A 72,089-nucleotide genomic window follows, 5' to 3' on the forward strand; every position below is an offset into this window, starting at 1 on the left:
GTCTTGTCTTTCTCATAAAAAGTTTCATATCTTAGAATATTCACTTTCATTTTCTTCTTCCTCGTACTGTCATGTCTTCTCCAAACCCTAATCCTCGAAGAGTCCCCATTGTTGATGATCTTCCTCCTGTTAGAAGCATAAGAGGAGGAAGATTACGTAGTTTAGAGTCTTCATCTATACGGGGTATTTCTTTACCTCCAGTGAGTTCTACTCCTCCTTCTAGAACTAGGGGTTCTCTTTCCCATAGACCTTCATCTAGAAGTAAAGACTCTAATGAACCTGTTCGTGAACCTTTAGTAGATGAGATTATCCCTGTTGAACTATCTTTTTACACTGATAGAGAATTGATTAGAAACCAAGTTTCTTCTATGTCTTCTTTAGATCGTGATGATGTTTACCCTTCTCAAATCACCGAAGGTTTGATCTCCGTTGTTCGTAGGGATTGCCATTGGAGACCTGATTTCCTTATTATAATTCCTAATGCAAACCAAAAAATTACATCTTACTTAATCGGGTTTTCTTTTATGTATACATACTGGGTTTTCTTTTGTGTATACATATCCTTTTACGCTGAATTTTACACCCCTCATTGATCCTGTTATTATTGAATTCTGTCATTTTTTCGATGTTTGTCTGGGACAGATTGGCCCCATTATGTGGAGGGTTGTTGCTTGTTTGAGGAACTTAACAAGGTTTGCTAACATGCCTTGTACTTTTTTCCATTTGATTCATCTCTACTCCCTTAAGCTTTTCCGTCATGGGATCTTCACTTTAGTGGCGAGAAGTAAGAGAGTGTTAGTTAGCCTAGAGGATGATAAGAACCGTGGCTGGTATGCGAGGTTTGTTGCTGCCCCCACTGTTAGTTTAGTGGGCAAAGAAAATTTTCCATTTCCTGAAAAGAGGAATTTTGCACGTAAGTTTTTCTTTTATAACTTTCTCTCTTTTTCCCATTATTTTTCCCGCTACTATTTAACCTTTTCTTTTTTCCAGCAACCATGGGAACTGTTGATGTGATTCCCAATTTCCATGGTTAGGTAGAAAAGTTATTTAAAGTTGCTTCAATGGAAGGTAGATCTTGAAAAAATCTTTTGCATAGGTTTGGTTGGAAGGTTAAAACTCATGGTAAATGCTTTACTCATATCATTTTCATATTTTCATTCATCTTTCCTTTAGAATTTGTTTGACCCTTCTTTTTATCAGAATTTCTCATTTGTGGTGTAGGTGCTGAAGCAATCACGGCTTCCAGAGTTTCTTTAGGAAGAGCTCAAGAGATAATCTTGAGTTCTTCATCGAAAAGGAAAGATGATACAACCCAGGATTCTGAAAAAGAGGAAGAATAGGATGGAGGTTCCTTGATTAAAAGGCTGCGGGCCAGAAGACGCATTTTTTTAGATGATGAAGCGACTCCTCCCCGTTCTGTTCCCATAATCGAGGAAGTTGAAGCCACCTTGGTGACCTCTGATGATGATACTCCTGCGGCAGTAGCTCGTGACTCTGATGATCAGCTTTTTTCTCGTGGGTTTGATAGTAAAGTTTTGGATTTGGTTTCTGATGAAGTACCCCTTACCTCTTTTACCATACCTGTCCCTGCGGTGCATTCTTTACCAGTTGTGACTGCTACTGTTGCTATTTCTCCCCGAGTTATTATGACTTCCTCTAAAGTTCCCTAATACCGTTCCTCGTACTGAGGTTGGTTCTTCGAGTGGAAGTGGAGCGATGAAGCAGACTACCATTGAGGTCCCTACTGATGGTAATCTTTTGAAAAAGTCAGGTCGGACTGATGTATGGTTGAAACCTCTGATCGGTCCAATTGAGAAATCCAAGCTCAAGAGTCATAGCTCTTTGACTTGGATGAATGATATAGTACAATAATCATTAAAGGTATTTGCTTCTTTTTACACTTTATTCCGCTCTTCTTTTATTAAAGTTCCTACCCCTTTCTTCATTTTTAGATCAATATTATTGGCACAGAGATGATGAAGCGGGTTTCTCATACAGAATAGTTAATGCATGATAATCTGATTGAAGCAGACAACTGGAAAGAACAATATGAAAGCCTTCAACTTAATATGGAAGTGTTAGAAGAAAGCAAGTGCACCTTAGAGCATTACTTGAAGGTTTGACTACAGAGTTAGCAGTTGAGAAGGCTTCCTCAAATCAAGCTGACAAGGATAAAAATCTCCTCGAGACATCATTTTTTGAGAAACTCTCCAAAGCCAGTGAAGAGATTAGAGGGTTGAAGACATTGCTAAAAAAGAAAGAGGTTTATGTCGGTGAACTTCTCCAAACACTTACCCGGACCCAAGAAGATCTTCGTGAGTCTTCTGATAAGGTCAGATTTTTAGAAAGTTCACTTGCCCCTCTGCAATCTTCTTATGATGTTGCTTTGGACGAGAAGGAAGAACTTAAAAACGAGATTCACCAATAGGAGAGAGATTATGATATTCTTGAGGACAAGACTGTTATTGAAGTAAGTTGGGCTATTTAAAACACACGCCATGATACCCTTGTGGAGTCTAGCCAAGAGAGTTTTAACTTGGATGTTGGGTTAGCCAAGATAAAGGAGACCATTAAAAAAATTCAGCAAGGCCAAAATTTTCATTCTCCCATGGCTGATACCCCTGAGCATGTTGAAGATGATATAAGTACGGTGAATGCTCTAGCTCCTTCAAGTCAACTCGAGCCTTCTACTGCTAACGATACCACTTTAGATTCTTCTTCTGCCCCTTAGTGAAAGTTTAGGAAATGTGTTACACCCCAAGTTTTCATACGTGAGAGTACGTCGTAAGTCATTGATGTAAGCTCGGAAATGAGATTATATTTGGAAGCAAATAAAGTAAGTTAATCATGTTACCTTGGAGGTTACAAATATTTAAGATCATGAATAACGAGTACCAAGAGGGTTGTAAATCTTAGAAGCTAAACCAATTGAAGGAAATAAGTTTCGTCGAAAATCGACAAGTTTCGAATGTTATAACATGTACTTTGGGGTGAGACTAGGGTTATTAACATGATAAGGAGGTTATTCTATGAGTTATTTTAGTCGTACGATATTCATTTTCTACATTTTGAAGGCAAGCAAGTTGTGGAACAAGAGTTGGCAAAGGTCATCACAAGTTACATTCATAAATTTGCTGAAATTTAGGTCAAATGTATCTGAGAATTTCTCCAAATATTCTTGGAATCATGGGGTGTTCTACCTACAAAATTTAAGGTCTACGAGTCTAGTTTATAACTCATTAAACCGTTCATTTATACGACATCGGAGTAGAGATATATTCATATTTTCGCGAGACCGCGCAAGCAGCTCCCAATTGGACCCACTTAGGCGGTGGTTGACCTACTTCAATTTATAAACGATTTGGACGCCTATTTTTGCTCATTTTTTAAACTAAAATTCGTCTCCAAACCTCTCCTAATCCTCATAAACATATACCACAAGGGTTTGAAGTGATTCCAAAGTGATTACACTATATTTCAACATCAAAACTTAGTTCTAGTGAAGAACAACACCTCTTTGAGGTTGTGTTGTCATTGAGGATTGTTGTGGGCTGTGTTTGGATGAAATTCCAAGTTGTTGCTGCTGTCTAAGGTGAGTATAACAGCCTACTAATTGTTCTTAAGCTTGCTTGTATGTTGGTTAAGTTATTAGGATGATAAACTACAAGATAATACTTGGATTAGCTTAAGTCACTTCTATGGTGTTGTATTGCTATTAAGGGTTGTTGTAAACTGAATATAACTTGGATTTTGACTTGAAGTTACTATATAAGGTATGTATATTGTGAGCTTGCTTGTGCCTAAGGTTATCTTGATGTTGATTAAGTTAAATGGATAGGCTAGACATGAACTAGTGAATAAAGTTGCTAATTGAGGATAGTTGAAGTTGTGGATTATTTTTGTTGTTATAAATATATGGTATAAGGATGGAATCATTGATTAATGACTTCATTATCATGTTAATTATACTTTTATGTTGAAGTAAGAAGTCTATAAGGATTGATAAGGGGGATACGGATTCCAATTGGAGCTTGCCGCTCGTCGTAATGTAGTTGTGACTTCTTATTGTTATATGGTGTCTTGATATTGATAATTATGTATTGATGGATTGCTCTGTTAATTGTTGTTGGTATATGGTATTGATAATTATGTATTGATGGATTGCTCTGTTAATTGTTGTTGGTATATGGTATTGGAGGAGGCCCTTTTTACAAGGGATGTGCTGCCCAAATTTACGTAAACGAGCTACTAGCTTAAGTTATAGACTTAGCCTTTGCTCAGCACTGATTTTGAATCTCCTTATACTATGATAGATTGAGTTGACTTGTTTGAAGAGTTGCTTGGAAGGGATTAGGGACTCAACGGGTTTAAGGTATGTTAAGGCACTTTCTTCTTTCTTTTGGCATGATCTAAAGTGAAATGAATACGCTACTTCATAACGGATCTACTCCTAGCAACTAAGGTTGTCCATGTTGTTCTTTCCTTATAAAATTATTCTAAGCAAGTGTGTATGATCCTTGAATCCTACTAAGGTTCATATTGAGGGTATGGATGTCCATAGTGCTCTTAAGTCACTCCAAAAGGTTTAGAAGGTGATTCCATGAGTTGAGCATGCATTATATATATGTATCTATTTTACTCTACCGAGCCGCGCTATAGTCGGCCGGGTACGGCACCTATTGTGCAACCACTGATCAGTTGGGTTTACCGAGCTCCACGTGGTCGGGTACGATTCTACCGAGCCTTATGATGGTCGGGTACGTTTTTACCGAGTCCTCTTTGAGGCCGGGTACGATATGATGATGATGATGCCCACAGAGGCGAATGTTTTAAAAAGTTTATGTATATATATGTATTATGCATTTCATATCAGTAACCCCCAGAGGCACTCAGATGTTACAGGTTGTATCTCCTATATCTCTCTCTTTACATTACCGTTCTTGTTTATGCTTTCCTGCCTAACATACTCGGTACTTTATTCGTACTGACGTCCCTTTTGCATGGGGATGCTGCATTTCATGCCCGCAGGTCTCGATTGATAGGTTGACAGTCCTCCTAGTAGGCTATCAGCTCAGCGAAGGTGTTGGTGCACTCCACTTGCTCCGGAGTTGCCTATTTGGTCAGTATGCTTTGGATATGTATTGATTGGTATGGCGGGGCCCTGTCCCGACCTTTATGATTTTATGTACTCTTAGAGGCTTGTAGACAGATGTCAGGTGTATGGATACTTGTATGGCCTTGTCGGCCTATGTTTCGAGTTTACTAATGGTCATGTCGGCCTTATAGGCCCGTATGTCACATATATTAGTTTGTATATCATGTTGGGTCTTCATATGTTGAGTATTCCCTTATGTTTTATTCTTGTTATCTCATGACGGGTTTTCTGGCTCATTTACTCATGATAACATGATAAGAAAGATATGTTACGTTGGTACTCGGTTGAGTAAAGCACCGGGTGCCCATCGCGGCCCTTTAGTTTGGGTCGTGACAAAATGTGACTCCCTTTTTTTTCTTGGTGGAATGTGGTTTTACCCCTGGTCCCATTTGGGGGTTTAGTTGTTGAAAACGACAAGTCCCCAGACCTTTTCAGGGCATTTTGTAAAAATGACAATCAGTTTATGACTAAGTTCATACTTAGTCTAAACTTAATATTACAAAGTTTTCTTTTTAATTTAAGTACATTGAGTTTATGTTTTGCTCTTTTTTGCCTTTATATTCAAGGTATTGTTTGTTAATTCGTGGGTTTTCGTCTTACCCTTTTTGCATTTTTTTACAAAATGCTTTATTAGCTTAATGTATCTTTGAATAAGATATGAAATTATAAAAGATGGCCCTTTTATATACGACATTTAATGAAGAAGACGTCTCAACAGCATAACGGTATAAATATACGAAAAAGAAATAGGAACACACATGTTTCTTGAAATAACTTTGATAAAGTTTTCATTTGAACTTTGTCAAGTTTAAATAACATCTTACATGTATTTAAATATCTTCTATTATTTTTTCGTAACTATTTTCTTTACAACAGATTTGCAAAAAAGGAAATAAAATCTAAGGATTTTTTATAACCCATGGCTAAATATTGCCTTTAACCTAGACATCATAAGATTTTGAAATCTATATGAAGTTTTTTTGACTGGCTTGTATTATTGGCTCGTGACTTTGCTCTGAACTTGATACATTTAATTAGTAGACTTTTGGGCTTGACTTGAACTTTAATTGTTTTCAGTCTTCTTTGCCTTCTTTATACATATATCATATGTATATTATATAGTCCCCCAAGTGTTTGAGTTTTGAAGTATAAAATCTCGAGCACTTAATTATTCCTTCTATGCGGTCCTTTTCCTGAAAGGGAAAAACATACGGGACTCGGAGGTATGATTTTAGATGAAGACTACTTAACCCATTTAAATTTCTATCAGAATAGTTGTAACCCTATGCCGGGAATTATGTTTTTTCCACGTGTCTTTTTAGGTCGTAATTCATCATTTAGTGCGGGCTAGCTTTTTGCCTATCATCAAAAATCGTTAGTAAAATTTTAACAATTCAAAAATAAAAGTTTGAAATGAGGGTACCTACCCGTGGGTATTTCCTTTCCTTAGAAATAGTATCTCTTCAGATGAACAACATTTCAATTTGAAGGTAGAATCTTTCCATCCACTGTTTCCAGTTCGTATGCTCCTTTTTCCTACGATACTGTGAATCTTATAAGGTCCTTCCCAAGTTGGACTTAACTTTCTTACATTATCTGCCCTCGTTGATTGGAAAAATTTCTTGAGTACGAAGTCCCCAATCTTGAAATATCTGAGATGAGCTTTCCGGTTATAGTATCGTTCCATAACTTGTTTTTGCGCTGCCATCCTTATTAATGCAGCTTCCCTCCTTTCTTCAAGTAAATCCAGGTTTACTCACATTTCTTCTTCATTTGACTTCTCAGTTGCTTGTGTATATCTCGTGCTTGGTTCCCCTATCTCGACTGGAATTAAGTCTTCAGCTCTGTATACAAGTGAGAACGGTGTTTCCCCTGTACTTGTTTTTGTGATTGTTCGATAAACCCACAAGACTCCAGGTAACACCTCTGGCCAATTAACTTTAGATTCCTCCAACCTTTTCTTCAAATTATTGATAATGACCTTATTCGTTGATTCAGCTTGTCCATTACCCACAGGATGGTAAGGACTTGAAGTAATCCTTTTAATTTGCCAACTCTGAAAAAGTTATGTGATTTGCGTGCCTATAAATTGCTGGACATTATCACATACGATATCCTTTGGTACACCAAATTGGCATATGATGTTTCTCCAAATGAAATCTCTGACCTCTTTTCTCGTACCTGTTTAAAAGTTCTTGCTTCTACCCACTTAGTAAAGTAATCAGTGAGTAGTAGCAAAATCTTACCTTGCCTTTGGCTTGTGGTAGTGGACCCACGATATCCATCCCCCACTTTAGAAAAGGCCACGGTGCAATGACTGGATGTAATAATTCAGCAGGTCTATGCATGTTGTTACCGTATCTTTGGCACTTGTCACATTTAACCACAAAGGTTTCCGTGTCTTCTTCCATTTTTGGCCAATAATAACCGGCTCTAATCATGGATTTTACTAAATATCATCCTCCCGTGTGATTTTCACAATGTCCCTCGTGTATTTCTCTCATCACATACTCTGTTTGAGAAGGTCCGAGGCATTTTTCTACGGGACCACCGAACATTTTACGATAAAGATTGTGTTGCTTTAAACAGTACCGAGTAGTTTTTTTACAGAGTACTTGAGCCTTTTTCTTATATTCAGGTAAAATCCCTTACTGCAAAAAAGTGACAATCTCGTTCCTCCAATACCAAGTTAAATTATTGAAATTTACCTCGTTTTTGTCTTGATCAGGTACTGAATGAAATTTTATAGAAGCATTTTCGTCATTTGTCACTTCTGCAGGAGATGCAAGATTAGCTAGGGCGTCTGCCTCGGTATTTTCCTCTCTTGGTATCTGCACGACTTTCCAGGTTTGGAATTTCCTAACCAGATCACGTGCCTTTTCCAGGTATTGCTGCATTCTTGCCTATCTGGACGTATAAGTCCCCAGTATTTGGTTAACTACGAATTGTGAATCGCTTTTGATTATGACCTGTTCTATGCCAAGCTCTCGTGCCAGTTCTAAATCTGCAATCACAGCTTCAAACTCTGCCTCATTGTTAGTAATAGGGTAACATTTTATGGCTTGTTGTATGATTTCTCCTGTAGGTGGTACCAAAACAATACTTAGACCTTCCCCTTTCACATTCGATGAACCATTAGTAAATAAAGTCCATGTTCCTGGATTAGATCCGTTAAATACCTACAGTTCTTTTTTTTCTTCTAACTGTATCCCTTGGCTAAAATTTGCCACGAAATCTGCTAAAACCTGTGACTTTATTGTATTTCTAGGTTGATATGTAATGTCATATTCACTTAGCTCTATGTCCCACTTGGCTAACCTACCTGATAACTCTTGTTTATTTAATATATTATGTAGGGGGTAGGCAGTTACTACAGAGATGGGATGACATTTAAAATAAGGTCTTAATTTCCTAGATGTCATAATTCATGCAAGTGCAAGTTTTTCTAGATGAGGATACCGAGTCTCAGCATCTAATAATGGCCTTCTAACATAATAAATTGGAGACTGTTTACCTTGGTTTTCATGAACTAAAACAGCACTCACTGCTACTTCTGAAGCAGCAAGGTAGATGAGTGGTTTCTCCCCATCTTTTGGTTTAACAAGCAACGGTGGATTTGACAAGTATACTTTCAAAATTTTAAGCGATTATTGACATTCTTCAAACCGTTCAAACTGATCCTGCTTTTTTAGAGCTGAAAAGAACCTGAAGCATTTTTCTGATGATTTGGAAATAAATCTTCCCAAGGCTGTTATTCTTCTCGTAAGTCACTGTACTTCTTTTTTACTTGTAAGTGTATCAGGAATTTCCTCAATAGATTTAATCTGCACGGGATTTACTTCAATGCCATGGTTAGGAACGAGAAATCCCAAGAACTTACCTAACGAAACTCCAAATGCACATTTCTAGGGGTTTAGCTTCATGTTAAATTTACGGAGAATATGAAATGTATCAGACAAGTGTTGGATATGATCCCCTTCTTGTTGTGACTTGACCAACATATCCTCTATATAGACTTTCATGGTTTTCCCTAAATGTTCTTGAAATATGTTAGTCACCAACCTTTGATATGTTGCTTCAGCATTCTTGAGACCAAATGGCATTACTTTAAAACAGTAAGTCACCTTGTCTGTTATAAATGAAGTTTTTTCCTCACCTATGGGATCCATTTTGATTTGATTATACCCTGAATATGAATCTAAAAAACTTAACAATTCATGTCGTACCGTTGCATCAATTAGTTGATCTATATGCGGTAATGGAAAAGAATCATTAGGACAAGCTTTGTTTAGGTCAATATAATCTATCCAAACTCGCCAGTTACCAATATTTTTAGGTACTACTACAGTATTAACTAATCAATTTGGATATTTTACCTCGCGGATGGACCCAATTTTTTAAAAAAATTGTACCTCATCTTGAATCATCCGATTTTTGAAAGATCCTTGCTTTCTTTTCTTTTGTTTGACAGGTGAATATGATGGATCTTCATTTAACTTGTGAGTCATCACTTCCGAAGGTATTCTTGTCATATCAGAATGGGACCATGCAAAACAATCCATGTTAGTTTTCAAAAATTCAGTCAACTTACCTTCCATTTTGTGGCTTAGATTAGCCCCAATGTAGACTTTCCTTTCAGGCCAAGGTGAAAATAGTACTACAGCTTCCAATTCCTCAATTGTCGTTTTAATGTTTTCATTTTCCTCTGGTTCTTGGATGGAATCAGGCCTCGAGTCTGCATCCGTTCGCCCGTGTTCAATCGAGGCTAGTGTTGCACCATCCTCAATTGGATTCTTTGATTTCTATTTTTCTTCAATTTTTGCGCTTGAATCTGCTACAGAATTCATGCTCCTAGACATTTGCTGTTCACCACGGATTTGTCGTATTCCCCATTGTGAAGGGAATTTAATAACTTGATGCAGGGTAGATGGTACAACATCCATTTTGTGAATCCATGGTCTAGCTAGAATCATATTGTAAGCCATGTCCATCTCTACCACCTGAATTTCGTGTCTTTGACAACTCCTTCTGCGAATGTGGTGAGTATTATCTCCCCTTTTGGTACGACGCTCGAGTTGTCAAAACCAGATAAGGTGTGTGCCTTGGGTATCAGCTTATCTTCAACTTGCATTTCGTTTACCACTCTTATCAAAATGATATTCACGAAGCTACCTGGATCAATCAAAACTAGTTTCATATTAGTGTCATGTACAAGTAAAGATATTACCAGTGCATCATTGTGTAGGGTTAGTACGCCATCTACATCTGCATCATGAAATGTTATACTTTCTTCTTCCAACACATGTCGAACTCGCTTCCCATCTACATCACGCCATTAATTTCTTCTCCGCCGCTTATAACATTAATAGTCCTTTTTGGTGAAGGGGGTTTAGGGGGCTCCTGCCTGTTCTTCATATACGCTTGCTTACCTTTTTCACTAAACAATTCAGTTAGATATCCTTACTTTAACAAATGGTCAACTTCACCTTGTAGCAATCTACAATTCGCCGTTTTGTTACCATGATCGTTATGAAACTCGCACAAAAAATCAGGATTCCGCCTGTTCGGGTTTGATCTCATTTCCTTTGGCCATCGCACCTTATATCCCATGCTTCTTAATATTGCTACTAACTCTGATGTGATAACATTGGAATTGTAACTACCAAACTTCGCCTTCAAGCCTCTATCATCATCTCGCATCTCTCACGCGTTTCGCTCTTTTCCAAACCTTGATGATGAGATTGATTCTCTATCTCTCGATCTATGATGTATCTTGAGTTATCTTGGTTTGAACGCGAGTCTCTTCCTGCTGGTCCCATGTAGGCTCGTACCTATTTTTACCGGACCTTTTTTCAGTTTCAGCACATCTTGAACTTACCCTCTCCTCTTTTTGAGACTGAGTGATGGTATCTTCTTCTATCCGCAACTTCGTGTTGTATCTGTTGTAAACATCATTCCAAGTTGTTGTTGGAAATTCACATAGACTTTCCTTGAGCCGTCTCGTGGCTTCTAAACTTTTCTCATTTAGATTACTAGCAAAAGCTGTAGCCGCCCAGTTATCAGGTACGAGTAGCAACATCATCCTTTCACGCTGGAATTTGTCTGCGAATTCTCTGAGCAGCTCCGAATCTCCTTGCTTTATTTTGAAAATATCCTCCATTCTTTTTTCAACTTTTTTGAGCTCCCAAGTGTGCTTTGATAAATGAATCTGCAAGCTCAGCAAAAGAATTTATAGAATTTTCTGGTAAAAGATAATACCATGTTAATGCTCCCTTAGTGAGTGTTTCACCAAATATTTTGACCAATACTGATTCAATTTCTTGTTTGGTCAAGTCATTGCCCTTTACACTGGTTGTGAATGCAGTTACATGGTCTCGTGGATCAGTTTTTCCATCGTATTTCAGAATATCGGACATCTTGAATTTCTTCGGAATTGGTAGAGGAGCAACACTTGGCTTCCAAGGTTGTTGTGAATATTTATCCATATCTATTCCCTTGATTACAGGCAGTACTCCAGGTATTTTCTCTATGCGGTCGCTTTGCTCCTTGAGCTGTTTCTGCAAAGTTAATACTAAATTTTGTATATCAGAATTAATTATACTACCTGGTTCTCCATCACGAGACTCGCTGAGAGTTCCACCGCTACCTGAATTAACAAGTCCAGAACGAGGGTTTTCCAAAGTGTTGTTATTTGGAGTTGGTGTTGGCGGTACAACCGGAAACTGGCTGTAAAAGCCTGGAAAGCGTTGTTGACTTATTGAGCAATTAATTTTTTAAGAGCCTCATTGATAGCTTGTTCATTTGCAACTCTGTCATTTTCATTTGATTCAAATCTGTTTGGAGTCCCCTCTCGTCATTGTCGTTGAGAATGTTGTGGCGAAGGAGGTGGGGTTCTGTCATCTTGTTCGTTCAGTTGATGTTGTGGATCTTGGAGTGGTAAATTGTGTTGGTTATTGTCGTTGACATTCGACATGATTATTTTTGATAAAAGAATCGATTTGGAAAGCAGATGATTATCAGATTCCCGATAACGGAACCAACTTGTTTAACAAAAAATAGGGATTTCAGTCAAAGCTTATTTTTAGAAGAACTCGGGTTACTGATAACCAAACAAAAATAGAAATAATTGATGTAAATAGTAGCTAAATAGAAAACAAAGTAAATTGGTATATTCCACTAGTATTTCGTGTCTTTACAAATGTTTATTCCTCACCTTTTATAGTTATTTCTAACTAATACGTTTCTCTCTTTTCATAATGGAGTCATTATGGACAATTAATGACATTTAATGTAACGTTATAATTGGAAATTGTAACTGTTTCAATACAGATTCTATAACGTTTTCTGTAATTAATGCCTATTAACTACCATTAATATGTATCTATACCCTTTTGCTATTTAGGTTTATTCTTTTGATGCTTCTTCAAACTATCAAGAGGTTCGAGCACCTATTCCTTCTGGCTTTCTTGGATCTTTGCCCGTACCTACTAAAGCTCGTACCTCTTCAACTATTCTTCGCCAACTGTCATTCCTTTACTGATCCACGTATCATGACATATCATTACATAATTAATTTGATATATTAACTTGATTTTTTCCAATACAATAGTGTCCTAGATTCCGACTAAAAAAATTGCTTAGGATGAATGCTAATATCTAATGTATTATCACCGCAAATTAGAGATCTTTCATTCAATTTATGCCCTCATTTTGGATTACCGCCTATGTGGTCCTTCAATGCTGCGTATAGTTGTTGACTTTTATTTTTGCATGATATAGTTTACCTTTAATTTACGTCTTTTAAGGTGAAGTTATTCCCCTCTAACATCCCCCCCCTTCCGCATTGTGCTTTTCATTTGGTTGTGCATGACTAGGGGTGTCAATAGTTCGGTTCGGCTGTTTATTTTATAAAATTTGTACCATACCAATTTTTCGGTTATTTTATTATATATAACCAAAATTGGACTTTCCGAAACCGTCTCAATCATGTCGGTTTCTCAACGATATCGGTACGGTTCGATTAATTTTTGGTATTTTTTTAAATGTCAGGTGAAAATCACTAGTAGAAATAGAATGCAATAACATTCGTACTTTTATAGGACTTCGCCAAACTCTCTAAACGTTTTTATTGTTTAAAATGTGATGAATTAAGAAAATATGAAAGATGGCGAGAGTATTAGATCCATCAACTATTCTACGACAGCATAAAAAAACTAAGCAAAGACAAAGGAAATATAAATCACGCGAATGAAAAGATATTAACCAAGCTGGGATTCAAGAATAAAGTATATGGAAGCTTAAATATTCAAAAAAATAAATTTAAATCATACGAAAGGAAACATATTGAATACATTGTAGTTTGCTACTCATAATCGCTAGAATACCTTGTGTCTTGCTAACGAATATGCTGAAAATCATTTAGTTTCAATAAAAGTAGCATAATAGTTTTGGGAATTAGGATTTTGATTTTAATTATTCGTCGATTTTTAACCATTTTTATAATTCTAATGCCAAAAAAAAATTAATGTTTTATTATTTTTAAACTTAATATATAAATATATTTTCTGCACTTAAATTTATTCGATACGGTTCGGTATTTTTTTGATTTATTTTCACAAAATAAAAAACCTACCCTAATTATCGGTACGATTATATATTTATATAAAAACCTATGATTTTATTAAAATAAACTTAAAAATCAGCTCGTTACGATACGGTTCGATCGGTTTAATCGATTTTTAAATATCCATTGACACCCCTATGTATGATAATTGCAGAAGTAATCCTAATGCTTTAGACTAACTTTACTAGATAGAATACTCTAATCCTGTTATTGCATGAATATATCAATCTCAAAGGGAACTAATGTTGAAGGAAAGTGTTCTTCCTTTATTAAACAAATGTGCACTTTGGTTAGAACTATAGTGCTACTTAATTTAGTTATGTGGGCTGCAGATTCATCTTTTTGCCTTCTCTTTTTGTGCTTCTTCAGTAAATAAGAAATCTAAATGTAGAGCGATACATGGTCAATGAAATTAATGCCATAAGAATACCAAAATCCAATTAGTACTAAATAAAATAGTAAGAGTTTCAGCGATATCTGGTTTCGACATTTGCATCAATTCCTTTGGGTTAATTATCTAAAAATGGCTACCCTCTGGTGGAAGCACCACTTATACTAAACCTGCAATTGGAAGTGATCTTATTGTCCTCTTTAGATATTTAGTATATATTGAATATGAAAATCTGAGACATATAAACAAGTCATGATTTTGCCACAATTCTTATCCACTTGAGGCAGGAAATATAGATCCACTAATAGATGTTTTAATTCTTCCTGTCCATATTTTGCATATGTTATGACCATCCATCTTTCATTTGATTTCTTGCCATTCATTTTATTATTTGTCTTGGTAGATGAAGTTGTTTCCCATTGTATTGTCTCCCTGGTGCTTCCTACCTAAGGCTACTCAAACTCTTAAGACTATATTGAGTGCTTTTCATACAATTTTCTATACTTCTTCGATAGTGTTCATTATACTTATAAATATTTTATTAATTATCTTTTTCTTTTCAGCTAAAGAACAGTTCACTTAACATTAGCTCATTAACTCCTAGAAAAGGGGGAAGGAACAACAGTACAAATATTGGTATGTCAATGTGTCACGACCCTAGTTCACCAACTGTGAACATGTCATGACGGCACCTAGTCTTCCTGACCAGGTAAGCCTAACACTTACAGAAACATAATAATTGCGGAAAAATAGAATACCCTATTTAATTATCTAAAAAGAAATTGTACTGAATTCCGCTTGGCATATACGACTTAATATCTCAAGACTAAAACAATCCCAAAACCCGGAAACTCACGGGAAAACATAGGCTACAGAAATGTATAGTGAGGCTCCAAACTCCAGAATATCTAACAAACAGAAGGAAATAGAACTAAGTACTAAAGATAGAATAAAGAGGGAGACTCGTCGGTCTGCGGACGCAGCAGATCTACCTCGAAGTCTCTGTAGTCCTCCTGCCTCACTGATAGTGCGCCTGAGTAGAGGTACCTGGATCTGCACATGAAAACATGCGCAGAAGAGGCGTGAGTACACCACAGCGGTACTCAGTAAGTGCCAAGCCTAACCTCGGTTGGGTAGTGGCGAGGAAGGTTAGGGCCGTACTGAGGTTATATAAAATATAAAGATGTCAGGATAAGATAAGCAGTGCAATTGAGAACCTAGAGTAAGAATCTATGCAGGATAATAAGAGTACAATAACGGAAACAATGATGAAAGCAAACCATAAGGAATGTAACCGGGGATCTCTAAGTATCCCGAGGATCTCTTAGTATCCTCGACATGTACTAGGGATCTCTTGGTATCCCGAGGATCTCTCGGTGTCCTCTATATAAGCCAGGGATCTCTTGGCATCCCAAGGATATCTTGGTATCCTCAATATGTACTAGGGATTTCTTGGTATCCCGAGGATCTCTCGATATCCTCAATATAAGTCAGGGATCTCTTGGTATCCCGAGGATCTCTTGGTATCCTCAATATATGTGCGGGGGATCTCCCGGGAATCTAACCCGTAGTCCCAAAGTAAATGTGCAGGGGGAATCTCCCGGGAATCTAACCTGTAGTCCCAATTTAAAACACAGAGCAGCAACACAAGAATATTAAATTAATGCTAATTTCGTACCAAGTAAACATTTACATCTAGCCTAACATGCTTCACGTAATGCAAATTCAGGCAATTTAAGCAAATAGGCAATTTAGTCAACTAAACATGCCTTTATACACTAGCAACATGCTAAATTCACAAGTAGAATAAAACAAGAAAAGAACTCAATTGAAATACTTAATGAAAAACCGGATTTTTCAACAATTAGCTCAAGTACACGCTCGTCACCTCACGTACAGGCCATTTCAATTATCAAATATAGCACATCCTAAGGGGAAAGGTCCCCCACACAAGGTTAGACAAGCCACTTACCTTGAATGCTCCAACTCAAGTCTCGATTATAGCTTTACCTCTCGAATTCACCACCCAACCGCTCGAATCTAGTCACAAATTACTTGAATGCATTAATAATTACTATTGGAACTAACCCCAATGCACAAAAATAGTTTTTACAAGGTTTTTCCCAAAAAGGTCAAAAATACCCCCGAACCCACGTGGTCAAAACTCGAGGTTCGGACCAAAACCCTGTTACCCATTCTCCCACGAATACAAATATATGTTTTGTTTTGAAATCGGACCCCAAATTGAGGTCCAACTTCTCAATTTGTAGAAAACCTAGGTTCTACCCAAAACACCCAATTTCCCCGTGAAAATCTTTGATTTGAAGTTGAAATCATGTTAAAAGATGTTAAGAAGTGAAGAAATTAAGTTAGAAATCACTTACCAATGGTTTTGGAGAAGAAAAGTTGTTTGGAAAATCGCCTCTTAGGTTTTGGGTTTTTTAAAGTGAAAAATGACTGACATTTTCCGAACTTGTATACCTTTCTGAGGACCTGGCGCGGACCGCACAAAAATGTGTTGCGGTCGCGCCGATTGGGAGAAAAATTGGGGCTTCTCTGAACCCTTCCAGCGCGGACTGCACTACTTTGGTGCGCGGCCGTGCTGGTTAACCTGAAACCCTAGCCCTCAGACTCAACCACGCAGACCGCACAGAAAGGCATTGCGGCCGCGCGGAAATGACCGCGGCCGCGCTGGTGTCAGCAACACCTGAACCTGTATTTTCTTAAGTCCAAGACCTCTCGGGCCCCATTCAAAACTCACCCGAGCCCTCGGGGCTCCAAGCCAAACATGCACACAACCTTAAAACATCTTACGGACTTACTCGTGCGATCAAATCGCCAAAATAATATCATATACATAGGATAAAGCCTCAAACACATGATTTTCTTTATTCAACTTTCATAACTCAAATTCTCCATTTTTAGTCTGAAACACGCCATATGACGTCCGTTTTTAGCCAAACTTTATAGATATTGCTTAACACATATTTAAGACTTGTACCGGGCGTCGGAACCAAAATACGAGCCCGATACCTATATTTTCTAACTCCTTTTCATTTCAAATTTTCATATCAAATTTCAGAAAATAATTTCTTTCAAAAATTCATTTCTCGGGCTTAGGACCTCGTAATTTGATTCCGGGCACACGCCCAAGTCCCATATTTTTCTACGGACCCTCCGGGACCGTCGAATCACAGGTCCGGGTCCGTTTACACAAAATGTTGACCGAAGTCAATATTATGCATATTGATATCAAAATCCATCAAATTGTTTTCACAAAATTCACATATTCTAACATAAAAACTTTCCGGCTATGTGCCCGAACTGCGCACGCAAATCGAGGCAACTAAAAGCGAGGTTTTCAAGGCCTCGAAAGAGCGGAACAAGGAAGAACTACGGTGATGCCCCTTTGGGTTGTCACATTCTCCACCTCTAAAACAACCGTTCATCCTCGAACGGACAAAAGAAAGAAGTACCTGAGTCGGGAAATAGATGGGGATAACGGCCCCGCATATCGGACTCGGACTCCCAGGTCGATGCCTCAGGAGGCTGACCCCTCCACTGAACACGCACCGAAGGAAAACTCTTCGACCTCAACTGTCGAACCTGCCGGTCTAGAATAGCCACCGGTTCCTCCTCATATGACAGATCCTTGTCCAATTGGACAGTGCTAAAATCTAACACGTGCGATGGATCTCCGCGATACTTCCGGAGCATAGATACATGAAACACGGGATGCACAGCTGACAAGCTAGGTGGCAAGGCAAGTCTATAAGCCACCTCTCCCACACGATCAAGAATCTCAAATGGACCGATGAACCTAGGGCTGAGCTTGCCCTTCTTCCCAAATCTTATCACGCCCTTCATAGGCGATACACGGAGCAATACCCGCTCACCAACCATGAAAGCAACATCTCTGACCTTGCGGTCTGCATAACTCTTCTGTCTGGACTGAGCTGTACGAAGTCTATCCTGAATAATCCGGACTTTATCCAAGGCCTCTTGAACCAAATCAGTACCCAATAATCGAGCCTCTCCCTGCTCAAACCATCCAACTGGAGACCGACATCGCCTACCATACAACGCCTCATACGGAGCCATCTGGATGCTGGACTGGTAGCTGTTGTTGTAGGCGAACTCTGCTAAAGGCAAAAACTGGTCCCACGATCCTCCAAAATCAATAACACAGGCTCGGAGCATATCTTCAAGAATCTGAATAGTCCTCTCGGACTAACCGTCCATCTGAGGGTGAAAGGTTGTACTCATAATCACCGGGGTACCCAACTCGTGCTGGACGGCCCTCCAGAACCGTGATGTAAACACTTAACCCCTGTCTGAGATGATAGAAACTGGAATGTCGTGCAGACAGACAATCTCCCTCATATAAATCCCTACTAACCGCTCCGCTGAGTAAGAAGTACACACTGGAATGAAATGAGCGGACTTGGTCAGCCGATCCACAACAACCCAAATAGAATCAAACTTCCTCGCCGTCAGAGGGAGACCAGTCACAAAATCCATAGTGATCTTCTCCCATTTCCACTCCGGAATCTCCATCTGCTGGAGTAACCCTCCCGGCCTCTGGTGCTCAGCCTTTACCTGCTGACAGTTGAGGCATCTAGCTACAAACTCTACTATATCCTTCTTCATCTGCCTCCACCAGTAATGCTGCCTCAGATCCTGATACATCTTCGCGGCACCCCGATGGATGGAGTACCGCGAGCTATGGGCCTCGGTCAATATCAACTCCCGAATATCATCCACATCGGGTACACAGATACGACCATGCATCATCAATACCCCGTCATCTCCAATAGTCACATTCCTAGCATCGCCATGCTGAACTGTGTCCCTGAGGACAAGCAAATGAGGGTCATCATACTGCCGCTCCCTGATACGATCAAACAATGAAGACCGAGAAACCACACAGGCTAGAACCCGACTGGGCTCCGAAAGGTCCAATCTCACGAACTGACTGGCTTAAGCCTGAACATCCATCGTCATGGGCCTCTCTGAAGCTGGTAAATATGCCAAACTCCCCAAACTCTCTGCCCGGCGACTCAAGGCATCGGCTACCACATTGGCCTTGCCCGGGTGATATAAAATAGTGATATCATAATCCTTCAGTAGCTCCAACCATCTCCTCTGGCGCAAGTTCAGATCCTTCTGCTTGAACAAGTGCTGTAAACTCCGATGATCCATGTAAATCTCATAAGGCACGCCGTACAAATAATGTCGCCAGATCTTCAAGACATGAACAATAGCAGCTAACTCAAGGTCATGGACATGATAGTTCTTTTCATGTACCTTCAATTGTCTGGACGCGTGGGCAATCACCCTACTGTCCTGCATCAGCACCGCTCCCAGTCCAACTCATGAGGAACCACAATAAACCATATAGGACCCCGAACCAGTAGGCAAAATTAGAATAGGGGCTGAAGTCAAAGCCTTCTTGAGCTTTTGGAAGCTCGTCTCACACTCGTCTGACCACTGAAAAGGAGCACCCTTCTGGGTCAATCTAGTCATAGGGGCTGCAATCGATGAGAACCCCTCCACAAAACGACGGTAATACCCCGCCAGGCCAAGGAAACTACGGATCTCAGTAGATGAGGAGGGCCTGGGCCAACTCTGCACGGCCTCCACCTTCTTTGGATCTACCCGAATGCCCTCACTCAATACCATGTGGCCTAGGAACGCCACAGAACTCAACCAAAACTCACATTTTGAGAACTTTGCATATAATTTCTTTTCCCTCAGGGTCTGAAGCACTGTCCTCAGGTGCTGCTCATGATCTTCCCGACTCCGGGAGTATACAAGAATATCATCTATAAAAACAATGACAAATGAGTCGAGATAGGGCCTGTATTCTCTGTGCATCAAATGCATAAAAGCTGCTGGGGCGTTGGTCAGCCCAAATGACATGACAAGGAATTCGTAACGACCATACCGAGTCCTGAATGCAATCTTCGGGATATCCAGCTCCCGAATCTTTAGCTGGTGATATCTTGAGCGCAAATCAATCTTAGAAAACACCTGAGGAACAAGAAAGCATGACAGATGAGCCAATCCCAGAAAAAAGATATGAGCCCATGGCGTCAAAACCCGTTGGAACTGGAGCATAGAACCATCCTTTTTCTTTACGAACAAGACAGGAGCACCCCACGGTGAAACACTGGGTCGAATAAAACCCTTATCAAGCAATTCCTATAACTGGTCCTTCAACTCAGGAGGAGCCATACGGTAAGGAGAAATAGATATGGGCTGAGTGCCCGGCAATAAATCAATACCAAAATCAATTTCTCGGTCAGGCGGCATGCCCGGAAGATCAGCTGGAAACACATCAGGGAAATCCCGTACTACTGGGATAGAGTCAACAGAAGGGGTATCAGCACTGACATCTCTCACATAAGCTAAATACACGGCGCACCCCTTCTCAACCATACGCTGAGCCTTAAGAAAAGATATAACTCTACTGGGAGTGTGATCAAAAGTACCACTCCACTCAATACGGGGAATACCTGGCATAGCCAGTGTCACGGTCTTAGCGTGACAATCAAGAATAGCATACTGGGGTGACAACCAGTCCATGCCCAATATAATATTGAAATCAACCATATCAAGTAATAAAAGATCTGCCCTGGTCTCAAAACCACGAATAGTAACCAAACATGACCGATATACACGGTCCACAACAAGGGAATCTCCCACGGGAGTAGAAACATAAACAGGAGAGCTCAAAGTCTCTCGGGCTGTACCCAAAATACGGAGCAAAATAAGATGACACATAAGAATAAGTAGAGCCTGGATCGAATAGAACCGATGGATCTTTGTGACTAACCAATATAATACATGTGATAACAGAATCGGAGGTGACAGCCTCGGCACGATCAGGAATAGCATAAAATCTGGCCCGGCCCCTCCCTCGAGGGCGACCTCTATCTCCCCGATCTCCGCCCCTGACTGGCTGGGCAGGTGAGGTGGCAGCTGGAGCTGGAACAATGGCCTGAGAACTCTGTGGGGCACTCTGTGGCTGAGAAGTGTATGGAGGTGCACCCCTCCCAAGTCTAGGGCAATCCCTCACCACGTGGCGTGTGTCACCACACTCGAAACAAGCTGTGGGAGGACGTAGTGGCTGTGACTGGTTAGGGCCAGGTCTGCTAGACTGACCTCTGAAAGCACCCCGCGCAAGAGGTGCGCTAGAAACTAGAGGTGCATAATATGGCTCCTGAGATCTGGGAGAAGCTGGAGCATTGCTGGATGCTGGAAGAGCTGAATGAACGGGGCGACTGATATATCCCCTACCATGACGACCTGCAGCTGGGGTACGGGCACCAGAAAAATGGTCCGACTCACGAGACCTCTTGGCCTCCCTCTCCTCTCTCTCACTAGCATGCATACCCTCAACCCTCCTAGCAATGCTCACTACCTGCTGATAAGAAATATCCATCTCCAACTCACGAGCCATGCTAGATCTGATGGGAGGAATAAGCCCCTCAATAAACCGGCGAACCCTCTCGCGGACAGTAGCAACCAAGGCTGGTGCATGCCTAGCCAATCTGGTGTAACGGATAGCATACTCTGAAACAGTCATAGTACCCTGGCGCAAATGCTCAAACTCTGCACGTCATGCGTCCCTGAGGCTCTGAGGGACGAACTCTCTCAAAAACATGTCTGAGAACTGGGTCCAAGTCAGTGAAGCAGCCTCGTCTGGACTGTCTAACTCATAGGTGTACCACCACTCATAGGCGGCTCCCTGAAGTTGGAAAGCAGTGAAAGAAACCATGCTCGATCCGGTAATACCCATAGTACGAAGAATACGGTGGCAATCCTCCAGAAATCCCAAGGCATCATCTGTCGCTAGTCCACTGAAAACCGGAGGATCATACTTCTTGAACCTCTCGAGTCTCTGCTGCTCATCCTCAGAAGCAGTTGGCCCATCCTCGGGCTGAACTGGAACTGCAGTCTATACAGGAATGATCTCTGGGACCTGCTCAACCTGCACTCACTACTCAGGAGTGCGGGCGGCGGGAGTCTGTGCCCCTCCCCCGGCCTGGGATGTAGCTGCAGCAAGGGGAAACAACCCTGTCTGAGCCAGCCTGGTGTACATACTCATAAACTGTGCCAATATGTCCTAAAGGGCTGGAGTAGTAGTGGTTATAGGCGCATCGGGTGCCTGAACTCCGGCTGGATCTGCTGGCGGTACCTCAGCGGCAGCTCGCGCATGTGATCTGGCTGCACCCCGTGCGCGTCCACGGCCTCTGCCCCGACCCCTACCTCTTATGGCTGCAGGAGGGGGTGCGGGTGCCTGATCGTCCCGAGTAATTCATATTCTAAAAATGGCTTCCCGCGCGAATCGACCTCTGAACGGATAGAATAGCCAAAAAATAACTAAATAACACTAAATAATGCAACAGAAATAAAACTCAAACGATAATGGTTGAATCTGTACTCAAATACTCAAAGTGAACCAAAATGTTAATGTCACGACCCTAGTTCACCAACCGTGAACATGTCATGACGGCACCTAGTCTCTTTAACTAGGTAAGCCTAACACTTGCGGAAACATAATAATTGCAGAAAAATAGAATACCATATTTAATTATCTAAAAAGGAAATTGTACTGAATGTCGCTCGGCATATACGACTCAATATCTCAAGACTAAAACAATCCCAAAACCCGGAAACTCACGGGAAAACACAGGCTACAGAAATGTATAGTGAGGCTCCAAACTACAGAATATCTAACAAACAAAAGGAAAGAGAACTAAGTACTAAAGATAGAATAAAGAGGGAGACTCGTCAGTCTGCGGACGCAGCAGATCTACCTCAAAGTCTCTGTAGTCCTCCTGCCTTACTAATAGTGCGCCTGAGTAGAGGTACCTGGATCTGCACATGAAAACATGCACAGAAGAGGCGTGAGTACACCACAGCGATACTCAGTAAGTGCCAAGCCTAACCTCGGTTGGGTAGTGACGAGGAAGGTCAGGGCACTACTGAGGTTATATAAAATATAAAGATATTAGGATAAGATAAGCAGTGTAATTGAGAATCTAACCCGTAGTCCCAAAGTAAATGTGCAGGGGGAATCTCCCGGGAATCTAACCCATAGTCCCAATTTAACACACAGAGCAGCAACACAAGAATATTAAATTAATGCTAATTTCGTACCAAGTAAACATTTACTTCTATCCTAACATGCTTCACGTAATGCAATTCAGGCAATTTAAGCAAATAGGCAATTTAGTCAACTAAACATGCCTTTCTAGACTAGCAACATGCTAAATTCACAAGTAGAATAAAATAAGAAAAGAACTCAATTGAAATACTTAAGGAAAAACAGGATTTTTCAACAATTAGCTCAAGTACGCGCTCGTCACCTCACGTACAGGCCATTTCAATTATCAAATATAGCACATCCTAAGGGGAATGGTCCCCCACACAAGGTTAGACAAGCCACTTACCTCGAATGCTCCAACTCAAGTCTCGATTATAGTTTTACCTCTCGAATTCACCACCCAACCGCTCGAATCTAGTCACAAATTACTTGAATGCATTAATAATTACTATTGGAACTAGCCCCAATGCACAAAAATAGTTTTTACAAGGTTTTTCCCAAAAAGGTCAAAAATACCCCCGGACCCATGTGGTCGAAACTCGAGGTTCGGACCAAACCCTATTACCCATTCTCCCACAAATCCAAATATATGTTTTGTTTTGAAATCGGATCCCAAATTGAGGTCCAACTTCTCAATTTGTAGAAAACCTAGGTTCTACCCAAAACACCCAATTTCCCCATGAAAACCTTTGATTTGAAGTTGAAATCATGTTAAAAGATGTTAAGAAGTGAAGAAATTAAGTTTGAAATCACTTACCAATGGTTTTGGAGAAGAAAAGTTGTTTGGAAAATCGCCTCTTAGGTTTTGGATTTTTGAAAAGTGAAAAATGACTGACATTTTCCGAACTTGTATACCTTTCTGAGGACCTGGCTCGGACCGCACAAAAATGTGTTGCGGCCACGCCGAGTGGGAGAAAAATTGGGGCTTCTCTAAACCCTTCCAGCGCGGACCGCACTGTTTTGGTGCGTGGCCGCGCTAGTTAACCTGAAACCCTAGCCCTCAGACTCAGTCACGCGGACCGCACAAAAAGGCATGGCGGTCGCGTGGCTCCAGCCTGGAACGCGCGGAAATGACCGCGGCCACGCTGGTGTCTGCAACACCTGAACCTGCATTTTCTTAAGTCCAAGACCTCCCGGACCCCATTCAAAACTCACTCGAGCCCTCGGGGCTCCAAACCAAACATGCACACAACCTTAAAACATCTTACGGACTTACTCGTGCGATCAAATCGCCAAAATAACATCATATACATAGGATCAAGCTTCAAACACATGATTTTCTTTCTTCAACTTTCATAACTGAAATTCTCCATTTTTAGTCCGAAACACGTCATATGACGTCCGTTTTTAGCCAAACTTTACAGATAGTGCTTAACACACATTTAAGACTTGTACCGGGCGTCGGAACCAAAATACGAGCCCGATACCTATATTTTCTAACTCCTTTTCATTTCAAATTTTCATATCAAATTTCAGAAAACAATTTCTTTCAAAAATTCATTTCTCGGGCTTGGGACCTCGGAATTTGATTCCGGGCACACGCCCAAGTACCATATTTTTCTACGGACCCTCCGGGACCGTCGAATCACAGGTCCGAGTCCGTTTACCCAAAATGTTGACCGAAGACAATATTATGCATATTAATATCAAAATCCATCAAATTGTTTTCACAAAATTCACATATTCTAACATAAAAACTTTCCGGCTATGCGCCCGAACTGTTCACGCAAATCGAGGCAACTAAAAGCGAGGTTTTCATGGCCTCGGAAGCGCGGAACAAGGAAGAACTACGGTGATGCCCCTTTGGATTGTCACACAATGTACTGATTTCACATATATAGATTGATTTCATAACAGGGACGCCCCTAGGAAGCTTGAGTCTTCCCCTTTTATCTTTTTCTTTGTCAGTCAGTTAGGTAGCAACACACGTAAAAGAAGCTTTTTTTTTCAGTAACTGTCTTTTATAATGGGGGGTAAGAAATGATAGCTCCTTATGAATCTATCACGAACACTCCATGATGATCCCTAAATAAAATACTATCCAACTATGATGTGATTTTTATCTATGGGAAAACACATCTCTCAAAGTAGTAATAAATTACTTTTTCTTCCTTCAAACGTATCTTCATATCCAAACTGTATATGAATCAAATTTTCAATCATTACTCTATTTGTAGGGATCTTTTGTGGAACAGAAGAAGTTAAAAAGAAGAGTTATTATAAGCAGTTTCTTTCATGTTTTTTACGACAAAGCTTTCAATACTATTATCTTGATTTTGGAATACGAAGTTATATTATGATGCCTAAAAGTTTCTGGAGCATTCTCCTAGAGTTGAGACTACTCAAGCATGTCAAACTTTCTTTTTGCTTCATGGAGTAGTGTGTATTGTTTTTATCATTTTTATTTTGAGGCCAAGGCCTTTAATCCCCACATAAATAGACACAAATCGGCCTTTTAAGTAACTCGACCGTAAGGGAGATCACCTTCCTCCCTCGAATATTTATCTTTGTTTTTTGCTTGATTATACAGTTGTTGATTGAGTTTACGCCCCGTAGTATTACATCGATGTTATGCTCTACAGTAATATATTACGATGATGTTACCCTCTGCAATAATATATTACGATGATGTTACGCCTCGTAGTATTAAGTTACGACAATATTGCACCCAGCAGTATTACATTACGATGATGTTACACTTCGCAATAATAAGTTACGACAGTATTGCACCCTGTAATATTTTACGTTGAATTTGTCGTAATGTAATTGACATCAGTCCAAGGAAAATATTATTTGGAGATTATAAGGATTATGCTAATTCAAACAAGTGATGAGTAAATTCGTGAAGATAAACGGGGAAGCAAGTCGGAGAAAATTAATTTTCGTCAAAGTTTAGCATTTTGGAGTAAGAAAACGGCCCAAGCTAAAATGCCCGGTATTTATGGACTAGTGCCATACAAGATACTACATGATCATGGTAGTAAGGTGTATAAGGTGTGTTAAAAGTGAGTAGTATTTTAGGTAATTTTAGATAATCCTTAATTATGTAAATTATTGAATAATGGGGGAATTAACTAGTTAATTAATCAATCATGGTTGATTAATCAAAGTCTTTGGATAAGACTAAGGAGCCAAAACATGGCATCCCACAAAGTCAAAATATATGACTCTTATATCACTATTCAAGGTGTCATTCTTAGAGAATTGGGCGGCCAACTAAGATAAAAAGTGGGGCCCACTCTTAAAGGTTAAGAAAACCTTTCAAATTCATTTTGAATCTCTAAAATGAAGAAGGAAGTTTCAGCAACTTATTCAAATGTTATCAACATGAATTTGCTACCAAAGACCAAACCACATTCTGTTTTTGGTTAAAACCAAAAACGTTAAGAAGAAGAAACATTTTCATCCAAGATTTCAATCCATAGCAAACTTTAGTTTGAAAATTTTAAAGAAAGCAAGAAGGATTCCATTCTTACTTTGAAGGGTTGGAAGTTAATTTTTTATAAAGGAAACGTTGAAGCAGAAGCATTTTGATTCAAAACAAAAGCTTCATCAGAAGCAATTTCGTTCAAATTTCAAAGCGCAGAGGCTTAATCCGATTTTTGGGTTCTAAGTTCAATCCACGAAGGTTTTCAGCGGAGTATTATACGGATTTTCCCTATTTCGGGTATGTTAAGGCTAAGTTTTTCCTTCATTTTAGCATGATCGCTTCATTACACATGTTTGATAACGAGCCATAAAGAAAAATTCATATCCCGAAATTTACGTATATTTGGCTAGTCTCGCGAATTACGTATATTTTCCTAGTTTTGTAAGTTACAATATTCTCCTTATTGGGACTTCATATTCAATTGAGTATTTTCTTCTTCCAGTCAAGAGAGTAGAGAATTTACATATATACAGTATTAAAAGTATTTTCATTACCATCGAGCTATAACCGATGGGCAGGCCCCTATTGGGCAACCTCTGATTAGATGGTAAGTTATATACCGAGCCTACTGTGGCCGAGCACTTATAAGCGAGCCTAGTTGGTCGAGATACAGAGCCTAGTATGGCCGAGCGCCTATGACCGAGCCTATTACGGCAGAGCAGTTATATATATATATCGAGCCTTCTAGGGTCGAACAACTATTTTACTTACTATATTAAGAGAGTTGAGTCAGTATCAGCAGGTAAGCATATCTTCATATTATCTTAAACTTCCAGCTACTTGCAGTTATTATATTATCAGTTCAGTTTCAGCTTTCAGTATATTGCCTTACATACTCAGTACATTATTTCATACTAACGTTCCTTTTCTAGGGACGCTGCATTTCATGCATGCAAGTCAGACAGACAGACGGATAGGCCACTTCAATAAGTGTTGCCCGAGTTTAGCTTGATCGGTAAGCTTCATGCCTTTCGTAGTTTCCGGGTCTAGAGCCTTATGTACATCTTGTATATATCTGTATATATGTTATGAGTAGGCCGGGGAGTTGTTCCGATCATAGTATATCCATCAGTAGACGCTTATATCTGTAATAATTATGACGGCTTTGTCGGCCCAGTTTTATATTGACATTTAGTTAGTATTCGCAATTATCTTGCAATGTGGCCCATGGACAAAGTATGATCTCATATGTTCAGAGTCCCTTAGTTGCAAGTTGGTACGCAAGGATAGGTGAGGCTCTAGGTGCCGGTCTCGCCCCCCAGGTTCGTGGCATGATAAAAGTGGTATCAAAGCAGTTCTGTCCTAGGGATGTCTACAAGTCATGTTTAATAGAGTTTTATTTATGGGTGGGTCGCGCACCACACTTATAAGCAGGAGGCTACATGGCATTTAGGATTGTCACTCTTTTTTCTTACTCTAGATCATGTGGTAGAGCTTACTTATAAGAATTCAAATTCCAAAATTTTTTTTATTCATAATAAGAAGATACCTACATCTGGAATGAAGGTTGAAAAGAGAGATAGTTGTGGACGAGTTGAGTCTGAGGAATTGAATTTTTGTATTATGCCTACGATAAGTAAATGTGAGGTCTTTAGCAGATCATGGGTGTACTGGAATGTGCAAGCTTCCGGATAAGTAGCCTTAAGGCAAGAATGTTTATCCATCTTTGTGGTGAAAGACAATGAGAGATTAAGAAGATAAATACAAGTTTCAACAAGCAAAAAAAGCAAGATGAAGAAGGGTACGAGGTGCCTAGTTAATGAAGGTTAACAGCGTTTATAATTGAGCCAGAGGAGTATAAGCTTTTTGAGTTATATCCAATAGTAATAGAGGTTATACAATTGGTCGTACCAATTCCAGATATGCCCTATGGGGGTTAACAGAACTAGTATAATAAGATATGATGGATGAATTGTTTGCGTCAGTTGACATTTCCGAAGGATATTGCAAATTTACTAATAGATCTCTTTATGAGATACCCAGATGGTGCACTCTAAAATAGTACAGCTAGATATGAGTACTACAAATATAGGTACTAGAAGCCTTGAAGGGATAAATAATACCTTAGTATGGCTCACATCCCTAGTAGAACGAGAATGCTTGGCAATCCGAAGAGTCAATGGATGAAGCAAGGGGAACTAAAAGCAAAAGAATGTCATGTTGAAGTTTTTAAAAGAAAGTGATAGGCAGAAATATTAGCAGGGAAATAAGAAGAGAGATAAAGAAGCATTATGAATAAGGTGTGATACAAGGATAACGACGGCATGAAAAAAAATGATGACAGTATTACAGAGTCTATAGTCAGGTGAAGGAAGGGACGAGGGGTGACAGTCCTTAAGACAACAAAAGAGTATAGGCTATAAAGTTATATCGTCATTTCTATAAATGAGCTCATGACTCCAACGCGACTACCTAAAGGAAAATTTAGATTCCAGAGTAATAGAAATCAGTATAATTGGTGAACAGGACAAACTAAAAAAAGAATTAGGGACTGAGTGATTTGATAATAGTCGGCATCATGAGAATTTCAGATTTTGTTCTGGCGATAGTAGAATGGACAACATAAAACGATTTAGGAGAAATTCAGAAAATGGTCATTCAGGAAGACGCTTCCCTAAAGCAAGAAATGTAAGCAAAGTTAAGCTTAAGGGACTATGTGTGCCAGTTACACTAAGTACCACCCTCGCAAGTAAGAAATTTTGTTTTCTTGGTACAGAAGGATTACTGCAAGGCGAGTAAGGGTCGTCGATGATGTGAGAAGATGCCAAGGCTGAAGAGGTAAAACATCTACAGGTAGATAATCGTAGTGCTAAATCTTAGTACTCCCCTAAAGAGGGTAATATGGAGTTATATGGCATGAAGTCAGAATCAAGTGGTTCTAGTAAGCATGAAATGGTAAATGAAGAATGTGGTAAACACGAAAAAGGAATGATATTACACTTATTCAGCTTCTATCTATGTGCTACAATTCCTGAACATTATGCAAATACGACGTCAATGAGAGAAAGTAAGGGTCCCTTCCCGAGATGTTATTGATAGAAAAGGAGTTAGTGCGAGAAATAAGTTAAGATAAAGGAAATAACTCAAGAAAGATTTTGCGGAATATTAACATGAGAATGGGCCAAAGAGTAGTTAGTAGTTGATTCAGGAAGAGCCTAGTCACGACTAGACAAGAAGTTACAGACAAATCAGCAAATTATGCAAGATAAATGTAGTAAACCCCAACATGGAGAATTCAACCCCGCAGTTATGACATTGTAATACTTGAGATATATTCATATAGGAGTTGGAGAAGTTAAAAAGGTACTGTATGAGAGTTACAAAAATAAGAGAGAGTGCCACTAGGAAGACGTTCAAAATATCAGTCCAGAAGCAACCCCACAAGCACAAGGGCATGGAGATAAGTAACTACGAATAAGTATAGGCAAGGAAGGACAGCAGAAGGTCCGTCGAGTATATGATATAATAAGATCGCATCTTTACAAGAGTCAGGGGATCCTCCCTAAGTACTACAATGAAGGACTAGCTAAGTAAATAAGGAAGAAGGCTTCAACCTAAGCACAGTGACCTAATAAAGAGGTGGTCATGTAAAAGCAGTCTCACAACAAAAATTGTATGTCCTCTAAAAGAAAGTGGCACCTACCGTGGCTAACGAACGGGGAGAAAGATCGAAGGTAATATTTGAGACTATATGAGTTGCACAAAAATTCCGGCATGTATGGGAACTAGGATTAGTTAAGTATGCACACAACATAGGGCAGAAAGACCATGAAAAGTAATTGCACACGTTTAAAGAAAGCTGAGATGGAATAAAAGGAATTATTCGATAAATGATCCCGAGTTAGTACGTTATGGATACACTCAAGATTTTGGAGCATTATATTTTTTGACAATCATACAGCCATAGAAAACTCTGGTATAAGTTAAAAGAAGAATTGAGCCTATGAAATAGACAAAGGATTGAATTGTTAGAAGATTGTATCATGGATATTCCGTAATGCCCATCAAAGGCTAAGGTAATAACTGATACTATGAGCCATAGATCGGAAGATAGCTTAAGCCTACATAAAGGCTGATCGGAAGGAAGAGAAAGCTAAAGAATTATATCACCCAAGTAAATCAGAAGTCTGATTATTGGATCTAGAAAAATTATAGAAGTTGTTCTTGAGAACATGACAGAATCACTCTTAATATCAGATGTTCAAGAGAAATAATACAACAACTATAATCTATAATGGCTCTACAAAAAATCTAGTTAGATGAAGTATCAGCCTCATAAGAAGTCAATACGAAGATCCCATCGGATTGTGTATGTAGTAGAGGTGCGAGTATTATAATAGAGCTTCAAGTTATGGACAAGAATTACACCTAGGTGAAAGGGAGGTCAGGAAAGAGATAGAAGATACGATGTGAAATTTTAAGGTAAGTAAGGTAAAGGTGAACAACGTACGAGATACTCAAAGGCAGAAGATCCTGAATAGTCCATACTTCGGATAGAAGGCTATAAGCACGGGGATCCAATAACTAGGAGTGATAGCGGCATCTTCGGCAACATGTCTTCTAGCCTATGGTTTCTAAATACTGAGAGATCTAGTTAATAGAGTAGAGAAAAGTTGGAGATGATGTGATGTCTCGCTTGACATTCTAGAATAACATAAGGAAATATATGGTTCAAGCAAGTTGAAGGAAATTTGCGAGTAGTATAAATGGATATATATAAGTCGCAAGCTAAAGTATGGTAGAGCGATAAAGTTTTAAGGAAACATGAGTAAGGATGAGGAAAGGCAAGTGAAAAGGTGACGAGCATGGATAAGTCCTCAGGATTTAGTCCATGGAAACAAGAGAGATAATGGTTTCTCTAAGTTATTGAAAGTTCAGTATATTCTGAATGAACTCAAAGGAGTCTAAGATTAATAGTATTTAGAAGGAATGAAATACTGACCTGGTAATAAAATGAGGGTATAATTGTGACAAATAAAGAATGATGTTTGGGCCTTCGTTTAAATAATGATTTGAAAAAAAATGAAGAGAAGTAGAAAAGATTTCGCTGGCGGCACGAAATTAGGATACCCCCATATGGTGAATCACATTGAGACACTATGTTACGATTATGGGAATCACTTCGAATATTCCTTGATGTAACGTAAGCCCTAGTGGAAAAGTATTACGTAAGAAGTTTCAAGTTATCAGTAGTATATTGTAGATCAATATTGAGGTGAATCAATAATGGATGGACAAAAGTCACAAGGTATGAGATGAGATTATGCCGTCATTCTAAAGATGGGCAGTAATGAGGAAGCATTAAAGGAATTAAATTTATACATATGGAATAAGCAACAAGAGTAAGCTGGGATTTGGTAACAGACCTCAGCAATGTTAAATTAAAGTAAGAGTTATGGTAGTAAATTCATACGGATGGCTAAACGGACATGTGCGATAAGATATAGCAATATTCGTAAATTCAAAAAAGTACCGAGCTAAGAACTTCAATATACTCATAGATTCCCAAAGGGACATCTTATCATGCTCTAAATATGAAGCCTAAAGATTGGGCACCTTTACAAGGTCAAAATCGTACAGGCTGCATGATGAAAGGTAGCAACAGTTACGAGATTGAAAGGATTCTGACTACAAGTTATGGTGTGAGAAGGAAGCCTAAGTGGGGAATGCCTTAGACTTTGGACTTATTCACAGAACAGTCGCCTAGATGGAAAGGGAAGTTCTAAAGTATTCGGAAGATATAAGTTATGAAAATAATAAGTGCATCAGTCAACATTCGAGGACGAATGTTTCAAAGAGGGAATAATGTTACGCCCCACAGTATTACGTCGATGTTATGCTCTGCAATAATATATTACGATGATGTTACCCTCTGTAGTAATACATTACGATGATGGTACATTTCGCAGTATTAAGTTACGACAGTATTTCACCCAGCAGTATTACATTACGATGATGTTACACTTCGCAGTAATAAGTTATGACATTATTTCACCCTGCAGTATTTTACGTTGAATTTGTCGTAAGGTAATTGACATTAGTCCAAGGAAAAGATTATTTAAAGATTATAAGGATTATGCTATTTCAAACAAGTGATGAGTAAATTCGTGAAGATGAAAGGGGAAGCAAGTCAAAGAAAATGAATTTTCATCAAAGTTTGGCATTTTGGGATAAAAAATACGGCCCGAGCTAAAATATCCGGTATTTATGGACTAGTGTCATACAAGGTACTACATGACCATGGTAGTAAGGTGCATAAGGTGTGTTAAAAGTGAGTAGTATTTTAAGTAATTTGAGATAATCCTTAATTAGGTGAATTATTGAATAATGGTGGAATTAACTAGTTAATTAATAAATAATGGTTGATTAATCAACGTCTTTGGATAAGACTAAGGAGCCAAAACGTGGCAGCCCACAAAGTCATAATATATGACTCTTATATTATTATTCAAGGTATCATTCTTAGAGAATTGGGTGTCCAACTAACCTAAAAAGTGGGGCCTACTCCTAAAGGTTAAGAAAACCTTTCAAATTCATTTTTAAATCTCTAAAATGAAGAAGGAAGTTTCAGCAACTTATTCAAATGTTATCAACATGACTTTGCTACCCAAAATCAAACCACATTCTATTTTTGTTATAAAACCAAAAACGTTAAGAAGCAGAACCATTTTCATCCAAGATTTCAATCCATAGCAAACTTGTCACGACCCTAACCCCGAACCCGATCGTGATGGCGCCTCTCGTGAAGACAAGGCCAGCCAGTCTAACACATTTCGTCCTTTTAAGCAGTTAAATAGCATAAGAACAGTTCAAACATGATTTAATAGCACAATTAGCGGAATTAGCGATAACAAAGCGGAATTTCCAACCCGACACAGCCCTAAACATGGTGTCACAAGTCATGAGAAACTAAGGATCCTGATATGAGTCTACTAAATACAATATCTGGTACAACTGTTTAAAGGACATAAAAATATTAAGATAAGGGAGACACGGGGGCCGTAGACGCCAATAGCTACCTCGTAGTCTCCGAAACACCACCTGGACTGGAAGGATTAGCACTCAGGAGCGGGACCTGCTAGGCCTGAATCTGCACACACGGTGTAGGGAGTAAAGTGAGTACTCCAACTCAGTGAGTAATAAATATAAATAATGACTTAAAGTAAGAAAACACGTAAAACACAAGGCATTCTATACCGAAGTAGTAAAAATCACTTAAAACTAGTAGACAGTGAAGAATCGAGTAAAATCCCTTTTTAACAAGAAATTGACAGGTAAGTAAACACATAGAAGTTCGCCCCTCGGGCACAATATCAACAAAACCACCCCTCAGGCAACATCTCAGAATAGTACCAGCCCCTCGGGCAATCACATGGGACAACACCAGCCCTTCGGGCTCAAATAGAACAATACCAGCCCCTCAGGCTCAAATCTCAGAACAGTGCCAGCTCCTCGGGCTCAATCACACATCACAATGGGTACCCGCGCTCACTGGGGGTGTACAGACTTCGGAAGGGGCCCTTTACGGCCCAAGCGCAATATCAAGCCATCTCGTCGCATCAAATCTAGGCCCTCGGCCTCATAACAGTCAAGCCACCTCGTGGCTTATATATCTCAGGCCCTCGGCCTCATAAACAATATCAACAAACCACCTTGTGGCGTACATATCTTAGACCCTCGGCCTCAAACCAGTATAAGTGTTTCCTCACAACTAGGCCCTCGGCCTTACTCAGTCAAAAATACTCACAAGCCCCTCGGGCATTAGTAAAACAGTATTTCTCAGTCCAAAACATCATTTAAAATATCATTTAAGTCTCAAAACGGAGTAAAAATGGCTGACTAGTAAAACAGTGGAAAATAACATGACTAAGTTCAATTAATAAGTGAAAACAGTGAGGAAATAGTAATAAAAATCCCCGAAGGGTTCAAATAGTTGACACGAAGCCCAAATATGGCAATCTGCCCAAATCATGATGATAACAAATAAGTTCCAGTCAAATACGCGGTAAAATCATCAATCGGGACAGACCAAGTCACAATCCCCAATAGTACACGACCCCGCGCTCGTCATCAAGCGTGTGCTTCACCTCAATATAGCACTACGATGTGCAATCCGAGGTTTCAAACCCTCAGAGCATCATTTATAATCATTACTCACCTCGAACCATTTAAATCTCTTACTCCCGACACCTTTGCCCCTCGAATAGGCCTCCACGCGCATCGAATCTATCCAAAATCAGAACGAATATGTCACAATATGCTAAGGGAACAAAGCCCAAGCGAAAACAATCGAATTACCACAAAATTCCAGAAATTGGTCAAACCCGACCCCCGGCCCACATCTCGAAATTTAAAAAAACTAGAATCCTTATACTCTCACGAGTTTAACCATACGAAATTTATCCAATTCTGATACCATTTGGTCCTTCAAATCATCATTTTACATTTTTGAAAGATTTCACAATTTTCTTCCCAAATTTCATCCCAAATCACGAATTAAATGATGAATTCAATGATAGATTCATGTACTCTAGCCAAATCTGAGTTAGAATCACTTACCACGATGAATTTCTTGAAAAAAACCTTCGAAACATCACCAAAATCCGAGCTCTCTAGGTCAAAATATCAAATAAAACCCAAAAAACCTCGTATTTATAGAGCACCCCACAGATTTCCACCTCCGCGAACCGCACAAAATCGATCGCGGTCTGCACAAAGCCAGTGCGTTCTGTACAAAAACGACCTCGGCCGCACAGGCTTTCCTCTGCAGTGATAGGTTTTAGTATTTTGGCCATTCCTTTCGCTACAAATGCCCAAATTGTAATATATTTACCTTTCTGAAAACTAAACATGAAGAGCTACAACTTTCGTTTTTGAATAATCTCAAAATTCTTTGTAGATCAAAAGATATGTGCTTCCGAAGTAGGACCAGTGAAATGTTCCCCACCGCGGCCGCACTGCATTTTGTGTGGTCCGCACAACACCTACCATGGCCGCACTTCATTTTGTGCGGTCCGCACAGCACATACCGTGTCTGCACTCCTTTTTGTGCGGACCGCATGGGTGGGTTCCGAGGCCTGCAACCCTTCTGGACCTGCTACAACTATAATTTGCGGCCTAAAACAACCCGGAACCTACCCGGAACTCCCGGAACTTCAAACCAATTGTACCAACACATCCCATGACATCGTTCAAACTTGCTCAAAACTTCGGAATGTTCACAACAACACCAATCACCAATTTAACATAGGATTCAAGCCTAAGAACTCTTAGACTATGCTTTCGATCAAAAAGTCTATCAAATCTCATCCGAATGACCTAAAATTTTGCACACACATCCCAAATGACACAAAAAAGCTACTGTCACTCTCAGAATTCCATTCTGACCCCTATATCAAAATCTCACCTATCAACCGGAACCGCCAAAATATCAACTTCGCCAATTTAAGCCTATATCTTCTCTACAACTCCAATACCCTTTTCGATCGTCCTCCTAAGTCACAAATCACCTCCCGAAGCTAACCGAACCATCGGAACTCACTTCCGAGCCTTCTAACACATAAGTCAACATCCGGTTGACTTTTCCAACTTAAGTTTTCTTAAGAGAGACTAAGTGTCTCAAACTTCACCAAACTTATTCCAGACTCGATCCGACCAATCCGATACCACAGAAACACGAATAACGAAGCATAAAGAAAATGAAATGGGGGAAACGGAGCGGTACCTCATGACGACTGGCTGGGTTGTCACATCCTCCCCAACTTAAAAAAACGTTCGTCCTCGAACGAGTTAAGAAACATACCTGAAGCCTCGAATAGGTGAGTATATCTGCTCTGCATTTCCCGCTCGGTCTACCAGGTAGCATCCTCCACGGGCCTACCTCTCCACTGCACTTTCACTGAAGCTATATCCTTTGACCTCAACTTCCGAACCTGACGACCCAAAATAGCTACTGGCTCCACATAATAGGTCAGATCATCATCTAACTGAACCGTACTAAAGTCCAAAACAAGAGACGTATCCCCGATATACTTTCGGATCATAGAAACATGAAATACCGGATGCACTCTCGACAAGCTGGGTGGCAAAGCAAGCTCATAAGTCACCTCCCCAATCCTTCGAAGTACCTCAAAAGGCCCAATGAACCGAGGACTCAATTTCCCTTTCTTCCCAAATCTCATAACACCCTTCATGGGTGAGACCTTCAACAGAACCTTCTCGCCAACCATGTAGGACACATCTCGAACCTTCCTATCAGCATAACTCTTTTGCCTTGACTGCGCTGTACGAAGCCTCTCTTGAATCACCTTTACCTTCTCCAAAGCATCCTGTACCAAATCAGTCCCCAATAGCCTAGCCTCGCTGGGCTCGAACCAACCAACTGGAGATCTGCACCGCCTCCTATACAAAGCCTCATATGGAGCCATCAGAATACTCGACTGGTACCTATTGTTATAAGAAAACTCTGCAAGCGGTAGGAACTTATCCCATGACCCTCCAAAATCAATAACACAAGCACGCAACATGTCCTCCAATATCTGAATAATACGCTCGGACTGCCCGTCCGTTTGAGGATGAAAAGTTGTGCTCAACTCAACTTGAGTACCCAACTCTCTCTACACAGCTCTCCGAAACTGCGAAATAAACTGAGTAACTCTATCTGAAATGATGGAAACCGGAACGCCATGCAAACGAACAATCTCCCGGATATAAATCCCTGCCGACCACTCTGAAGAATAGGTAGTACACACAAGAATGAAGTGCGCGGACTTGGTCAGCCGATCCAAAATTACCCCAAATAGCATCGAACTTTCTCAAAGTCCGTGGAAGTCCAACAACAAAGTCCATAGTGATTCTCTCCCACTTCCACTCAGGAATATCCATCTGTTGTAGCAAGCCACCCGGTCACTAATGCTCATATTTCACCTACTGACAATTGAGACACCGAGCTACAAATCCCACAATATCTTTCTTCATTCTTCTCCACCAATAGTGTTGCCTCAAATCCTGATACATCTTCGCGGCACCCAGATGAATAGATTACCGCAAGCTATGGGGCTCCTCCAGAATCAAATCCCGAAACCCATCCACATAGGGCATGCAAATCCGGCCCTGCATCCTCAACACCCCATCATCGCCGATGGTCACATCTCTGGCATCATCATACTGAACTCTTTCCTTAAGGACTAACAAATGTGGATCATCATACTGGCGCTCTCTGATACGATCATATAATGAAGACCGAGAAACCACACACGCCAATACCCGACTGGGCTCTGAAATGTCTAATCTCACAAACCGATTGGCCAAGGCCTGAACATCAAATGCAAGAGGTCTCTCCCCAACTGGAATACATGCCAAACTCCCCATACTTACTGCATTTTGGCTCAAAGCATCGGCCACCACATTGGCCTTTCCCGGATGGTACAATATAGTAATATCATAATCCTTAAGCAACTCCAACCATCTCCGCTGCCTCAAATTAAGATCCTTTTGCTTGAACAAATGCTGAAGACTGCAATGATCAGTGAACACCTCACAAGATACGCCATACAGGCAATGCCTCCAAATCTTTAATGTGTGAACTATGGCAGCCAACTCCAAATCATGAACAGGGTAGTTCTTCTCATGGAGCTTCAACTGACGAGAAGCATAAGCTGTAACTCTACCCTCCTGCATCAACACACAACTAATCCCAGATCTCAAAAGAATCACAATACATGGTATATGAACCTGAAGTTGATGGCAAAACCAACACCGGAGCTGTGGTCAAAGCTGTCTTGAGCTTCTGAAAGCTCTCCTCACACTCGTCCGACCATAAAAATGTAGCACCCTTCTGAGTCAACTTGGTCAAGGGCGATGCGATAGACGAGAATCCCTAAACAAACCGGCGATAATAGCCTGCCAAACCAAGAAAACTGCGAATCTCTGTGGCTGAGGACGGTCTGGCCAACTCTGAACCGCCTCTATCTTCTTCGGATCAACCTGAATACCCTCGCTGGACACCACGTGACCCAAGAAAGCCATTGAACTAATCCAAAACTCACACTTGGAAAATTTTGTATAAAGTTTCTCCTCCCTCAATCTCTGCAATACAACTCTCAAATGCTCCGTGTGCTCCTCCTGACTGCGCGAATACACCAGAATATCATCAAAGACGACTATGACGAATAAATCGAGATACGGCCGGAACACGCTGTTCATCAAATGCATGAACACTGCTGGGGCATTGTTCAGCCCAAAAGACATCACCAAAAACTCATAGTGACCATATCGGGTCCTGAAAGCCGTCTTAAGAATATCCGAGTCCCTGATCTTTAACTGGTGATAACCTAAACGGAGATCAATCTTGGAGAACACCCTCGCTCCCTGAAGTTGGTCAAATAAATCATCTATGCAAGGCAAAGGATACTTGTTCTTAGTTGTTACCTTGTTCAATGCCTATAATCAATGCACATTCTCATTGTGCCATCCTTTTTCTTCACAAACAGAACCGGCGCACCCAAGGTGACACACTAGGCCGAATGAACCCCTTATCTAGGAGCTCCTATTGTTGCTCCTTCAATTCTTTCAACTCCTTTGGTGCCATACGATACGGCGGAATAGAAATGGGCTGAGTGCCCGGCACCAGGTCAATACCAAAATCAATATTCTTGTCCGGTGGCATGCCCGACAGGTCTGCAGGAAACACATCGGGAAAATCCCTCACAACTGGAACAGAATCAATACTGGGAGTCTCAGCTCTAACATCCCTCACAAATGCTAGGTATAAAAGACAACCCTTCCCAACCATACGCTGGGCTCTCAAGAAAAAGATCACTATACTAGGAACATAATCAGTCACACCGCGCCACTCGATCCGCGGCATAGACAATGTGACTGTCTTAGCGTGATAGTCCAAAATAGAACGACACAGAGATAACCAATCCATGCCCAAAATGACATCAAAATCCACCATGCTCAATAGTAATAGATCCACTCGGGTCTCTAGACCCCCAATAGTCACCAAACATGACAAATACACATGGTCTACAACGATAGTATCGCCCACTGGAGTAGATACATGTATAGGTAAAGCAAGAAACTCACGGGGCATACCCAAATAACGAGCAAAATATGATGACACATAAGAAAAGGTGGAACCGGGATCAAATAATACAGAGGCATCTCTATGGCAGACTGAAACAATACCTGTGATAACAGCATCTGAAGCAGTAGCATCAAGTCTGCGTGGGAGTGCATAGAAATGAGCCTGGCCACCGCCCCTAGCTGGCTGGGCAGGTGGTGAAGTAACTGGAGCAGAAGTCGAGGGTTGACCCCTCTGCTGAGACAAACTAGCAACCCGACAAAGGACACTGCCTCCACATGTGGCCCATCTCGCCACACTCATAACAACTCCCAGGTGCTGGAGAAGGGGACTGAAGGGAACCCCTCACACCAGAGTTACTAGCAGATGAACTCGACATAGAAGAGCCCTGAGCTGATCGGGCACGAGATGAACTCTGATCTGGGAGGGCGCTGAGTGATGACTAGCCCTGCTGAGATCCATGATAACCATAACCTGAAGAAGCCCCACGATGACCCGAGCGGGATGACTGAGCAGGCCTGAAAGAACGGCCTCTACCATGCTGAAATTGGCCCCTCGAAGGAGCACCGCTATAACTGCCCGATCCTCGAGGCCTCTTGGCCTCCCTCTCTTCTCGCTCCTGACGGCGAACCATCTCAATCTCACAGGCGATATCAACCACCTCCTCGAACGTAGCACCCATCACTCTCTCTCTTTGGTCATAATAATACAGAGATGATAAGTAAGGCCATCAACAAATCTCCTGATCCTCTAACAATCTGTTGGAACCATCCAAACGGCATGACGAGCCAACTCAGAAAACCTCGACTCATACTGTGACACAGTCATATCCCCATGTCGCAACCACACAAACTGCCTACACAACTCCTCTTTGTGGGACTGCGGCACATACTTCTCGAGGAAGAGAACATAGAACTCCTGCCAAGTGAGGGTTGCTACTCCCATAGGCCTACGCCTCTTATACGCCTCCCACCAAGTGATGACAACCCTAGAAAACATAAAGGTAGTGAATGCCACACCACTAGACTCGAGAATGTCTGCTGTACGGAGCATCCGCTGGCACTTATCCAAGAAACCCTGGGCATCCTCGCCCTCTGCTCCGCTGAACGTCGGAGGCTGGAGTCTTCCAAACCTCTCAAGACGACGCTGCTCATCATCCGGCATAGCTGGCACAACAAACTCCTGAGCAGGTGCAACAGGCTGGGCTAGAGGTACCCCCGACGTCTGAAGTCCCTGCACTACCTACTCAGGTGTACGAGCAGTGGGGGTCTGATTACCTCCCCCAGCCTGTGAAGTAGCTGCTGTTGTGGTTGCTGAAACTGCCTGAGCCAGGCCAGTGCAAACTGATAAGATCTGTGCCATGGCCTTCTGTAGACCCGGGATCACGATGGGCATAGCTGGTGCCTGAACTGGTGCTGCTGGAGCCTGATCCTGAGTTGGGGCAGCTGGTGGATCAACAGGTGCTGCCCTCGCCGCTCTACCTCTGCCGCGGCCACGACCGCGTCTGCAGCCTCTGGTGGCCTCAGCTGGTGGCACTAGTGGTGTCCCACCTCATCCGATAGCTTGCGTCCTCACCATCTGTGAGAGAATGGAATGACAGAAGTTTAGTACTCGAACCAACAAGTTCGCACGACAAGAATTTCAAGAATATGAAGTTTTTCCTAAAGGTTCTGCAGCCTCTTAAGGATAAATACAGACGTTTCTGTACCAATCCACAAGACTCTACTAAACCTGCTCATGACTCGTGAGACCTATGTAACCTAGGTCTGATACCAACTTGTCACGACCCTAACCCTAAACCCGGTCGTGATGGCACCTCTCGTGAAGACAAGGCCAGCCAGTCTAACACATTTCATCCTTTTAAGCAGTTAAATAGCATAAGAACAGTTCAAACATGATTTAATAGCACAATTAGCGGAATTAGAGATAACAAAGCGGAATTTCCAACCCGACACAGCCCTAACCGGGGTGTCATAAGTCATGAGCAACAAAGGATCCTGATACGAGTCTACTAAATACAATATCTGGTACAACTGTTTGAAGAACTTAGAAATAATAAGATACGGGAGACACGGGGGTTGCGGACGCCAACAGCTACCTCGCAGTCTCCGAAACACCGCATGGACTGGAAGGATCAGCACTCAAGATCGGGACCTGCTATGCCTGAATCTGCATATACGGTGCAGGAAGTAAAGTGAGTACTCCAAATTAGTGAGTAATAAATATAAATAATGACTGAAAGTAAGAAAACACGTAAAACACAAGGCATTATATACTGAAGCAGTAAAAATCACTTAAAACCAGTAAACAGTGAAGAATCAAGTAAAATCCCTTTTTAACAAGTAAAACAAATAATTAACAGGTAAGTAAACAAATAAAAGTTCGCCCCTCGGGCACAATATAGACAAAACCGCCCCTCAGGCAACATCTCAGAACAGTACCAACCCCTCGGGCAATCACATGGGACAATACCAGCCCCTCGGGCTCAAATCTCGGAACAGTGTCAGCCCCTCGGGCTCAATCTCACATCACAATGGGTACCCGCGCTCACTAGGGGTGTACAGACTCCGGGAGGGGGCCCCTTACGGCCCAAGCACAATATCAAGCCATCTCGTGGCATCAAATCTAGGCTCTTGGCCTCATAACAATCAAGCCACCTCGTGGCGTATATATCTCAGGCCCTCGGCCTCATAAACAATATCAACAAGCCACGTCAGGGCGTACATATCTCAGGCCTTCGGCCTCAAATCAGTATCGGTGTTTCCTCATAACTAGGCCATCGGCCTTACTCAGTCAAAAATACTCACAAGCCCCTCGAGTATTAGTAAAATAGTATTTCTCAGCCCAAAACATCATTTAAAATATTATTTAAGTCTCAAAATGGAGTAAAATGGGTGAGTAGTAAAACAGTGGAAAATAATAACACCGAGTTCAATTAATAAGTCAAAACAATGAGAAAATAGTAATGAAAATCCCCAAAGGGTTCAAATAGTTGGCACGAAGCCCAAATATGGCAATCAACCCAAATCATAATGATAACAAATAAGTTTCAGTCAAATACGTGGTAAAATCATCAATCAGGACGGACCAAGTCACAATCCCTAATAGTACACGACCCCACACTCGTCATCAAGCGTGTGCCTTACCTCAATATAGCACTATGATGTGCAATCCGGGGTTCAAACCCTCAGAGCATCATTTATAATCATTACTCACCTCGAACCGGCTAAATCTCTAACTCGCGATGCCTTTGCCCGTCGAATCGGCCTCCACGCGTGTATCGAATCTATCCAAAATCAGAACGAATACGTCATAATATGCTAAGGGAACAAATCCCAAGCGAAGACAATTGAATTACCACAAAATTCCAAAAATTGGTCAAACCCGACCCCCGGGCCCACATCTCGGAATTTGAAAAAATTCACAAAACTAGAATCCTTATACTCTCACGAGTCTAACCATACAAAAATTATCCAATTCCTATACCATTTGGTCCTTCATATCATCATTTTACATTTTTGAAAGATTTCAATTTTCTTCCCAAATTCCATCCCAAATCACGAATTAAATGATGAATTCAATGATAGATTCATGTACTCTAGCCAAATCTGAGTTAGAATCACTTACCCCGATGAATTTTTGAAAAATCTTCAAAAAATCGCCAAAATCCGAGCTCTATAGGTCAAAATATCAAATAAAACCAAAAATCTCGTATTTATAGAGTACTCCACAGATTTCCACCTCCGCGGACCGCACAAAATCGACCGCAGTCCGCACAAAGCCAGTGCGGTCCGCACAAAAACGACCGCGGCCGCACAAGCTTTCCTCTACAGTGACAGGGTTTAGTATTTTTGCCATAATTTCGACACAGATGTACAAATTGCGATATATTTACCTTTCTGGAAACTAGACACGAAGGGATACAACTTTCGTTTTTGAATCATCTCAAAATTCCTTGTAGACCAAAAGATATGAGCTTTCGAAGTAGGACCGGTGAAATGTCCCCCACCGCAGCCGCAATGCATCTTGTGTGGCCCGCACAACACCTACCGCGGCTGCACTTCATTTTATGCGGTCCGCACAACATATATCGTGGCTGCACTTCTTTTTATGCGGACCGCGTGGGTGGGTTCCGAGGCCTGCAACCCTTCTGGACCTGCTACAGCTATGATTTTCGGCCTAAAACATCCCGGAACCTGCCCCGGAACCTACCCGGAACTCCCGAAACATCCCATAACATCGTTCAAACTTGCTCAAAATTTCGGAACGCTCACAACAACATCAATCACCAATTTAACATAAGATTCAAGCCTAAGAACTCCAAGAACTCTTAAATTATACTTTCAATCAAAAAGTCCATCAAATCTCGTCTAAATGACCTAAAATTTTGCACACACATCCCAAATGACACAACAAAGCTACTGTCACTCTCAGAATTCCATTTCGCCCCCTATATCAAAATCATGCCTATCAACCGAAACCGCTAAAATATCAATTTCGCCAATTTAAGCCTAAATCTTCTCTACAACTCCAAAACCCACTCCGATCGTGCTCCTAAGTCATAAATCACCTCCCGAAGCTCACTGAACCATCAGAACTCACTTCCGAGCCTTTTAACGTATAAGTCGACATCCGGTTGACTTTTCCAACTTAAGCCTTCTTAAAAGAGACTAAGTGTCTCAGACTTCACCAAACTCATTTCGGACTCGATCCGACCAACCCAATACCACAAAAACACGGATAAAGAAGCATAAAGAAAGTGAAATGGGGGAAATGGAGCGGTAACTCATGAGACGACTGGACGGGTCGTCACAAAACTTTAGTTTGAAAATTTTAAAGAAATCAAGAAGGATTCCATTCTTACTTTGAAGGGTTGGAAGTTAATTTTTCATAAAGGAAACGTTGAAGCGGAAGCATTTTGATTCAAAACAAAAGCTTCATCAGAAGCAACTTCGTTCAAATTTCAAAGCGCAGAGGCTTAATCCGATTTTTGGGTTCTAAGTTCAATCCACGAAGGTTTCCAATGGAGTGTTATATGAGTTTTTCCTATTCCGGGTATGTTAAGGCTAAGATTTTCCTTCATTTTAGCATGATCATGTTATTACACAGGTTTGATAACGAGCCATAAAGAAATATTCATATCCCGGAATTTACGTATATTTTGCTAGTCTCACAAATTACGTATATTTTCCTAGTTTTGTAAGTTACAATATTCTCCTTATTGGGACTTCATATTTAATTGAGTATTTTCTTCTTCCACTCAAGAGAGAAAAGAATTTACACATATACAGTATTAAAAGTATTTTCATTACCATCGAGCTATAATCGATGGGCAGGCCCCTATTGGGCAACCTCTGATCAGATGGTAAGTTATATACCGAGCCTACTGTGGCCGAGTGCTTATGAGCGAGCCCAGTTGGTCGAGATATAGAGCCTAGTACTATGGTCGAGCGCCTACGAGCGAGCCTACTACGGTAGAGCAGTTATATATATACCGAGCATTATAGGGTCGGACAACTATTTTACTTACTATATTAAGAGAGTTGAGTCAGTATCAGCAGGTAAGCATATCTTTAGATTATCTTTGACTTCCAGCTACTTGCAGTTATTATATTATCAGTTCAGTTTCAGCTTCAGCTTTCAGTATATTGCCTTACATACTCAGTACATTATTTCTTACTGACGTCCCTTTTTGGGGACGCTGCATTTCATACGTGCAGGTTAGACAGACAGACGGGTAGTCCTCTTCAATAAGTGTTGCCCGAGTTCAGCTTGATTGGTAAGCTTCATGCCAGTTTCCGGGTCTAGAGCCTTATGTACATCTTGTATATATATGTATATATGTTATAAGTAGGCCGGGGAGTTGTTCCGGTCATAGTATATCCATCAGTAGAGGCTTGTAGACATATCATGTCTGTAAGTGCAATATGTTGGGCTTGCAGGCCTTGTATGTATATTTGGTTGGTTTGTCAGCTGTAATAGTTATGATGGCTTTGTAGGCCCAGTTTTATATTGACATTTAGTCAGCATTCACAGTTATCTTGCAATGTGGTCCATGTCTAAAGTATGACATCATATGTTCAGAGTCCCTTAGTTGCAAATTGGTACGCAAGGATAGGTGAGGCACTGGGTGCCGATCTCGCCCCCCAGGTCTCCCCAGGTTTGGGGCGTGACAAAAGTGAGGTTAAATAAAATATAAGGTTTAACATTATAGAACAAAAATAGTATAAATAAGTATAACAGTAAAAGTAACACAAGATAGAAAGAACAGCAACAACTATTACAGAGGCAAAGTAAACACACAAAGAAATACAGCTCAATACAAAGATAGCTACCGGGGATCTCCCAGAATACCGTCCTGTAGCCCCCAAATATAAATATCCAGTGGATCTCCCGGGTGCAGTCCCGTAGTCCAACTCATAATGCACGGGGATCTACCGAAAATCTGATCCGTAGTCCCAAATGTAAATATCCAGTATAGGGGGAATCTTCCGGGTGTAGTCCCGTAGTCCCAATGTAAATGTGTCGGGGGATATACCGGGATACTGTCCCATAGTCCCAAAGTAAACATGTAGGGGGGTCTACCGGGATACCGTCCCATAGTCCCAAAGCAAACACACAGCAACAACACGAAGAATACACAACTCAATTCAAATTCCATACTAAGGTAAAACAGGTACATCTAGCCTAGCATGGTGCACATAATCCAACTAAGGCAGTTTGAGCAAGTAAAGCAATTAAGTCAATTAGACATGCTTCCCTAAGCTAACAATAGGCTTAAATTGCAAGTAGTATAAACAGGAAAAAGAATCACAATTAAAATTACATAAAGAAAATTGGATTTTCAACAATTAGAACAAGTATGCACTCGTCACCTCACGTGCAAGGCATTTCAAATATTAATAATACGAAATCCTAAGGGGAGTTTCCCCCACACAAGGTTAGGCAAGCCACTTACTGAGTACCGCTGTGGTGTACTCATGCCCTTTCTGCGCATGTTTTTCATGTGTAGATCCAGGTACCTCCACTTAGTCTTATCACCCTTGAGGCGAGGTGCTTCTGTACAAACTTCGAGGTATATCTGCCACGTTCACAGACCGAGGAGTCCCTTTCATTCTTTCTATAATAGTATAGCCATTATGTGTTTTCTTTTGTCAGACACTTCTGGAGTTAGAGCTTCTTATGTATCTCTTAGCTTGTTATTCATGGGGTTCCGGATTTTGGGAAGTGTTAGGTTGAGATTTTGCACTGTTATATGCCAGACGGCATCTTAAACACTATTTCAGTTTGTTATTTTGGTTTTCAAATTATTTCTGTTACACCCCGCAATATTACGTCAATGATACGTCCCACAATATTACGTCTCATAGTATTATATTACGACGATGTTATGCTCTGCAGTAATATATTACGATGGTGTTACGTCTTGCAGTAAACTATTACGGTGATGTCACGCTTTGTAGTATTAAGTTACGACAGTGTTGCACCCAGCAGTATTACATTACGGGATGTTACACTTCGTAGTAATAAATTACAACAATGTTGCACCATGAAGTATTTTACGTTGAATTTATCGTAAGGTAATTGACATCAGTCCATTAATCCAAGAAAAAGATTATTTGGGGATTATAAGGATTATGCTATTTCACAAGTGATTAATAAATTCATAAAGGTGAAGGGAGAGCAAGTCAAAGAAAATGAATTTTGTCCAAGTTTGGCATTTTGGGATAAAATACGGCCCGAGCTAAAATACCTGGTATTTATGGACTAGTGTCATACAAGGTACTACATGGCCATGATAGTAAGGTGTACAAGGTATGTTAGAAGAGGGTAGTATTTAATTAAATTGAGAAAATTTTTAAATTATACGGGTAATTGATTAATTACCGGGTAACGAAACATTACCCGATTAACTAATAAGTGGATAAAAACTTAATAATTAATATCCCACCCCACCCCACATGGCAAAAAGCCACAAGAATGGAAGTGACTAAGTAGTCAATTATGCTGCCACCTAGACAAGAATAAGTATGAAATGGACAACTATCTAAGTTGTCTAATTATTACAAAGTCCAACATGATTCAAAAAGGAATCAAAATGTATCCTTCCAAAATCAAAATGTCGATCAGCATTTCAACTTCAAGATTTTCCATCTCTCTTGGGTTGAAATAAAGAGCCAGAAGCTTCAAAAAACGGTTGGAACAAGTTTTATACTATTTGGTTCAATGTTCACAAAAACTTTAGAAGCAAATTATAGTTTTCACCATTTCAAGAATATTATTCCATCAGATTATTGTTGGAATAGGATTAAGCCATGATGGCTAAGTTAGAGTGCACATTAATTCTCTCAGAACTTGCATAGCGTTGGAAAATATTGGAATGATGAGATCAAGAAAATTCTCTTTTAGCGTGAGGCATATATCATGGAAGACATTGTCGTTAAGGATATCTCATCCAACGTAGGTGTAATCTCCAGGTATGTTGACGCTATCCCTTCTTTCTTTTGGCATGATTCATATGATACGAACGAAACGTGCAAATGCACAAATTCCATGAATGACTCTATTCATAGAAGTATAAGAGATATCTATGTTCTTGAATTTCCGTATGTCATAATATTTTATCATCTGTTCATGGGTCTCAGGAAAATATGAAAGTTGAAAATAGTGTACTTTATAATGTTACTCAAAGGCAAAATCAACTTATGAAGCTCCGAAAGATTTTTTTAATGTATTTTTCATGTATTGCATTCATATGCATTAACCCATGACCAAATGACGTTATATACGCGTATATATGTAAATATATGTATATGGGATATGGGAAAAGGTTACGGCGTTATATACGCACCACCACCTGATCAGCTGGTATATGATGATGATGTTGCCCACAGTGGCTGAAATATGATTCAAATGGCGTTATATACGCATATATATGTATGTACTCAAACGGCGTTATATACGCGTATATATGTAAATATATGTATATATATATATATATATATATATATATATATATATATATATATATATATATATATATATATGGGATATGGGAAAGGTTATGGCGTTATATATGCACCACCACCTGATCAGCTGGTATATGATGATGATTTTGCCTATAGTGGCCGATATGATATGATGGGATGCCCTCAGAGGCTGATGATGTTATGAAACACGTACCTATACACGACATGACATTCATACGCATATGCATGACGCTAAAAGTAATTTATGATTTACAAAGCTATTCAGACTTATAGGTTGAGTCATGTACTCTATATGTCTTCCATGTCTCTTATGTATTTATTTATGTGCCTTACATACTCGGTACATTATTCGTACTGATGTCCCTTTTACTTGGGGACGCTGCGTTTCATGCTCGCAGGTCCTGATAGACAGGTCGAGAGCCCTCCAAGTAGGCTATCAGCTCAGCGGAAGATGTTGGTGCGCTCCATTTGCTTCGGAGTTGCTTGTTTGGCTGGTATGATTTAGATGTGTATTGTTTGGTATGGCGGGACTCCGTCCCGACCTTTATGACGTTTATGTACTCTTGGAGGTTTGTAGACATATGTCGTGTACATAAAAGATTGTACGGCCTTGTTGGCCTATGTTTTGAGTTTATAAAGGATCATGTTGGCCTATTAGGCCCGTATTACATGTGTATATGATGATGTAATAAGAAAGATACATTACGTTGGTATTCGGTTGAGTAAGATACCGGGTGCCCATCGCGGCCCATCGGTTTGGGTCATGACAAAAGTGGTATCATAGCAGTTCTTTCCTAGGGAGTCTACAAGCCATGTCTAGTAGAGTCTTGTTTATGGGTGTGTCGTGCACCACACTTATAAGCAGGAGGCTACAGGGCATTCAGGACGGTCACTCTTTCTTCTTACTCTAGATCGTGTGGTAGAGCTCACTTATAAGAATTCGAGTCCCGAACTTCTATTCGTAATAAGACGATGCCTACATTCAGAAAGACGATCGATAAGAGATATAGATGTGGGATTATTGATTTAGAGGAACTCGATTTTGCATCTTGCTTATGATAAGTAAAAGTGAGATCTTTAGCAAATCATAGATGTATTGAAAGGTGTAATACTCTTAATAAGGGACTTTAAGGCAAGAATATTTATCCACCTTTATGGTAAAAGACAATGCTTTTAAGAAGTAAAAGAAACAAGGTGAAGAAGGGTACAATACACCCAGTTAATGAAGATTATCGGAATTACAGTTCCGGCAGAAAAATATAAGCATTAAGAGTTACCCTCAACAGTAACAGAGATATGTACAATTGGCCGTAACCACCTCCGTTATGCCTTGGGGGTGATAACAAGTGTAGTTTAAGAAAAGGACGGAACATCAGGACCCTATGGTTATGGATTGTTTGTATTAGATGACATTTCCAAATGATATTGCAAGTGTGCTAGAAGATCTCCTCGTGAGACACCTAGATGGTGCACCCTAAGATATTAAAGTTAGATATGAGTACTGGAAGCCTTGAAGGAATAAATATTACCTTAGTGTGGCTCCCGCTCCAGTAAAGAAAGAATGCTAGGCAATTGAAAGAGCCCTTATGATACATGGATGATAATTGTAGGTCAAAAAAAATGATGATAGTATTACATAATTTACAGTCAAGTGAAGGGAAAGACAAAAGATGACAGGCCTTGAGACAATGAAAAAAATATAGGCCATAAAATCATATCCTCACTTCGAGAAATAACTTTGCAACTCTGACGCAATTAACAAAAGGAAAAGTTAGACCCTAGTGTAATAGAAGCCAGTATGGATTGGTGAACAAGATAAACTAAACATGAATTAGGGACTGAGTGATTGATGATAGTCTCCATCATAAGAATTTCAGATTTTTTTCCACCAATAATAGAATGGACGACAAAAGAAGATTCATGAGAAATTCCGAGAATGGTCATTCAGAAAGACGCTTCCCTACAACAAGCAATGTGAGAAAAGTTCAGCTTAAGGTACTGTATGTGCTAGTTATACTAAGTTTCACCCTCGTAAGTAAGCAATTTTGCTATCCTTGGTACGGAAGGATTACCGCAAGGCGAGTAAGGGTCAACGATGATGTCAAAAGACACCAAAGATGAAGAGGTAAAACATCTATAGGTGGATCCTCGTGGCTTCAACTCTTAGTACTCCCCTAAAGGGGGGAATATGGAGTAATGTGGTGTTAAGTCAAAATTAAGTGGTTCTAGTAACTACGAAATGGTAAAGGAAAAATGCAATAAAAATGAGAAAGGGATGAGATTGCACTATTCAAAGCCTACAGATAGGCTACGATCCCAGAATATTAGGCAAACATGACGTCAAGTAGAAGAAGTGAGGCATTCCTGCCCAGAATGTTATGGATAAGTAAGGAGCCAGTGCGAGACGTAAGATAAGACAAAGGAAATAACCTAATATAGTGAATTCAGCTTCGCAGTAATGTTATTGTAATACTTGAAATATATTCAAACAGGAGTCAGGGTAGTTAAAGGTACCGTATGAATGTTACGGGAATAAAAGAGCGTGCCACTGGGGAGACAGTCAAAATATCAGTTCAGAAGCAACCCTACAAGCACAAGGGCATGGAGGTAAGCAACTACAGATAATTATAGGGAAGGAAGGACATCAAAAAGTCCATAATAAGCTCACAACTTTACAGGAATCAAGGGTTCTCCCTAAGTACTATAACGGAAAACTAGTTGAGGAAATAAGAAAGAAGGCTTCAACCTAAGCACAATGACCTAAAGAGGAAAAGGGTCGTGTAACAACAGTCTCACAACAACATTGCAAGCACTCCAAAGGAAAGTAGCCCCTACCATGGATAATGAACGGGAAGAAAAATTAAAAGTAATATTCGAAGGTCATATGAGTTGCACGAAAACTCTAGCATGCGTGGGAACTAAGATGAGCTAAGTATGCATGCAACAACGGGGCAGAAAGAGCAGGAAAAGTAATAGCTTACATTGAAGAAAGCTAAGAATGAACGAAAGAAATTATTTGATCAATGATCCCGATTTGGTGACGTTATGAACGCACTTAAGAGTTTGGAGTTTTATACCTGCATCATATACAGTCGTAGAAGATTCTAGTATACATTAAAAGAAAGAATTGAGCCCAGGTCATAGATGAAGGATTGAATTGTTAAAGGATTTTATCATAAATATCCCTCAGCACCTATGAAAGCCTAAAGTAATAACTAATACCAGGAGCCGCAGGTCGGAAGATATCTTATGCCTACATAGAGGCTGATCAGAAAGAAGAGGAGACCAAAAAGTTACATAGATTAAGCAAAATAGGAGGGACCAAGAGAATTATAGACCTCAGGATCACTCTTAAGTAGCAGAGGTATAAGAAAGATAGTACAATAGCCATATTTTATAATAGCTCTATGATGAAGTCAGTTGGAAGAAGTACCAGCCTCATAAGAAGTCAGTACGAAGCTCCCATCAGATTGTGTATGTACCAGAGGTGCGAGTATTATAATAGAACTTCAAGTTATGGACGTGAATTGCACCTAGGTGGAAGGGAGGTCCGGAAAGAGATAGAAGATACGATGCAAATTTTAAGGTAAGTAAGGTAAAGGTGAACAACGTACAAGATACTCAAAGGTAGAAGATTGTGAATAATACATACTTCGAATAGAAGGCTATAAGCACGGGGATCCAATAACCAGGAGTGATAGCGGCATCATCGGCGACATATCTTCCAACCTATGGTTTCTAAATACTAACATATCTAGTTAAGAAAATAAAGAAGAGTTGGAGACGATGTAATGTCTTTCTTGACGTTCCAGAATAACATAAGGAAATCTATGGTGCAAGCAAGTTGAAGGAAAGTTTATATATGAATATGTATAGGTCGCAAGCTAAAGTATGGTAGAGCGACAAAGTTTTAAGGAAACATGAGTAAGGATGAGGAAAGGCAAGTGAAAAGGTGATGAGAATGGATAAGCCCTCATGGTTAAGTCCATGAAAACAAGAGAGATAATGGTTCCTCTAAGTTATTGAAAGTTCAGTACACCCTGAATGAGCTCAAAGGAATCTAAGATTAACAACATTTAGAAAGAATGAAATGCTAACCTAGTAACAAAATGAGGATATAATTATGATAGATAAAGGATGGCGTTTGAGCCTTCGAGTGAGTAATGATTCTACGAAGAAAAGAAACAGATCTTATGAATTGGACAGGATTAAAGTACCCACGCAAGGTGAATCGCATTGGGATGATGTGAGGTACGGTTATAAAAGCAGGGTATCGCCCCAGGTGGATCAATCTAATCATTTCAGATGCTCCCTGATAAAACATGAATCCCAGTAGCAATATTACATAAAAGTTTAAATTATCAGTGGTATATTGTAGATCAATATTGAGGTAAATCAACAAAGGATGGACAAAAGTTACAAAGTATAAGATAAGATTAGGCTGTCATTCTAAAGATGAACAGTAATGAGGAAGCATTAAAGGACTTAAATTTATACATATGGAATGAGCAACGAGAGTAAGCTGGAATTTGGTAGCAGATCTCAGCAACGATAAGTTAAAGTAAGAGTTATGGCAGTAAATTCATACGGATGGTTAAACGGACCTATGCGATGAGATATAACAATATTCGTGAATTCAACCAAGTACCGAGCGAAGAACTTCAGAATACTCATAAATGCCCAAAGGGACATCTTATCAAGCTCTACACATGAAGCCTAGAGATTAGGCACACTTACAAGATCAAAACTATACAGGCTTCATGATGAACGGTAACAACAAGTTAAGAGATTGGAAGAATTCCGACTACAAGTTGTGGTGTGAGAAGAAGTCCTAAGGGGGGATGCCCAAGACTTTGGACTTATTCACAGAACAGTCGCCTAGATGGCAAAGAAAGTTCTAAAGTATTCGGAAGATATAAGTTAAGAAAATGATAAGAGCATTAGTCAACATTCGTGGACGAATGTTCCAAAGAGGGGAATGATGCTACACCCCGCAATATTACGTCAATGTTACGCCCCACAATATTATGTCAATATTACGTCCCGTAGTATTATATTACGACGATGTTATGCTCTGCAGTAATATATTATGATGGTGTTACGTCCTGCAGTAAAATATTACGGTGATGTCACGCTTTGCAGTATTAAGTTACGACAGTGTTGCACCCAGCAGTATTACATTACGGTGATGTTACACTTTGCAGTAATAAGTTACAACAATGTTGCACCATGTAGCATTTTACGTTGAATTTGTTGTAAGGTAATTGACATTAGTCCATTAGTCCAAGGAAAAAATTATTTGGGGATTATAAGGATTATGCTATTTCACAGGTGATTAGCAAATTTATGAAAGTGAAGGGAGAGCAAGTCAAAAAAAAGAATTTTGTCCAAGTTGGGCATTTTGGGATAAAATACGGCCCGAGCTAAAATACCTGGTATTTATGGACTAGTGCCATACAAGGTACTCTATGGCCATGATAGTAAGGTGTACAAGGTATATTAGAAGAGAGTAGTATTTAATTAAATTGAGATAATTTTTAAATTATACGGATAATTGATTAATTACCAGGTAATGGGATATTACCCAATTAAATAATAAGTGGATAAAAACTTAATAATTAATATCCCACCCCACCCCGCGTGGCAAGAAGCCACAAGAATGGAAGTGACTAAGTAGTCAATTATGATGCCTCCTAGACAAGAATAAGTATGAAATGGACAACTATCTAAATTGTCTAATTATTACAAAGTCCAACATGATTCAAAAAGGAATCAAAATGTATCCTTCCAAAATCAAAATGGCGATCAGCATTTCAACTTCAAGATTTTCCATCTCTCTTGGGTTGAAATAAAGAGTCAAAAGCTTCAAAAAACGGTTGGAACAAGTTTTATACTATTTGGTTCAATGTTCACAAAAACTTTAAATGCAAATTATAGTTTTCGCCATTTCAAGAATATTAATCCATTAGATTATTGTTGGAATAGGATTAAGCCATGATGGCTAAGTTAGAGTGCACATTAATTTTGCTCAGAATATGCATAGCGTTGGAAAATATTGGAATGATGAGATCAAGAAAATTCTCTTTTAGCATAAGGCATATATCATGGATGACATTGTCGTTAAGGATATCTCATCCAATATAGGTGTAACCTTCAGGTATGTTAAGGATATCCCTTCTTTCTTTTGGCATGTTCCATACGATACGAACGAAACGTGCAAATGCACAAATTCCATGAATGACTCTATTCATAGAAGTATAAGAGATATCTATGTTCTTGAATTTCCGTGTATCATAATATTTTATCATCTGTTCATGGGTCTCAGAAAAATATGAAAGTTGAAAAGAGTTTACTTTATGATATTACTCAAAGGCAAAATGGTCTTATGAAGCTCCGAAAGATTTTTTTAACGTATTTTCATGTATTGCATTCATGTGCATTAACCCATGACCAGATGGCGTTATATATGCATATATATGTAAATATATGTATATGGGATATGGGAAAAGGTTACGGCGTTATATACGCACCACCACCTGATCAGTTGGTATATGATGATGATGTTGCCCACAGTGGCTAAAATATGATTCAAACGGCGTTGATATTGCCCACAGTGGCTGAAATATGATTCAAACGACATTATATACGTGTATATATGTATGTATATATATGTATATGGGATATGAGAAAGGTTATGACGTTATATACGCACCACCACCTGATCAGCTGGTATACGATGATGATTTTGCCCACAGTGGACGATATGATATGATGGGATGCCCTCAGAGACTGATGATGTTATGAAACATGTATCTATGCACGACATGGCATTCATACGCATATGCATGGCGCTAAAAGTAATTTATGAGTTACAATGTTATTCAGACTTACAGGTTGAGTCATGTACTCTATTAGTTTTCATGTCTCTTATGTATTTATTTATGTGCCTTACATACTCGGTACATTATTCGTACTGACGTCCCTTTTGCCTGGGGATGCTGCGTTTTATGCTCACAGGTCCCGATAGACAGGTCGAGAGCCCTCCAAGTAGGCTATCAACTCAGCAGAAGATGTTGGTGCACTCTATTTTCTTCGGAGATGCTTGTTTGGCTAGTATGATTTAGATGTGTATTGTTTGGTATGGGGGGACTCTGTCCCGACCTTTATGGCGTTTATGTACTCTTAGAGGCTTGTAGACATATGTCGTGTACATAAAAGATTGTACGGCCTTGTCGGCATATGTTTTGAGTTTATGAAGGATCATGTTGGCCTATTAGGCCTGTATTACATGTGTATATGATAATGTAATAAGAAAGATACATTACTTTGGTATTCGGTTGAGTAAGCCGTCGCGGCCCATCGGTTTGGGTCGTAACAATTTCTTCCGCAAATTGTTTATTTTCCTCATTTGTTAGGCTTACCTAGTCGTAGAGACTAGGTGTCGTCACGACAGTTCACGGAGGTTTTTTTTTTGAAGATTAAGTTTACCCATAGCCTCACAAACTCAATTATATAATTCACTCTCAATTCCATACCCAAAATCATGGCTAAAATCCAAAATATCAATTTTCTAGGTTTTCGCTCAAACCCCAAGTTTCTATCAATCTCCATGCTCAAATCCGTAACAAACCATGTATTTAACGCCTAATGAGTGAGAACAACTTACCTTGACGTAGATGAAGAAAATATCTCTTCCAAAAGCTCCAAAATCGTCCAACCCGAAGTGAAAATGGGTGGAAATGAGCGAAAACTCGACTTTTAAAGAGAGCTCACTGCCTCCAGCCTCTTTGCACCTGCGGTCTCTTGACCGCTTCTGCGGTCCTGCAGGTGCGGACCAAATGTCGCTTCTGCGGTCCAGGGCTCCCAACCCATTCCTTCTTTTATGTCCTCTTCTCCGCAGGTGCGGTCTCGCTTCTGCGGCGAAATGACCGCATCTGCGATCCCAGCTCTCCCCCACCAAAATCGCACCTGCGACCCTATGGCCGCTTTTGCGGCTCCGCACCTGCGGCCAAAACCTCGCAGGTACGGTTACACCAAATACCAGCTGCATCAAACCTTCTCCAAATTCCATTTTTTTTGATCCGTTAACCATCCGAAAGTTGGAGTAGGTCCGTAATGTCAAATGTGACCTGTGTGCAAAATTTGAGGTCAATCGGACATGATTTGATATGCTTCGGCATCGAAAGTAGAAGTTTGAAATTCTAAAGTTCATTAAGCTTGGATTGGAGGTCGATTCATAATTTTAGCATTGTTCGATATGATTTGAGGCCTCAAGCAAGTCCGTAATGTGTTTTTTGATTAGCAAGGAATAGTAGGATCTTTGAGGGAGCTATAGAATGTATTCGTCATGTAAGATTTAGTTGCATTCATAATTTGGATTTTTGGAGCAAAATAAATGTATCATTTAATACTTGTTGATATCCTGGATATTATGGACTCCTTGCAAGCGTAAGCTAGGTATATCATGTACACGAGGATCTTTTGCACTATTTAGTACCTTTTTATAGAAGATAAAGAACGTACTTTTTTGCAAACATGCAATGTTCTAAATGTAGATATTTCATTAGTAATCTTTTGGATATCTTGTGAAGCTTTGTTCCCATGATAGTGTCGCTCCTTTTTCTTTAATCCAGTTAAACGCTTGAAATCTTCAGGAAGCACGAGAACTAATTGGTCTTCAACCTTTCTGGTTACCTTATACTAGTTGTATATTTGAAACCAAGTGAAATAGAAAAATGGGATCTTTATTAGTTTGGTTGATGCACATCTTATTTTATCAAATAAAGTATGGTTCCATGTGCAGCCAAAAATGTATTGCAGGTTTTGACATTGCTATCAATATTTTCCTTAATAGCTTTATGATTTCTACCTAGCCCCCATGACCAAGAAGAGGCTGAAAAATGAGAGTCTAATGCGATCAGATTAGAGGCTGAAAAACAAGATTATTTTTTGTATTTGCAATCCAAGGTTCATCTAATGCAAGAATTTTACTTACGTAATCAACATTATTTATGACTGTAATATCTAAGTAAAATACTATGGCAAGCATTATTTGCACTAGAACAAACAGTAGAACAAACAGAAGGATATTATAACAAAATTTGTTCGGCCCGTGCTAAACATCTAGTTAATAATATATTGAGGTCAGCCAAGAATATTTATAGGGGAAAACATCCAATATTAAACTTCAATTACTTAAGCAATTTCATTAATAGCTAACACAATATTACAAGTTATTTTAAAATTCTTTAAGTGGAAGAAAAATAACATACAACATATCGAATCCCAATATAATACATGACTCACACTGTATCCATGGAGCCTCTAAATTAATAGGAGAAAAACATAGAAATGCCAGTGGAAAGGCCCCAACTATACCTTAAACAATGTGTAAGGATCAATATAACACGAGAGTCCTGATACAATGTATGGTTCATCAAAAATCAGCTGAAGGAAGGTCCGCTCCTATAAGGAACATATTCCGCATGCTGGAGTATCACCTGCATCTTAAGATGCAGCGTCCTCGGTAAAAAAGATGTTAGTGCATGTGGAATAGTACTATTATGTAAAACGGACAGAACAATGTATAAAAATACAGTAGCTCAAAGAGAAGTAAATGAAATACATCAAGAAGCTATGAAACAACATATAGGGTCATATGTCAAGTCATATTGTACTTAATTCATTCTGCACTTCTTTTGGATCAAGTGAACCATATGAGCTATGTTTGGGATACAAAAATATAATGTAGATGTAACACTATGTACCAGCAAAAGACAATAAAAATGTAACCTATGTGTTTCATCTAGCCGTCCATAGGGCTCACCTATTACTTGTGCTAACTATGTGTTTAACCAGTACATCCATAGCCAACCTTTACTATGCACCTATGTGTTTCACCTGTCCATAAGGCTCATCTATACTCTACACATGCATTTTGTCAGACCGTCTATATGGCTCATCTTTACTACAGCTACGCACCTATAGATTTTACCAGACCATCCATAGTGCTCATCTATACTCTACACCTATGCTTTTCACCGGATTGTCCATTGGGCTCATCTATACTATGCACCTATGTGTTTCACCAGATTGTCCATAGGGCATGTAACACATTATTATGCATATGACCATATGTAATCTCAAAGCAACACGAATAATATTACATTTAGGGTCATAAGACTAGATCATTAGAATAATTCAAGTTCATGGTCATCATGCGGAAGCATAGCTAATTACATTAGCGCATGTATGGAGAATCAATAATTGGATTACAATGGTGCATGAGCACCATTCATCATCTTTATGGATCATCATTATTTACCATAAAACATCTCTCTTTCATCTCGTTATGTACTCATTTATCATCTTCAGGTCATTAGCTAAGAGCATCATTCTTGGGGACATATGATTGAAATCATAGGAATGCCTTAATTTCAACGTCATGCTTATTTGTAAACTTGAACCTCTGTAGCGTTTCCATAAAGGAAATATCATGGTATGCGGAACTACACAAGTGGAGAGATTACATGGAGAACACATAACCGTTTGTCTCCCAAAAAGATTCCATATAAATCATTTCATAAAAGTATTTTATTTTCATTGTCCTTTGGGACATTCAGTACCTCATAATTTTCATTTTGGCAAGTGGCCGCATTTTATTGTCATACTATCACATCCTTTTACTCGCCACTCGTTATGGGTCATCATAAAACATTAAAGGTATTTAAACTAGGAATCATTTCTACAACTGCATGAGTAATAAAAGCTTAAGAAACTTGGAAGATATCTAAAAAGGAGAGCATAGTGATAGTAATTGAAGCATGACTATAACTCGTAAGCATTTGAGAAGTCAATCATACTTGAAATATTTTTCAAATATGAGCATATAGATGATAATTGAAACATGACTTGAGTATGTACTCATTAGATAAGTCATCCCTTTAAGGCAATTTAACATAATAAGAATAGGAACTCGAACAAACCATGCTTGGAGTTCATGAGGAATTCAAGGAATCTGATTTTACTGAGGGAGTTTAGCCAAATACCTCAAATTATTCCCTTAATGATACTACGATGATCAACTTCACTAAACAACTTCAATCTACAATAACAACATCAAATAAGACTTATATTAGTAGCAAATTTCACAATTTAGGGCACTTAGACATTTATCAAACACTTACTAGGCATAAATCTCTACAACTCTTAACCATGGAATTTATTTATCCAACTACCACCATTTACAATAATTTATCTTGATATCATCCTTATGTAGTTTAGAACTTCCAATGTTATATGCATGTCCAACCATCCACACCCAACCAACAAAATTCCATCAAATAACCACCCTTTAATCTCTACAATGGCTATGAATTGAAATTGGGAACTTATGGCTTCCAATTACCATCCAATAAGTTTAACATTTAATTCATACTACTCATAATAAATCCATGCACCTAGGTCTAAGGGTGTAGGATTACCTTTTGGAAGAAATCTTGAAAACCCCTCCTCTGAGTTTTTTAAGAAATTTCTTGAAAATCTTATGATTTAATAGTGGATTGTGTTAGTTCTAGTGTATAATTGATTGAAGAAAACACCAAACTAGTGAAAATTACTCACATTGAAGATAGGAGGAGTTGGGGGTCTTGAAAGAGAGAGAAAAAGAGCTCCAAAAATTGTCTAAGTGAAGTGGGAGAAGTGAGATCTCGAAATGCCCTTTTCTATAAAAGTCTAATGGTTGTGCGTAGCTACGCACACTTCCTGCATTGCTACTCAAGGGACAAATCCCTGAAGCCCTCGTTTTTCCACATTCTATTTTTAACTACGCATGCTGCGTAGCCACCCAGTTGTATGGCTGCTCAGCTACCCTTTGGTAAAAAGACCATGCAACTAAGACACCAATAAACTTAACATTATCTCTTTCGTGGTTTATTGTCCTTACGTAATCAATCAATTGACTAATACATAGAATCAAGTAGATCATACAACCAAACAAGACATATAACAATCTAAAATCTACCCCGAGTATGAATACACATGTAACATGTATATACACACATCACCTTATATACGCATCAACCCCGCATGTAGCAATTAATATCCACTATTAGGAAAAATTTCCTCAATTAAAGTTTGCCAAGACACTTACTTCAATCAAGCCAAACCAATATTTCAAAAATGCATTCACGCATGAATCGACCTTCAAACGGCTCGTATGCTAGCAAAAAATAGCTCAATAACAATAAATAATGCCATAGAATCAAACCCAAATGATAAAGGTCAAATTTTTAATCAAAAACTCAAAGTCAACAAAAAATCAACCCAGTCTCGCTTCTCAAAACTCGACAAAACTCACGAATCCCGAATAACCATTTGATTACCTGTCCAAATATACAAGTTTCATCCAAATTCGACTCCAGATTGAGGTTCAAATCTCTACTTTTGACTTTAGAAAAGTTTTGCCAAAACCTTCAAAATACACTTTCTTATCTTTCAAGACAAAACCCTCTTTCTTCTTTAAGATTTCTTGAAATAGAGCCAAAATCGATGATGGATTTATTTTATAATCATAAATTCAAGTTAGGTTTTCTTACCTCAATGAAGTAGATGAAAACTCCCCCAAAGGACACCTCTTCGTGAGCTCCAAAACCTTGTGAGAAAAAGAAACTAAATCCCAAAATAAGTATACAAAAATACAGTAGCTATCTCAGCCTGAATCAGATTCTAGATTATCTTGCAACTCACATTTGATAAGCCCAACATAAGTCTTATGAGATTACATACAAGATAGCCGTAAAAATAGCACGGTATAGCCAGTTTTTGGACTGGTCATTCAAATATAGTCAGCATAATATACTGGAGTTCGGTGCACCTGTGTATGAACTCCAGCATATTATGCTGGACCAGTATACTTTGCTGACTGCAGTATAATATACTGGAGACTGGAGCACCGGTGCTCCAAACTCCAGTATATTATACTGGACAATTATACTTGCTGGAACTCCAGTATATTATGCTGGAGTTCTAGTGTACTTATGCTGGAACTCCATCATATTATACTGGAGTTCCAGCATACTTATCCTGGAACTCTAGTATAATATGCTGGAGTTCAAGCATACTTATGCTGGAACTCCAGTATAATATACTGGCGTATTTTTCGGGTTTTGAACAGTGTTTTCGCTCAGATTTATCTTTACATAAAAAGTGGCTAAATTTCGATTACTTTTGAAACTGGACTATTTTTGAACGACCAACTGTAAATCTGGCTATTTTTGTATTTCACCCAATATAACTCTTTGAATCATCCAATTTGGCCTTAAAATGAGCGAGATATGATAATTTAAAATTTTAAAGGAAGTTTGAAAATTTCAGGGCATAACTAGTATTTTCAAAATTAGTGCACCAGAAAATCAACAATCGCAAAATTTTCGTTTAAGCACCCAAAACTCATTTGTAACCGTCCATCACAAACTATATATGAATTTCAATCATAAAATACGCTACAAAACCTGTTCGGGCACTCAAACGAATAGAATTTCTCTTAAGTTGTTAAATATTCATTCTTTCAAAAAGAGTCATTCTTCCAAATCAATCACGAACAACTCAAAATCCAAAATTGACCTTACATTGAAGTCATAATACATTAGATAAAGCTATTCAAAGTCTTAAACTACCGAATAGAATGTTAAAGGTCAAAACGACGATTCAGGTCATTACAGGACAATGCCAAACTCCAAATTGTGATAATCCTTCTCATGTGGATGTTGTTGCCGCATGCTTAAGCAATAATCCTACCATCCTGCACCAATACCGTATCAAGACTAACACATGAATTATCACAATACACTATATAAGGCCTCAAACCCATGGGCAGCACCAACACTGTGACTGCAATAGATGACAACCCCTCTACAAAATAATAGTGGTAGTCTGTTATGCCCCAACCTCGGAGAGCGGGACCACCGCCCAACTGAGTGAACCCGGTCGAGCAAGATTATCCATCATTTCCTACCCTACTCATTCATAATCCAAAAAGGAAGTGCATCACCATTTGTTAAACAAGGGAGAGATCAGTTATATAAATATGTAAACGTTGCTAGTTCATTTTTACTTAAACACAATATGCAATGGTTAAGTTCTTAAAAGTACAAACAGTTAATAATCTAGTGGAGAAGAGTTTCAAAATACAATGTGATCCAATGACCACCCCGACACACATACATGACCCACATAAACGTCTATAGAGCTTCTAAGGATACAGAAGACCAACATGACAATGCCGACAACAAGGCCCCGGGCATACCTCAAAATGTGGAAATTTATACAAAAGAAGAACTACATAACCCCTGGGAGAAATGGGGGCTCACCAAGACTACTGTGAGGAGAGAAAGAGAGCACCACTATCTGCGATCGGTGCTATCTGCAATGGAATCACTTGCATTTGTTCAAAGATGTAGCGCCCTCGGCCAAAGGGATGTTAGTACTGTCGAATAGTACTAGTACGTAAGGCAAACAGAAATCTTAGTAGGATGAACATGCGAAACAAATTGAAGGCAGTTATAAAAATCAACAAATGCTTCACAGGATTACAAGGAACCACCAAATAAGGATCACAGAGTTCTGATTCAATCTTTCCATCTCTTTAGGTTAATAATCTTTAGTGCCCAATGCCACAACTCATAATGCCACCGTATTTTCACACGGATTCCGGTCTTGGCCCAACCAGCTAAGCCATCCCTAGTGAGACATATCCAAATTTCAATGATAATCAGAAATCCAAATAAATGCCACCATGTGTACATCATGGTATCTGATGTCGGCCCGATCGGCTAATCCATCTCACTTGGGACATAACATTTTGCAATTATTTATTTAATTCACTTTTGTTTCCATCTTCCATTACATGGCACAAACAGCCCCATTTATCAAGTAGTTCTTGTCACTTGGACACATTTTATAATTCAAGTCTTTCCCTTTATTATTTGTTCAAATAACTTCATCATCCATGTCTCAATATAAGGCATGCGCACATAAGGAAAGAAAAAGAAAAGCTTGGAGAACATAATCACATTTTCAAATAGCATAATTTTAGGGTAAACACTTAGAACAATTATGGAACAAAAATCTTTCAAGGAAATCCATCTAGTATGATCAACTCGGAGCTCACGCCAATTATTCAGACACCAAGATTTCAACATTAAGAAGAGGAGGGTTAGCCATACAAACCTTACGTGAGTCTTTTCCATAATTCCTACGACAAGTTCCGAAACCTTTAGCACCTTCAATCTATTTAACAATGTAGCATAATTGAACTTATTATTAGAAAATTGATCATAGCCCTAGCTCACTTAAGCAATATATCAACATTATGTGTTTGTCAGGGTCTCATGGCCCCTTTTTAGTGGAAGATTCCCCACAACCCATTCCCCATTCTTTCCTATATTTGTTTTAGCACTCCCCCACATACCTTAGGATCACATGCATGCAAGGTAACCACCCTAATCCAAATGCATTACCTCACTAATAGTCCATTTTAGCTACAATTTGGAATTGAGAGTTTGGGTGATGAAGCTTTCTTCTTGGAAGGGAGACCCAGGTGCCTTGTTTGTTATTCTTCAAGATGTTTAGGCTAGGATTTGATGAACAATTGATGGAGACCCCTTCCCCTCTCTTTGATCCTCCTCTCATACTCTAATTATCAGAGAAAAATGCTGAAAATAGCCTAAGGGGGTATTTTAACGAAATGGGGGTCGAATTTTAAATTAAGAAAAATTGGTGCCCCGACACAGGTTTGCGATCGCATATGCAACCGCATAATGGTTATGCGCTCTGCAAAGTGACCGCAGAAGGAGCCTCATGAATTTAAGTTTTCTAACTGAGTATGCAATATGTATGCGGTCCGCATATCTGTTCTGCGGTCGCATAATGCATTGCAGAACTTTCCTTCACAAAAATTCAAGGCAGATATGCGACCAACATACGGCCAACATAGCGATTATGCGATGGCACAATTGGGCCACATAACTGGCATCAAAATTGGCCAACTTTCTATTTCACTTTGCGGCCATTATGCAGTCTGCAGAGTGATTATGCGGCCCACAGAGTGATAATGCAGCCGCATAATGAGCCGTAGAAATGCGTTCTTTTGAGAAACATTTTCCTCTAAGTCTGTAGGGTGCTGCTCAATCCAAAAGGTCCGAACCGCGGCAAGCTTACTTCTACAATAATAATGCAGGGATCCAACTCGGCACCACGAAATCTCAAGTTTTGATTAAGAATTTTACGGTCTTTACATAGTCTTCCCTCATAACACTATGAGAAACATCCAGCACCACATTTGTATCGTCATTGCAACTCGCTTGTGCCCAAGTGATATGGAGTACTTAACATTGCATATGAATGAATAGAAAAGAACTGAAGATATAGGCTTCAAGACGAGATAAAGTCGCACAATAAGGAATCAAGAAAGAGAAAGTTCTTAAAGCCTATAGCCTCTCAAAGATGAGTACAAATATCTCTCTACTGAATCAAAAGAATCTACTTCGATTGTTCATGACTCGTGAGACCTATATGAACCTAGTTCTCTAGTACAACCTTCGCACGACCTAAAATCCCACCGGAGCCGTGATGGCACCTAACACTGCTTTCTAGGCAAGCCAATAAAAGATATGCAAAATTAAACTTAAACAACAACAAGAAATAGCCATACACAGCGGAATAGCATAAATAACTGAAATCATAATGACAATACAACTTAAACCATCCAAAATCTCATGTGACCGAGTTCATGCGCTCTATAAATTACTAAATACAATAATTTCTGAAAGTCTAAACAATAATGACATAATATAAAGGAGGGAACTTCAAGGCAAGCAAATGGAACAATAGTGCTACCTCGAAATCTCCAAGAAAATCCGAATAAATAGATCACTAGAAACCAACACTATTATCAATAACTGGATATGCACATGAAGTGCAGGGTGTAGTATGAGTACAATTAAAACTATGTACTTTGTAAGTAGCAAACCAAACCTCCGAGAAAGCAGTGGCGAGGTTGATAATGTCTGATGCTCACTTTCAGTAGCTAACAACAACAATAGCTGCAGAATAATGCGTATAAGAGAAGAGCAACTCAAATATTAACAGACTCAAGTCTAACACAATAAGAGGAGAAACAAACATGGTTTTTAGGTATATCAGTCAAGACGTTCACTTTTTCACAAAAATCATGTAGACCGGGATTTATCAAGGTAAACTATGAATTTCAAGATATAAGCATCAGTAGAGACATCAAATACCAATTAGCATAAGGAAATACAACTCTATGCATGCATGTCAAATATACAAACCAAAATCAACAGCTTCAGAGTTTAATCATCAAGTATACACAATCTTAACACGCTCATTGTGTCTAGTACATGTACCCCCCCCCCAAATCATGTTCTCAACACTCTCATGATGCCTAACACAATACCCCTAGATCATCACAAACACAAACTCAGCATTATATGGGTACCTCATATAAGTCCCTCACCAAGCACATCTCGTGTGTCTGCCTCAAAAGGCCCAAAGTAACATCAGTTATCACCTAACTTTGGAGGGGCAGAACCTAGCTCGAGCGTTGATCGAATCAAATTCAATGATCAATATCTCTCAGCCCAATATGGGGCCTTGACACAAGTGTCACCTAACTATCAATATGAAAATGGCTTTATAGCCCAACAATAGTCATCAATCCGCTCAATATGGCTCTATGGCTTAAAATAAATCATCAATCTCCTCAGGCCTCAATATGCCAGCATCTCACATTATTATAATTAAAATATTATACAGAATATATAAATGTGCCACAATTCAGCTAAAACCCCTGTTATAAGCAAGGACACTAACATCATGTGAGATAACATATAAAGAGTGCACAGAGACAGAGATATAACATGCAGAAATAATATCATGACAGACAAATATGACTATGACTAGAGCAAAATGCTCAACATGGAAAAATACCCCTATTATATTTCAAAAAGATAAGATTATAACATAAACATGATTTCTAGCATAAATAATAGCTCATGTAATAATACATACAAATGAAACATGGTATCAAGGAGGCATGATAGCAAAATAAGGCATATAATAGCCTAAGGTCTACTCGAATCATGAAAAACTGTGATGCAAGCTTATATGCTCGTCACTTTGCATATGCATCAGCCCCCAACATATAACAAGAATCATAGCATATGGGGAAATACCCTTAGTCCAGCCTAGAAAAGATACTTACCTCATCCTGGCTAGTCTTTACATTAAGATCGCGTCAAAAACATCGATCTGGTCCTCCAATCATGACATGCAAGAAAAACATCATCCAAGAAGTCAAACAATGTTATAGGAAGCAATCTCAAACCATAAATCTTCGATCTTTAAAGAATTCCCGAAACTCAATAGAAGTCAACCTAGGCTCGCTTGCCTGAAATTCGAAACTAATACAAAAATCTGATGTCTCATAACCTACCGAGTGCAAATATATAACTAGTTTCCAAAACCGAGTCCAAATAAAAATTCAAATTCCCAAAATACACTCTCTTAAAGTATAGACAAAAACCACAAATTTTCCTTTAAAATTTCATGTTTTAGGTGTAGAAATCCGTGGGGATTCATGATACATAATCAAAATAAAATAAAAATTACTTATGTAAGGCCCCGTAAAATTTTACCAAAACTCGGGATTTTGTGGTGCCGAGGTGGACTTATGTATTAATGATTGTAGAGATGTGTGGACTTTTTAGGTTAAACAGTGGTTTGTGAGATGAAATTTTTTTTAAAAGTGTAGGGCATTTCTGCGGTCCATTCTGCAGTCACAGAACTAATTTGCATACCGTAGACCTGCCGCACAGTGAAGCAGAAACCTAAGCTAAAATTTAGGACCAATATCCGGCCACATAATTATTTTGTGGGCCGCACAATTCATCGTGGTTCCAACATAAATATTTCTAGACGGATGTCCTACGGCACAGTATGCGACCACAGACCGGTCACAAAGTGAAGCAGAAATGCCCTATTCCAGAAGCCTATTATGCGGTCCATTTTCCAGACCGCATAAGAGTTATGTGGCAGCATATGCTACCGCAAATCTGCAACGAGGCTTCATTTTTCTAGTTTTATAAACTCGACCCCATTCTAATAAAACAAACTTAGGGATCATTTAGAAGGATGAAACTTATATTTTAGAGAGGGGAAGGTGGTCTAGAGTGAGAAACGAAATGTCTAAGTCATTTATTCATCAATCTTTGCTCAAACATTGAAGATTTCTCTAGGGTAACTCACAAGGTCTTCAACCCAAAGGTAAGATTCTACTCCCTAGCCTTCAACTTCGAGATTTAACTAAAAATAGGTAATAAGCCAAGCCATTCTTGGGTGTGGGAGTTGTTTGTTCTGCATGCATGTACTACCTAGGATTGTGGGAATATTGTGTGCTCAATTGGGTAGATTTTGGTTAGTGAAGTAGAGGAATCCATCATAGGAGGACCTTGAAGTCATAATGACAACCTAATGTTTGATAAAATTCTCAAATGAGCTGGAACCATGAATTCTTTCCTAATTTGTGTTCAATTTTGCTAAATCTCTAAATAGATCAAAGTTGTTAAGATTCTAGAACTGTGTAGTAAATTAAGGAGAGCACAAAGCGAGGTATGTTGGCCAAACTCATCTCCTAGAATTGAACCCCATAGTGTCCTTGTAAGTCCCGTATTGCTCTTCATAAATTAATTTTTTCCAAATAAGCCTTGTGTCAAAATGAATATGCGTTCAATGTGTATTTCAAAGGTTATTGTAATGTTGAGTTACTGTTTGAGAGCTATCGTGATTCAATATGTATTCTAATGAAAGCTATCATGTCAAATTGTGTAAGAAATCACATGTTCCTAAGACGCTAAATTGCTCAAATGTGTGTTTAAAGTCTTAATTTGAAAACCTTGTTGTTTATTATCCATGATGATATTTGAAAGTGAAAGAAGAGAGCATGAAATATGATGTGCGGCCAATATGCCAAGAATGATATTATGTCATGGCCATTGGTGCCAATGAAATGAATGATATGTAAAAGAACGTGAAATGTATGGTAAATTCCTTTAAACAATAAATGCTTTGGGAGTATCGTTCAAGTCACTGAGGAATGGTAGGTTAAAATAACCTAATCCTGAAACTACACATGCCGGCGTAGGAGTGATTGATGAGTAAATCTCCATGTTAATATGATGAGGTTGTTTCCCCTTATATGGGATGATATTATGGTGAAACGACTTAGACGATCGGGCCGAGATGGGACGCCATGCCGCGCACATGGTGGTATTGTGAGTGGATGTCTCGAGGTGAGACGGCTTAGCCGATCGGCCTGAGATCGAACTCCGTGCTAAAAACACTGCGATGTATTGGTGTTAAGGATCTCCCAACTTAAAAAATTGAAACTTAATTTGATATTTACCTTGCCTTAACTTGACACCCTGATACTATTTGAGTCTCTTATTGATTTTATGTTTCCTTCTCCATTTGTTGTTACTCGTTCTATTGAGAGGGTGTTTATTCATACATACTAGTACTATTCTATATGTACTAACGTTCCTTTTGTTGGGGGCGTTGCATCTTTAAATGGATACAGGTGATTCCATAGCAGGTGGTGTTGACCCGTGATAGTAGCATACTCTATCTTCAGCTGACTTGGTAAGCCCCACTTCACTTCGGGGTCCTTTATCTCTTGTCCTTTGTACATAGACCTTTGAGGTATAGTCGAGGCCTTATTGCCGGCACTGTCTTAGCACTCTTTTGGTTCTATTAGCGGCTTTGTAGACATAGTGTAGGTTATATCCTTTTTGGGAAGGTTAAACTAAACTTTTTGTAATTGTACCATCTGCTCCACTTTAACTACGAACATATAATGTACTATTTTGGAAGACTTGTTAATGACGTAACTAATGGAAGTGAACTGGTGTTATTCATATGACCTCTTACTATCTAATTAATGAAATGTATTTTCCTCTTTATTCATGGGTGAGTTGGGTAGACGACATTGTGTAGGCTTTCTTGGCCGAGGTAACCCTATCAAGTGTCGATCGTGCTCCCCAAGGTCAGGGCGTGACAACTTACCCTCAAGATATGGGTAAAATCCATCCCCAAAATCGTCTCTTCCGAGCTCCAAAACTCAAAATAGTGAAAACCCCTCAAAATCCCAAAATTTGACAGCTCAAATCAGTGACATCAAATACTCTACACGACCACGGTCAAACCCATGTGATCGCGATGAGCAATCCAGCGCTGCCTCCAGAACCTTCACCGCAAATGCGACCTAGAACATGCAAACGTGATGGCCAAATGGCCTCACTACTCCGCGAACGCGAGGGATCGAACACGAATGCGAAAGTCTGCAGCTCGACCTCCTCCAACACTTCGTGAACGCGAAGCCACATAAGCGAAAGCGATAGCCAGCACCCCCAATACTCCACGAACGTGAGCTCGTTCCTGCGAACACGATACACCAATTCCAAGCGGCCAAAATCCTTCTCCTCAATCGTGAGCCTTGCTCCGCGATGGCGACCCAGTGCAACACACCAGCACATCATCAACTCCAAACTCGACCAAAATTGTCTGAAACAACCGAGAATCACACAAGAGCCTCGCGTCCAATTATACCAACAATGTAAATACATTATTCAAACTTATGCAAAGTCTCAAAGTACTACAAATAACTTCAAAACCAAGAATTATAGATCGAAAATATTCTTTTAACTTTCAAACATTTCAATTTCGCCGAACTTGTCCGAATCAGATTTAGACACTCTGGACCACAACAAAACTATGAAAGTTAGTTCCAATCAACTAAATGAACCTAACAAAGGTATCAAAAACCATAGTAAAGGTCAGATAACACCGAACTCAATTTTCAGTCAAACCTATGAACTCTCCAATTTTTTGAAATTGCTAGCTTTCGACAAATAGAGCTAAAACAATCTAGAAACATCCATATTCAAATCCGAACAAAGGCCCAAGTCCAAATTAGCCATGCAACCTTATTGGAATCATGAAATCACCAATTTGAGGTCATTTATTGTTGAACCTTGGTCAACTCTTCCAACTTAAAGCTTCCAAATTGAGAATTACTCTTCTAAATCTTTCAAGAACCTCTCAAAAGTTAAAACCAACCATACACACAACTCATAATGCATCATATGAAGCTATTCACAACCTTAAAAGTACATAACAAAATTCAAAAGCTCAAAACGACCGGTCAGATCGTTGCGCATACATGCATGAGATATGATTAATCGAGATAGAAGTCACTTCATATATATTTCTGTTTATATATACTCAAGCATATGGTGTATTTTTTTTTGTATCAGGATTATGAATCTACTCTTACTTGCTCATGTTTTATGACAATAATTCTTGGAGCAGTTTTTATTTAATTCCGCATTTTTACTTTATCATTTACTAAAAGATTTTCTTCGATCTGACTTGTGTTGGTGTTGATTGATTCACCCAGCGGGTTAGGTTAGGTTCTATCATGACTTAGTTAAATTTGGGTCATGATATTGGGCTTTATTTGGAGACTTAAGGTAGAGTTTTATGATCGATTTGCAGTACCTTCGAATCACCTTCTACTATTTCTATCTCTATATACTATTTATCTCTTATCATACAGTGATTATTATTCAGATCGTTGTGTTTACTATTCGCAGAGAAAAGCGGGGAGATAAAAGGAAGAATAAGAAGAAGTGCAAAGAAACTCCAGCTGTTAGTATAAAACTCAGACCACTGAGATAAAAATATAGATCCTGTAATGTAAATATTTCTCAACAAAGTATAATTATGTCACCCTCCAAATATCTGTTTAATTTATTTCCCCCTAAAGAAGAGAAAAATTGTTATACTTATTTACATCATATTATAATGCATGCAGAAAGGAAAATGGTTTAATAGATGGGTTGAATGGGACGAAACCTATGTACATGAGGAAAACAGACAAAGAAAAACATGTAGCTGGTAGAATGCATGATTAGTCCTACTCAGAGACGTGGAATGGAAACATGGGTTAGATAAGAACAAAGATACCGATGGAGGCACCCAATTTAGGAAATACTCTGTGAGAGTCCCCCACCTCACCAGGAGAGGTAAGATACATATTGGTATTTGTTGTGACAATAAATAGGCTAGTTTATGGCCTGATAATTTATTTATTTTTTTTTTTTTTTGCTTATTGCTAAAATCAGGGCATGCAAAGTCAGGAAAATTAATTGATAGTACAAT

The 72,089-nt window shown here is 39.4% G+C and overlaps 1 protein-coding gene and 1 long non-coding RNA gene across 2 annotated transcripts in view; one reads left to right on the plus strand and one right to left on the minus strand.

The window, feature by feature from the left end:
• The first annotated feature begins 26,581 nt into the window (after positions 1-26,581).
• On the plus strand, positions 26,582-45,822 carry LOC142164861 (uncharacterized). The gene is made up of 3 exons (XR_012695938.1): positions 26,582-26,951; positions 27,587-27,669; positions 45,522-45,822. It is a non-coding gene; the product is annotated as an uncharacterized LOC142164861 (long non-coding RNA).
• A 25,736-nt stretch (positions 45,823-71,558) lies between these two features.
• Positions 71,559-72,089, minus strand: part of LOC107785149 (putative N-acetyltransferase HLS1) — a 2,371-nt gene continuing 1,840 nt past the window's right edge. Inside the window, exon 3 of the mRNA XM_016606383.2 lies at positions 71,559-72,089. This exon is cut by the window's right edge and continues 701 nt beyond it. The gene's annotated coding sequence lies outside the window, so the exon portion shown is untranslated.

The sequence above is a fragment of the Nicotiana tabacum genome, chromosome 10 (assembly GCF_000715075.1).
Source record: "Nicotiana tabacum cultivar K326 chromosome 10, ASM71507v2, whole genome shotgun sequence".
Lineage (NCBI taxonomy): Eukaryota > Viridiplantae > Streptophyta > Magnoliopsida > Solanales > Solanaceae > Nicotiana > Nicotiana tabacum.